The following is a 71,911-nucleotide window of genomic DNA, read 5'->3' on the forward strand; positions in this document are numbered from 1 at the left end:
GCATGCTTTGAGACTGTTCCACGCTTTCCTTTTTTGCATTTCCCCCTGTCAAGGTCCAGCTTATGACTAGAGGCAGGCAGTGTGGATGTGACACAATCTGATCCGTGTCCTGCACCATGTGAACACCTTTGTTCAGTGTATCTGCGCATATGGATGTATCAGAAAACTTTTAGGAGCAAAATTGCTAAATCAAAGGCATACTCTTTAAATATCAATAAAGGTACATTGCCCTCTGAAGAACTTGACCAATTTACACTCCCACTTACAGAGCAGGAAGCCCAACCATTTAAAATGCACAACTTTTTAAAAGAGATTTATGGTTTATATTTTTATTGTAATATTGGCCATCAATTTTATGGTAGCCATGAAGACTGTGTCCTTTTATTCTACAAGTAGCAGTCACACAGGCTTCTGGAGCATCGCATTATGACGTACACATCGTGGGAATCCCCGGTGACAGTCCCTGCTGTGGAAGAAAGTGGAGCAGAACCTGGGTCCAGAACAAGGGAAAGATGAAGTCAGACCTAGGGCTTTTGGAAATGCTGGATGAGCATCAGCAGCAGTCTGAAGATGCTGTACTGTGTATTTTATTGTGGGTTAACAGAATCATGTCAAAATTCTGTTCCTAGAAAAAGTTCATTGTTTTGGTGAAAATCCAGGATTTATACCTTATCATCCAAAAATTGCATGCAGAGTTTTAAATATTGTAATGTGCCAGAGCCCCATTCCAGACCAGCAGGCAGTGGAGGGGCCCCGCGCTGTTCTCCTCTCCGCTGCCAGACAGTGGCCTCCTAAGTGGGAAGCTCCGAGCAAGAGCCCAAAGAACATTCACTTACAGGACCTCCCAGGTGGCTCAGTTATTAGTCTAGCTTAAGAATCACACAGCTGAGAATCTTCAGTGGGAGGGCATATCTTTGAAGAGTGGGTGTTTGTATTTGTTTCTCTTTTGTTTTCTCTAGGATTATTTTTTAATGGCTAATGCATTCTTAATGGTTTAAAAATCAAAGCCGCATGAAAAGGTGAACACTGAAGGCTCCCTCCCCATCCCATCACTCCATTTCTTCCTCTAGCCCTGCAGGTAAGCACTAGTTAGTTTGTGAATCCTCCCAGAGGTTCTTAATATAGATACAGATATTTTTATTAGCCTTCCCTTTCTTAAAAGATAACATGTTACATACACCATCTTTTGTACACCTAAACTCTATCTTGGAGCTTTTCCACTTCTCAGTACATTGAGAGCTTTCTCATTAAAGGCTGCATAGGGTTCCATTTTGTGGAAATAATGTTTTCTTTAGCCAGTTTCTTATTGATGAACTGGGTCATTTCCAATTGGGTCATTTCTAGTTCTCTTTTGAGGTAATTGCAAAATAATTTAGTTAAACAGCATCCTTAATTTTTGTTTTCACTGATATGCTCCTCTCATTTATCAGAAAAGGTAATAATTTCCCTTCCAATTTAGGCCTTTCCCTATACATTGGCAGGAACCATTTAGAAAATTTGATGGAAGTGGGGAGCAAATCCAACAAGAGGTGTGCAAGACTTTTTATTCATGAAAACTTTAAATCCTGCTGAAATAAATATAGGAAGACCGACCTAAATGGAGACATACTATATTTGGGGATAAAAAGACTCAGTATTAGAAAGCTGTTAATCTTCTAAAATTTGTAAATTCAGTGCAGTTTAATGAAACTGCCAAATGGAATTAAAAATAGAATTTGACATGCTCATTTTAAAGTTCATATTTAGAAAATAACCGAGAAAAGAGAACAAGGTGGGCATGTGGAGACTTGGCCTCCCAGATATAAAATAAACTACAAAACTTATTTTGCAGTTTAAAAGAATATAGTGAGCTCAGGTTTGTCCAAACTGATCCACAGAAGAGCAGCATCTAGAAACCTTCGCATGAATTTTTTTTTTAAATGATGTAACACTTTATATCAGTAAGGACTGTTCACAGATGGTGTTAAACCCATCTGCTACCCTTTTGATTAAAAAAGGAAGGTTGGGCCAGGCAGGGTGGCTCACGCCTGTAATATCAGTAGTTTGGGAGGCTGAGGCCAGCAGATGGATGGCTTGAGCTCAGGAATTCGAGACCAGCCTGGGCAACATGGCAAAACCCCATCTCTACAAAAAATGCAAAAATTAGCCAGGCGTGGTAGTGCATGCTTGTAGTTCCAGTGATGGGGAGGCTGAGGTGGGAGGATCACATGAGCCCAGGGAGGTCGAGGCTGCAGTGAGCTGTGATCACACCACTCCACTCCAGCCTGGGCAACAGAGTGAGACTTAGTCTCAAAAATAAGGGAAGGTTGAATTTTTACTTCATATTCAAAAAAATTAACTTCAGTTGGATTAAAGAGCTAAAACTAGAAGCAAAGTTTTTCTTTTAAAACATTGGAAGACAGTATTGCATTTTTTATAATCAAAGGGTCTTTCTGAAAGTGACACAAAGTCCCGCATCTGTAAGGGAAAAGTTTGAGATTTGAGTATGCAAATTGGTATTTTTCCATAAGACAAAAGAAAGCATAAAGGAAAGCAATGGGCTGTATAAAATATTCACAAAATATCTATCCGAAGATGGATATCAGATATATAGAGAGACCCTAACAAGATCAGTAAGACAGAAAGAAACTCACTTAAAAAAAGTCAGTGCGCTTTTCTACATTTTTTTCCAAAATAAAGGATTGGCAAAGCACATAAGCAGACCATTCATCAAAGAAGTAAAGATGACTGATTAATAAGAAAAAGATGGTAACATCACTAATAATCAGTAAGGCCAGGCACAGTTCATGCCTGACTTTGGGATCCCTTGAACCCAGGAGTTCGAGACCAGCCTGGGCAAAATGGCGAAACCCCATCTCTACAAAAAATACAAAAATTAGCTGGGTGTGATGGCACGTGCCTGTAGTCCCAGCCGCTTGGGGGGCTGAGGTGGGAGGATCACTTGAGCCCAGGAGTTCAAGGCTGCAGTGAGCCGTGTTTGCGCCACTGCCCTCTAGCCTGGGTGACAAAGTGAGACCCTATTAAAAAAAAAATCAGTAAAATGTAAATCCTTGCATTCCTGATGTTGATATGCATGGCTTCTTTTTTAAAAATGTTCAGTCTTACTAGAGGTTTCTCAATAATTTTTTTGAAGCAACAGCTCCCGGCTTCATTCATATTCCATTTTTGTTTTCAATTTCATTGATGTCTGCTTTTTGTCTTCCTTTGTTCTGCTAGTTGTGGGTTCATTTTACTTATCGTTTTCTGTTACTGTGGATGCTCAGATTATTGATCTGAAACCTTCTTTCATAATAAAAGCACTCAATGCAATAAATTTCCCTCTAAGCACTGCATTATCTGTGCCCACATATTTTAATATGCTATAATTTCACTTTTCTTCCCTTTAAAATATTTTCTGATTTCTCTTGAGAATTCCTCTTTGGTGATTTATTTATGACTATGTTGTTTAACTTCCAGGCAATTTCAGATTCTCCTGTTATCCTTCTATTACTGAATTTCAGTTCAATTCCATTATGGTCAGAAACATACTTCGTATGATTTCAGTTATTTTACATTCGTTAAAGTTTATTTTATAAACCAGGATATGGTCTTAGAGATATGTTCCATGTGGCCTTGGAAGAATATATGTATTACGCTGTTGTTGGGTGGAGTGCTATAAATGTCAGTTACAGCTACTTGATTAATGATACTCAGTTCTTCCATCTTGGCTAGTTTTCTATTAGTTCTATTACTGTTAGGAGTATTGAAGTCTTCAACTGTAATGGTGAATTTGTCTAGTTCTCCTTTCAGTTGTCAGATTTCCTTCACATATTTTGCTTCAGCACAATCTTCTTTGTCATGTTAGCCTTTTTCCAGTAATTCACCTGTCCACCATAGCCATCTGCTTCCTGTCATAACCCTGCTTTCCCTGGGCGTACGGAGAATCCTATGTTCTATTGTTCTATACTGTCTCATTTTTTAGGGATTATGCTTGCCTCACTTACAGTAAGTCCAGCAGGTTTTAGAGAGTGTCGCTATGCTTGTGCACTATGGACACAGAAGCTCATACACGGTGAGTTCTGCTGCCAGGTGCGTACACCTTTAAACATGCTGCGTCTTCTTGGTGAATTGACCCTTTTATATAAAAACCCTCTTTATCTCTGGTAATTTCCTTTGCTCTGAAATCAACTTTGCTATTGCTTTCTTTTTTGGTTAGCGTTTTTATGGTCCTTTTTCATTTTTTTTTTTTTTTTTTTTGAGACAGAGTCGCCCAGGCTGGAGTGCAATGGCGCGATCTCAGCTCACTGCAACCTCCACCTCCCAGGTTCAACCAGTTCTCATGCCTCAGCCTCCTGAGTAGCTGGGATTACAGGCATGTGCCACCACACCAGGCTAATTTTTGTGTTTGTTTTTGTTGTTGTAGAGACAGGGTTTCACCATATTGACCAGGCTGGTCTTGAACACCTGGCCTCAAGTGATCGACCCTCCTCAGCCTCCCAAAGTGCTGGGATTATAGGCGTGAGCCACCACGCCCGGCCTGGTCCATCTTTTTCTGTCCTTTACTATTAACCTACTCATATGGTTGCATTTAAAATGAATTTCTTGTAGACATCATATAGCTGAATCATACTGTCTTTTAATTGGTGTGTTTACACTATTTACATTTAATGTAGTTACTAATGTGTGTGGTTTCTTTTTGTTCTCTGTTTTTTGTTCCTTGGTTCCCCCTTCTGTTTTCTTTTGGGTTATTTGAACTTTTTGTTGTGGTGGTGGTGGTGGCGGTTGTTGTTGTTGAGATGGAGTCTCGCCCTGTCGCCCAGGCCGGAGTGCAGTGGTGTGATCTTGGCTCACTGCAACTTCCGCCTTCTGGGTTCTGGGTTCAAGTGATTCTCCTGCCTCAGCCTCCTGAGTAGCTGAGACTACAGGCACCCGCCACCATACCCGGCTAGTTTTGTATTTTTAGTAGAGACAGGGTTTCACCACGTTGGCCAGGCTGGTCTTGAACTCCTCACCTCAGATGATCCACCTGCCTGGGCCTCCCAAAGTCTTGGGATTAACAGGCGTGAGCCGCTGCACCCGGCCTATTTGAACATGTTTAGTATTCCATTTTATCTATTATGATTTTGACTATATCTTTGTATAACGTTTTGAAAGGAAAACAGCCTATTTAGAACCGTTTTTGTCACTTAAATATGCTTGGAATACAGAAACCTTCCCACCATGTGGGTCCCTTTACTCGCCCCTCTTTCTGTTACAGTTGTCTTATATATTGCATCTACATAGGTTGAAAACCCTATCAGATGATGTTATATTTTTTGCTTTCAACAATCAAACATGTTATAAAAACTCAAGAGGAGACTAGTCTATTCTATTTTACCCAGATAGTTGCCATTTTGGTTGCTTTTCTTCATTCGTGATGTTGCAGGTTTCCTTTTGGTGCTGTTTTTCTCTGAAGGACCAGCTGCCTGTGCAGTTCCTTTGAGCGGGTCAGCTGCTGCCATTCCTCTCTGTTTTCATGCATCTGACAATGTCTTTATTTCACTTTCATTCCTGAGGGATACCTCATTGGCTAGGAATTCTGAATTGACAGTTATTTTCTTTCAGCACTTTAAAAAATGGGCCACTTCCTTCTGACATCCTCAGTTTCTGATGAAAATTCTGATGTCACTCAAATTGTTGTTTCCCTACAGGTAATGTGTCACTTTTCTCTGGCTGTTTTCAAGATGTCTTTTAGTTTTCAGCAGTTTATGATGTGTCTGGGCATTGACTTCTTTGAATTTATCCTGTTTAGGATTTACTCAGCTTCTTGAATCTGTAAGATTTCACCCATCTTGGGAATTTTTCAGCCATTAATTATACAGATGGTTGTAAAGCACTGCATTTTTTTTTTTTTTTTTTTTGAGATGGAGTCTGGCTCTGTCGCCCAGGCTGGAGTGCAATGGCACAATCTTGGCTTACTGCAATCTCCACCTCCCGGGTTCAAACGATTCTCCTGTCTCAGCCTCCCGCATAGCTGGGATTACAGGCGCCCACCACCATGCCCAGCTAATTTTTGTATTTTTAGTAGAGACGGGGTTTTGCCATGTTGGCCAGGCTGGTCTTGAACTCCTGACCTCATGATCCGCCCGCCTCGGCCTCCCAAAGTGCTGAGATTACAGGCATGAGCCACCACACCCGGCCAGCACTGCACTCTCTTTTATCCATCCGTGACATGACTGTGAGACCTGTCAGTATCATCCCACAGGTCCCTGAAAGTCTGTTCATTTTTCAGTGACTTTTTTCTATTCATATTGGATGATTTTATCAATCTTTCTTTCTCTTGTCATCTCCATTCCATTGAGTCTATCCAGTGAATTTTTAAAATGTTATAGTATTTTTCAGTTCTAATATTTTCCTTTGGTTCTGCTTTATGTCATCTATTTATTTACTGATAATTTCTATTTTAATATGTTTCAGGAGTGATTGCTTCTCTGAGCTTTTTATTATTAACTACTTTAAAGTCTATAATGGCTTCTGTTGTCTTTTCCCATTAGAATTATTTTCATGGTTCTTTATATGCTGAATAATTTGGGATTGTATTCTAGATATTTGAATGTTACATGAGGAGACGCGGCTTTTAAGTCCTATAGAAAATGTTGATACTGTTGTTTTATTATAGCAGGAAATTGATCTGGTGAGGCTCAGGCTGAAAACTCCAACCTTCTGTGAGTTTTGGTCCCAATGTCACTTCAGTTTTCAAAGCTTTTGCAGTGCTATTTGGATTCATCCCATATGGGCACCATCTTGTGGTCAGTCTGAGGCCTGATAGGGCTCACCTGCAAGCTCGGTTCTCTGCTGTCTTTGATATGGACTTAGGATCAGCTCTACCCATAAGCACTGTGAACATGTGAGTAGGTGGGGAAGGGCTCAGGTGTTCATAAAAAACTTTGTGGAGTCACTTTCTTAAGCTCTTCTCTCTCTGCTGTCTCCCTAGCACTTTCTAGTTCCCTGGGGCTCCCCTTTTTTGGTCCTGTGGCCCAAAATTGCCCACTTCTGCAATTACGCCATATCCTTCAGAGAGAAAAAAAGCGCATCAGCTCAGCCCCGCGCTCTTGGTGATGCAGCTGTACTCGGTGGAGATGTGCGAGGCTGTCCCTCAGGCTTCCGACCCCGGCAGGCTCCCGACCCCGGCAGGCTCCCACTGGCAGCCAGGGGGTGACCTGGGAGCTTCAGCACAAAAAAATGGGGAAAAGGAGAGGTAAGGGGGGCATTTCCCCCACTCTCTGAGCTTCAGCTCTTCCTTCCCCTCCTGTCCCTCGAGCCAGGCTGCTTCTGGATCTCCGCACCACGATGCTCACTTCTGTGTTTTGGCCTGTGTTAAGACTGGATGATTGATACATGAAGAGGAAAAAAAAGGAAGACTCACCACCACTTTAGTGGTCCTTAGAAGTCTAGTGTACCCAATCTGTGCGTTGCTATTTACTTTTCAGAGTCCTCAAATAGCTGTGTGACACAGTCCGTCCATATTTTATAGATGTGTTCAGTAAGAACAAAGTGGGGGAAATGGGTGCTTCCTCCATCTTCCTGGAACTAGAATCTTCCCGGAACTAGAATCTTCCCTAAGATATTAAGGGAAAAAAATTGCAGAATGTCTATTGCATTATCCAATATTTGTGTAAAAACAAATGTGTGCATGTATCTCCATAGATAAATGCTTAGAAAAAAGGTCTGCAAGTTTACACACAAAACTTAAAAATGGTTTATTCTAAGAAGAGGAGTAGAATTTCGATGAGCAGGGAACTTTCACTTTTAACTCTATACTATTTTTTTTTTTTTTTTGAGACGGAGTTTTGCTCTGTCGCCCAGGCTGGAGTGCAATGGCATGATCTCGGCTCACTGCAACCTCTGCCTTCCGGGTTCAAGCGATTCTCCTGCCTCAGCCTCCCGAGTAGCTGGGATTACAGGCACGTGCCATCACACCTGGCTAATTTTTGTATTTTTAGTAAAGACGGGGTTTAACCATGTTGGCCAGGCTTGTCACAAACTCCTGACCTCAAGTGATCTGCCTGCCTCAGCCTCCCAAAGTGCTGGGATTACAGGCGTGAGTCACCACACCCGGCCAACTCTATACTTCTTTTTGAGTTATTTTAACCATGCACTATTACTTTTGTAACTTTCAAAACCATAAGAAGATGTGATGGAAAAGACTGGGAAAAATTATAGCTCAACTCAAAGTGTATATACACTATTTATCTTTTCCCGGACATAACTAATGTGTCTTGTTAAACATTTATCTACTGAAAAATCCATTTAGGAGTCAATATGATCATACATTTTCTTCAAGTCATTTATGTACTAAGCAGAATTACTTCTCACAAAAGAGTCTCAGCTTGTAATGTTAATTAACTTTATTCACATTTTTCCAAGTAAATACAATATTAACTATAAGCTAAAAACAATACATAGTTCTTAGAAAATACAACCCCGAATTATTGTGTGGCCTGGGCTTTGTGATTATATGTGCCCAGCCTTTGTTCCTCCAGAATTTTAAAGTGAATGCAGTGCTCAAAACAAACTTACAATAGCACAGGGAAACCTTCCCTAAATAAAGTTTTGTTATTAGAAGAGAAATCCAAAAAGAGGCCTCTACTGCCTTCATTCAAGTGTTGAGAATTTCAAAATGGAAATAATATTTAAAGAGCAATCGATTTTTTTCCATCTCACACTAGTAGGCTTGAAGGAGGCAAATTTGGACCAAAAATCTAGACATAGCTCCTTGCATAGGGTTTGATATTAAGCACACACTTGCACTGAATAACTCCATATCCACCCTATAGTACAAAAATTCATTTCAAATGCAAACATTGTGCAATGACCAGGTCATATTTTTAAGATCACTCTTTAAAATATCATTTTACTGATCACAAAATTATATAATAAGGATCTTATATGGGTTAGGTATTAAGTTTGATACCAAAGCAACTATAGCATCAAGCTACATAAATATTAGCACCATTTTTTATCTAGTCCAGTGAAATGTAAAACTATCCATCAAACTCTTTTTTACCAAAGCAGTCAACAAGAAAAATTGTTTTACTTCTGATCTATGCTTTGCTCCTCCTCCTCTTTGCTAGTAATACTTTTGAACACTTTAAAGAAAGTACAGTCGGCCCTCTGTATCCGTGAGTTCTGCATCCATGGATTCAACCAAATACAAATTGAAAATATTTGGGGGAAAAAAGGATGGTTTCACTTGTGCTGAACATGTACAGGCTTTTTTTTCCTTGTCATTATTCCCTAAACAATATAGTATAACAACTATTTACAGAGCATTTACATTGTATTAGGTATTTTAAGTAATCTAGAGATGATTTAAAGCATACAGGAGGATGTGTCTAGGATATATGCAAATACTACACCATTTTATAGAAGGGGTTTGAGTATCCATGGAGTTTGGCATCCTAAGGGAGGCCTGGAACCAATGCCCCATGGATACTGAGAGGCGACTGTACCACAACATTCCATTTACAAAGTCTGTGCCCAGAACAGCATTATCAACCTGAAAAAGGATAGTGGAAGACCTTACAGATTTTTTTTAACTTACGAATTGTGCAGAATTATCTTCTGGAAGTTATGGCTTCCAATAACAGCCATCTTGCTTGCTCTCGTTCTTACAATTTAGTCAGCTGAGTTCAAGTGACCCAAGTATAAATACCCTTCAAGTTGCTAGCAATTGATCTTCGATGAAACACAATGACAAAGATATTACATATGAAATGGTATAAATATGTGCCTCCTACCTAATACGCAAGTAAGATCACCTATAGCCTATTATACATTTATTCATTTTTAAAATGAATCTTTTGAAGATCCATTTATTCACATTTTTCCAAGTAAATAGAATATTAACTATAACTACTAACTATAATCTTTTAAAGATTCATTTTAAAAGTGAATAAATGTGCTTAGAAATTTTAGGGGGGAGAACATACATAACATACATATAACCAGAGGTGCCAAGTATTTTAACAGCTCCTAACTAAGGGCAGTTAAAAGACAAAGAATCGATTCCTGTTCACTTCTCCTCCCGCGGACTTAATGTCCAGCAGAGTGCTAGACAATATTGCTTCAATACTCTATTACTTTTATATTAAAAGCAGTAACAAAATCAAAAAGCATATTTATGACACTGTTTTAATTAAGAAGTTAAAATCAAAATTTTAAAAAGAGTTTTATGTAGCATTTTTTTAAATATCATTGGGTTCTCCGTTTCAGACTTTTTCAACATGAAAGGTAATTTTTAAACTGTCTCACTGTCTTGCAGGTTGTCCCAAGAATTAGGAACATGATTACAACCACATTCATTTCTAGAATGAAAAGAAAGAATTAGGACCATCAGACTGTTAACAACTATCAAATTTTCACAGGTTCAAAAGGTAATTGACACTCTTTAAAAAAGAAAGAAAAGAAACCCTAACCAACTAAGGACTTGGGCGTAAGATGAAGGCTTACAATTCATACTGATTTATTAACCATTCATGCACTTTAAAAGCACTTTAAAAATCCCATTCATTTGTCTTCCACTTAAAAAGAGGAAAAAATTGGCCAATATTTGCCTTCTACGTTTTATCTCTGTCTGGAGTTTTAAGTAGTAAGTACATTAAATATAAGTGTTTTCTAAACAAGAGAAAAGTCTGGCGGTTCAAAGTCTAGAGGAAGTAGGGTTTCTAAGGCAGTCCGTCAGTGTGGGGCCTGAACCACTCTCTAAGGCCGTCTTTCCTAGATTGTCAGCTGCAACACAAGCCTGAGCTGGATGGCTAACACCGAACATGCAAGAAGCGACTTTAAAGGAACGGTTTTCACAATCAGCTAGCTACACCATCACAAATTGCCACATTAAGGTGATCTTTAGGTACCTGTGTCGTTTAAAGACTTTAATAATAGTTAATACCAAAATTCACCAGTTACTAGCAAGGCTGTTTTGGACAACATGTAAAATTTCCTCTTTTGAAATATACATCTCAATGATTAGGAGAGATCTGTAAGGAAACAAATTCACCTCAAAACTATGCAAATATTTAAAAAGTTTTTTTAAGCTCACAATACTTCAGTATGTGTTTTCAAAGCTTAAACAGTTATCATGTGTGAAGAGTTTATGGGGAATGAAAGCAATATGTTCTAAAAATTGACTATGGTTTTCCAAAGACCCAGAGAAAAATACTAAGGTAATACTCAGCCTCACGTCCACTCACACATCTTCGGGTGCCAAGCTGGCATAGGCAGAGCACCATTATCTCTTATAAGGAACTTAGCACATATCCTTCTAGCAGATTCTTGTCTCCACAGGATGGAGAAGACATCATTCATTTGATGGAAACCAGTGTTTGTTAAAACCATTTTTCTACCCCCAAAGCAAACATACTAAAGAGAAGGAGCACTATTTACATAAATTTGTGCCTACCCACACACCACCATTCTCTCCCATTAAAGTGTAGATAAGATCTACTGGCTAGGAATCAAAGAGTAATGTATTTCAACCTAAAGTTTGAATACTGTACATCATCAAGACTTTGTTACTGTTAAGTGCTATAAAGAAAAAGAGAAAGTAGGGGTGGGCAGTCTATCTAACAGGCATCTTCACACTGGTCCCCATCCCAGTGGAACAAGCAATGCCAATGTACCAAGTGCAATTCCAAATTGTAAGTTTGAAATGTCATTGCCAGCCATTACAGAAGAGGCAAAAGTCCACAGTGGGTGTATGTATGCCAAAAGGTCAAGTGTGACAAGGGACTGAATCCACAGTATGTATTCTTAAAAAAAAAAAAAAAAAAGGCAATAAAAAAAGTGAGTCTTTGACTACTCAAAAGAAACTTTACTACTACTGTACACACATATTGTGTTGTGTGCACTTCGTCTATTGGAATGTACTTGAGCTATTAAACTATTAAATAATAACTGCCTAGATGATCACTGAAAGAGAAAAAGAGACCCTTGCCCAGCCCAGATAATTCTTAAATATCACAATCTACATAAAGATGCTGCTGAACTGAAATACAAATAAGTTAAAAATTTTCAGGAACTAGCGAAGTTCTACTTTCATTATACATGGAATCAGTAGTAGTGCTGACACTCATTTTTGACTTGATATTCTTTCACAAACAAAACGGCATATAAGGAAAATGAGTCTTATGCTGTAGGATGGAATGATATTATAGCTATGGAATCTGGAAAGTTATTTAGAACAAGATGATAATAGGCTCTACCTAAGCTTATGAAAAGAATACTGAACTGTAAGCATCTGTTGCCATTTAAAGGCATTTGGTGTCAGTATCTTAAAAGATTAAGATGCTTTAAAACAAAAACCTTATAAGAATATCAAAGATTTAGGGAATTATCTTCATAAATAACCAAATGTCTATGGCTTCAACTGTCTGCCCTACTGCCGAGGTAGGTGACCAATATTCATCAAAATAAAACAATCTTTTACAAATTCCCTAAAAAAAACCTTGCATAATCAGTTGGTTTCTTAAACCTGTGTCCAGTTTCTTTTGATGGTTTTTGTTTTGTGTTTCCTTTCAGTCATTTACACTTTTTAAAAGAGGCTGTCCACGCAAGTGTTTCTTTAAGCTCTTGCCGAATAGCACCTCATGTATTCTGTCATCCACGGGTTCTCTGAGGAGGAAGCCTTCATCTTTCTGTTCTTCTCCACATCCACAGAGTGAGCACGCTGCCTTTGAGCAACCAGTTTCCTTTTTTCCACCTGTCTTCTGTTCTTGGCTCGTAATGCTGATTCATGAATCTAAAGAGAGTTCAAAATAAAGGATAGTAACTTAAGGGGCTATTATACTAATGTGCAACAAAGGTTGCAATGAAGCTGGCTACTGCCAGGTCAACTGCAGCAGGGCAGAGTCAAGCCCTGCCTCTCTATGTAGTTCTTCTTTACATAAAACCTTCCACAGAAGAGCCATTCTCACTTGATGCTGTTCTCACTTGATTCATATCAGGGATAATGAAACTAAGCAACAGCAAATTAAATGTTAGACAGAAATGGTAAGCAACTAATTTGCATGTGCCTCTAGAATTGGCTCTGGAAAACTGTCCGAACTGCTTAGCATTAAACATAAGTATTTAATTAAACACTTATAAACAGCTCATAAAAAGCAGGGAAAATAAAAGAACTTTAAATGTTTAACATCAGTATACCAAAGACATCTCAAGAGATTTTACCACCTAAGATGTCTTATACTACAGATAAATCCTGTTAAAATTAATCCCACGGACTTCTTAGAGATCTTTTGTTAAACGGCAGCTTTGTTGTCTCAAATATCACTCCAAATAACACCATCTGCTAGGGTTCAGATGTCTGTTCAGTGAAATTTTCATTATGCTGTTTATCTAGAACTCAAGCAGTTTGCAGTTTCACTTTCTGCTTCCTTAAATGCATCCTTTGCTTTAGGCTATGATAACAGTATTAACGCTAACATACATGTTTTCTGACTACACACATGAAGGTCCTCTCATCTGAAATGTTTCCGGGTCTTGACACAGGAGAGACAAGCTAAGGCTAAGTCAGGGGAGGACTAAAGCTCCTGAGAGTAAAATGCATTCGTTATGGATGAACAGGGGAAATGCAGCCATTTGAATTTAATCAGAGGAACAAAAGGGAGTCTCTGGCAGATGCCAAGCAATCAATCAATCAATCAGACAAACCAAAGATAAAGAAGCGCCAGGTTATCGAAGCTGAAGGAAGCTGAAACAGCTCAAGAGACCAGTGGCAAATCCAGATGGGCCGTCGCCAGCCTTGGCTGTGCTGCTCCTCCTGAACTTCCAGCCCCCCAGGAACTTGTGAACCCCAACTCCATCTACATCTTTGCCTGGCTTGGTGTCACTAAACCCTTCTGGGTAACTCCGAGCCAAAACCCCTCGCTCTGCAGGCCACCAACATGCAGAATCCTCCTTTGGTTCATCAGAGGCTCCATTCTGGAGTTCCCTAACCCACCATGCTATCCCCTAAGATCTCCCATGGGCCCAAAGCACCCAGTGGCCAAAGGACACGATGCCCGATGACAGGCGCATGGCCCAGCTCGCCACTCTCAAAGGGAACACAGAACCGCAAGGGCCCAGAGCGCACCTCGTGCACAGGAGCGGACGCACAGACGTTGTGAGTCTTCTGGCTTCCTGTATCGGTCTGTTTTTCTCCCCAGCCATAAAGAGCAAATGGATGCTTGTTTTCTTTTATTTTACTCGATGATCTTTGGGGACTTTTGACCGCTTTCCTGTTTCCTCTAGCAAATAAGGCACTTGGTTGCTGTCGAGGCTCAGTACTGGTGGGTGATTTGTCAGTCTCTCTTGTTCTGGTTTGTTGTTCAGGTTTATCTTCTACATCTTTCACTGGCAGTGCTTTTGAAAAGAGATAAATGAGATGAAAATACTTTGAAATCAGATTTATATATAATTAAAATATTTATGTTGAAAAATCATAATGCTTAATTAAGACAGTAACATTTTCACTTATGGCTCAACTCATACGATCCACTTAAAGTAGAAATACAGGAACAAGTTAGCATAATTTTCAAACCATTTATCTCATTTTAAAATCAACAACAAATATACCAAGATTGAACCAAGCTTATTCAAAAGCAACCACTGCCACTCCGATTCTGAGACTTAGCATCTGGAATGTTAAAAGATAGCACCACACCCTAAGGGCTTTCTCCGCAATCCCCCAAGATAAATCCAATCATCTCAATTTTGCTTTCCTTCACGGAAAGATCTGGATTTGTGGTCATCCTCCAGCAGCTGCAGGAGGTTGCTGTTTGAGTTACTCCACCCGAAAATGCTCCTTAGTCCTTCCGTGCTCCTCCTGGGAGCCGCTTCCTTCATTCAAAAGCCCCTCCGCACAACAGGGAGTGGTTTCCATCGTTACCGCCTAGGTGCGCAGCCAGGCATTCCCTGTGGGAAGAGTTAAAAATGAGGGCCCCGGCCGGGTGCGGTGGCTCACACCTGTAATCCCAGCACTTTGGGAGGCCGAGGCGAGCGGATCACGAGGTCAGGAGATCGAGACCATCCTGGCCAACATGGTGAAACCCCGTCTCTACTAAAATACAAAAAAAAAAAAAATTAGCCAGGCATGGTGGTGCACGCCTGTAGTCCCCAGCTACTCGGGAGGCTGAGGCAGGGGAATCGCTTGAACCTGGGAGGTGGAGGTTGCAGTGAGCCCAGATTGCGCCACTGCACTCCAGCCTGGTGACAAAGACTCCGTCTCAAAAAAAAAAAAAAAAAGAGGGCCCCAGTTTTAAGGGGCTTCCCCAACGCTTGCAACGGAAATTACTCCATGAAATCAGGCCTGGGTCTGTACCACAACCCTAAATTCTGGGGAACCCCCGGTGGTGAATGTGGCTGCCCCACCTAAGGGGAACCTCAGATAGCAAGGATGTACTCCAAAAAATACCTATTCCCCTGAATTACCTTTTATGGTTTTCCTGTTTATTATTTTGTAAGCCTTTCTTTTTATGAAATCAGTACGATTCAGTATAAACACTTTGTGAGCCTGTGTTTGCTTCCACCTATGGTTCTGCTGAAGTAAGAGTTCGTGACGGGTCTGGGGCTCCACCTGAGGTGCCCCAGTTGTTTAGGCCACAGGAGACCCTTTGTTTCAGATGCTCCAGAGTTCTGCTCTCAGTCATGATTTTATTTTTTTTGTTTCATTTTTTAGAGACAGGGTCTCACGTGTCGCCCAGGCTGGAGTGCAGTGGTGCGATCATGGCTCACTGCAGCCTCAACCTCCTGGGCTCAAGTGATCCTCCCACCTCAGCCTCCTAGGGAGGTGGGACTACAGGAGTGCATCACCGTGCCCAGGCAATTTACAAAAAACTTTTTTTTGTAGAGGTGGGTTCTTGCTATGTTGATCAGGCTGGTCTTAAACTCCTGGCCTCAAACAATCCTCCTGCCTCGGCCTCCCAAAGTGCTGGGATTACAGGCCTGAGCCACTGCACCCAGCCATCAGTGATGATTTTATAGATTGCTATTACAATCTATATAAGGTCTTATCACCTCTGTAGGACAGAATTTTGCCATTACTTTCAGTTGTGACTCTTGTCTATTTCTACTTCCCTTTGAAGTTGAGGGAACCCCTGCATGGGCAGTGCATGCAAACTGGCACATACTTGTAAGAAACCTTTATAGGTCGGTCATCTGCCACGTCTGCCTTCAGTGATGACCTTGACTCTAGCAAACCATTACATTTATTACTAAGCATTTGAAGGAACAGACACTTCATGTCTGAATCCGGGTGTCACGTTCTGCATTGGAGTGCATCATCTCTTTAAACCCAGCACTGGAGTTGCTGGGGATGAGGCAGGACACCAGCCTTCCATTTCATGAGACGATATCCATTCACTGCTCAAACGTTTATCTGAGCGATGTGTCCACACGCTCTCTCCTCCTCTTCCCTGGTGTTTAAGAAGAGGAGGAAAGAAGAGATCATCAGGACCAAGACTAAAGGGAAAGAGAAGTGGGGAAGTGCAAGAACCTGTGCAGCGGCACAGTGATACTGAGAGAGAGAAAAGCAGCCACCCAGGTCATCTTCACTGATTCACTTCCCCTCTCTTCCTCCTGTTCCAGGCGTGTCTAGCCCAGATCTCCCAGAGAAGCCTGCCCATAGAAGGCAATAAGGATTTCATTGATAGGACAATCTGGGGCTAGCCAGGCAGAGAACAGGAAAGAGAATTCCAGAAAGAGGGAATGGCTTCTTCAATGGCATGGAGAGAAGAAGAAAGAGGGAATTATAAATAGTTCAAAATAGCAAGAACATAGAGTCTATGGATGAAGGCCTGGGGTAGATAGTGTGGGGGAAATAAAGGCTTTATTTTATATATGCCAAACTCAGGCATTTTTATTTTATCTTGGAGATGAAGAATCATCATGGGAGGACTTTAAGCTGAAAACTAACATGGTCCTATTTGTATTTTAGGAATGAGGCCCCTAGCTCCACACGTGGAGGATGGGTGAGATCAGAAATAGGGGCAGAGAGGCCAGTTAGAAAAACACACTGATCAGACCAGCTGGGAGGTGGTGCCAGGATGTTTTTTTTTAACAAGGCCCCTCCAGCCAGGTACGGTGGCTCAACCCTGTAATCCCAGCACTTTGGGAGGCCAACGAGGGTGGATCACCTGAGGTCTGGAGTTTGAGACCAGCCTGACCAACATGGTAAAGCCCTGTCTCTATTAAAAGTACAAAAATTAGCCAGACATGGTGGTACACGCCTGTGATCTCACCTATTTGGGAGGCTGAGGCAGGAGAATCGCTTGAACCCAGGAGGCGGTGGTTGCAGTGAGCCGAGATTGCACCATTGCACTCCACCCTGGGCAACAAGAGCAAAACTCCATCTCAAAAAAATAATAATAAATAAATAAAAACAAGGACCCTCCAAGCAAACAGCCCAGCAACACTGCCTCAGACTGACAGGTGGACAGACAGACAGACACCATGAGGACACCAGGAAGGACCATGTGGGCGCTCGGTTCTGTGGCTCCTGCAGGTGTTCTGAGTGGATGGTCATGCTGTCCTCTGACATAGGCCCCCTAAAGGATGAGGAAAGGGTGCTTGTCACCTTGGATGCAAGACACTCCTGGTCCCGGCAGCCAGACCTTCAACTGGAGCTCAGGGGAGAAGATGGCATGGAGATGAAAGCCACGGCTCCCGGTGTGGACCAGGTCACCCAGAAGAAACACAGAGCCGGAAGACAGGAGGTGCAAACAGGCCTGGGGACACTGTCATTTAATGCACAGGCAAAGAAAGGAGAACCCGAGACGGGAGCAGAGGAAGGGTAGCAAAAGAGTAAAAAAGAATAACCAGGAAAGAGGCTGAGCAAAGAGTTTCAGAAAAAGAAAGTGCAGGCCGGGCACGGTGGCTCACGCCTATAATCCCAGCACTTTGGGAGGCCGAGGCGGGCGGATCACGAGGTCAGGAGATCTAGACCATCCTGGCTAACACGGCGAAACCTCGTCTCTAGTAAAAATACAAAAAATAATTAGCCGGGCGTGGTGGCAGGCGCCTGTAGTCCCAGCTACTTGGGAGGTTGAGGCACGAGAATAGTGTGAACCCAGGAGGCAGAGCTTGCAGTGAGCCGAGATCGCGCCACTGCACTCCAGCCTGGGCAACTCCATCTCACAAAAAAAAAAAAAAAAAAAAAAAAAGAAAATGCAATTAACAGTCCAAAAATTACAGAGAGATTGGTACAATAAAGGTGAAGAGACTTTGCCTTGGCAGCTCGGTGGTCACTGGTGCCAAAGGGGAGGTGTGGGGTGGGGGAACCAGACCCCAGCTGGCTGAGGACTGAACAGAGTGGAGCCTACCCATCCTGGTTCTTGGGGGCTACTGGACTCACCCTCCCCACTAAGGATGACCTGGAAAAGCTAAATGAAATTCAAAAGTGACCCCAGGCTAACAGATGTCTATCAGGTACCCAACACAACAAACTAAAATCTTCTCAGGAAACCCTTAGACCTCAAATTATTCCTAGAAATAGCTTTTCCAACACAAAGACCAGTGTGTTGTAAAGATAACCGGCACACAGGAGGGTAGGCAACGAGGGGGACCGGGAGAAGCAAAAGGCCTGAAATCCAAGGAGTCTTATTCAGACTACAAAATAGCTGTGCTTATAGAAAAAGACAAGAATTATCTGCAACAGGAGGAGAGGAAAGATGGAAAATACAGAAGAGAAAAGGTAAAACTCATCACCGTAACATTAATATTTATAAAACTCTTTTGTAAAACTCTTGAAATAGTGGCTGGCACAACAGAAGTGTATATAAGTGTGGTATTATATACATGTGTGTGTCTCTGTGTGTGTTCGTTTTTGTCCATAGTTCGTGGCTCCTAACTCCCATAGCCCTTGTTCCAGTCTTTTGTTATAATGTTGGGTGTGTTAAACCTCAGGGGCAGGCCCCCAGAAACCGAATCTCTCCTGCTCTCCTTTCCCCTGCCACTAGGCAGGACTCTAATATTCCACACCTTCCAACTGTAGCTAAGCTCGGGAGGTTCCTGGAGGCCAGCGAGACAGCATGGAAGCTTCTCACCCCTTTCCCCATATCTCACCCTGTTCATCTCTTCATCTGTGTCCTTTCTAATATCCTTTTCTTCTTCTTTCTTCTTCTTCTTCTTCTTCTTCTTCTTCTTCTTATTATTATTATTATTATTATTTTGAGACAGAATGTTGCTCTGTTGCCCAGGCTGGAGTGCAATGGCGCGATCTCAGCTCACTGCAACCTCTGCCTCCCGAATAGCTGGGATTACAGGTGTGTGCTGGGCTCAAGCAATTCTCTCACCTCAGCCTCCCAAATAGCTGGGATTACAGGCGTGGGCCACAACACCCGGCTAATTTTTGTATTTTTAGTAGAGACGGGGTTTCATCATGTTGACCAGACTGGTCTCGAACTCCTGACTTCAGGTGATCCACCTGCCTCGGCCTCCCAAAGTGCTGGGATTACAGGCGTGAGCCACTGCGCCCGGCCTCTAATATCCTTTATTATAAACTGGCAAACATTAAGTGTTTCCCTGAGTTCTATGAGCCACTCCAGCAAATTAATCAAACCTAAACGGGGATCATGGGAACCCCAGTTTGAAGTTGGTCAGTCAGAAGTTCCCAAGGCCTGGACTTTCGACTGGTGGGAAGGAGGGAGCAGTCTGTGAGACTGAGCCCTCAACCTGTGGGACCTGACGCTATCTCCAGGCAGACAGTGTTGGAACTGATTGCTTGTTTGCTGGTGGGAAAATAGCCCCACATATTTTGGGGCTATTTCAGAAGTCTGTGTTGATTGTTGTGTGACAACAGAGGAAAGAGTTTGAGAGTTTTTTCCAAACAATAAGTGTATGTTTCTAAAATCCTGTTTGAAAAAATGGTTTAAAATAAAGACTTCTTCAAGCAAAAACAGCATTATCCACCAGTTATGGTGGAAGATTACAGTGCCCCTTTCTTAGTAATTGGCAGAACATTCAAATAAAAATAAATTCAGTCTCAATTTAGAACTGGCCAGTCCAATACAATAGCCATGAACCACACGTGGTTACTAAATATAAATTTTAATTAATTAATTAAAAGTAAATAAAATTAAAGATTCAGTTCCTCAAGTTACACTAGTTATCGTTCAAGTGCTCAATACCCACATGTGGCTAGTGGCTACCCTGGTAGACAGCGCAAATGGAGAACACGCCCATCATCACAGAGAGAGCTGTACTGAACATCTGATTTTTCAAATGTATTTAAACAGAATTAATAAACTTGACCTAATGGATATATATAGAACACTGAACCCAACAACTGCAGAATATAAATTTTTATCAATCATATATGGAACATGTATAAGAATCTGCATATCCAAGGCCATAAAGAAATCTTAAGATATTTACAAAATTGAAATTATATGGAATGTATTCTCTAACCACAATGTAATTAAACTAGATACAACAAAAAAACTTCAAAAAATCCCTCCCAGTTTTGAAACTTAAAGACATTTCTAGGCCGGGCACGGTGGCTCACGCCTGTAATCCCAGCACTTTGGGAGGCCGAGGCGGGCGGATCACGAGGTCAGGAGATAGAGACCATCCTGGGTCACACGGTGAAACCCTGTCTCTACTAAAAATACAAAAAAATTAGCCGGGCGTGGTGTCAGGCGCCTGTAGTCCCAGCTACTCCGGAGGCAGAGGCAGGAGAATGGCGTGAACCTGGGAGACGGAGCTTGCAGTGAGCCGAGATCGCGCCACTGCACTCCAGCCTGGGCGACAGAGCGAGACTCCATCGCAAAAAAAAAAAAAAAAAAAAAAATTCTAAATAACCTATAGGTCAAAGTGAAAACAGGGTTGCACAAAAATGTGACAGTACTTAATGCCACTGAGCTGTACACTTCATTTATTTATTTATTTATTTATTTAGAAATGCTCCCGGCCAAACTGGACACTTTAAATCAGTTAAAGAAGGCCAGGCGCAGTGGCTCACGCCTGTAATCCCAGCACTTCGGGAAGCTGAGGCGGGTGCATAGCCTGAACTCAGGAGTTCAAGACCAACCTGGGCAACATGAGGAAACCTCGTCTCTACTAAAAATACAAAAAATTAGCCAGGCATGGTGGCGTATGCCTGTGGGCCCAGCTACTCAGGAGGCTGAGGTGGGAGGATCACTTGAACCTGGGAGGCAGAGGTTGCAGTGAGCCAAGATGGTGCCACTGCACTCCAGCCTGAGTGACAGAGTGAGATTCCATCTCAAAAAAAAATAATAATAATTAACAAATAAATAATAAAATGGTTAAAATTGTAATGTGTATTTTTGGTTAAAATTATAATGTGTATTTTATGTATTTCAGCACCATTTTCCAAAATTCCAAGTAGTGGAAATAGAGGGCATTCCTTTCTTAATTCTGATATTATTAGGAATGTTTCTAGTTTCCTCATTGAGCATAACGTTTGCATTAGGTTTTTTTGGTTGTTTGTTTGTTTGTTTGTTTGTTTTGAGACACAGTCTCACTCTGTCACCCAGGCTGGAGTGCAATGGCATGATCTCAGCTCACTGTGACCTCCACCTCCTGGGTTCAGGTGGTTCTTGTGCCTCAGCCACCCAAATAGCTGGGATTACAGGCACACGCCACCACACCCACCTAATTTTTGTATTTTTAGTAGAGATGGGGTTTTGCCATGTTGACCAGGCTGGAATATATGTTTTCTTTAAAAAATAAATATTTCCTTATGTGGATACTATACATAAATGTTAAATTTTATGATTTTTTGTGACTATTTTAAAAAATCATAATGAAAATTTGAAAATGAGTTTGAATAAAAATGTTACATGGCAAAACATGTGTGATGCAGCTAAAGCAGTTATCAGAGGGAAATTTATAGCCTGAAATGAACATATCAAAAAAGAAAGGCAGGGGGCAAAAAAATCAATGATAAGCATCCATCTCAAAAAGTTAGAAAAAAGCAAAATAAACCCAAAGAAAATTAAAGTAAGGAAAAAATAATAAATTAATGAAAATATACAATAAAGAGAAACCACAAATCTTTAATATGGGGAAAAACTAAACAAATTCACAAACCTCTGGCAAGTCTGATCAAGAAACGGAGAAGAAAGTAAAAGTAAAAATCAGTTAAAAAAATATAGCAAATTGGAGGGTTCAGGTTAAATATGCACTAAAAACCTGTGCCTTATAGTTCCTTAAAGCTTATAGTCTCTTCCTCTCCAAATCCTACTAAAGGAAGGAAAAAAAGGTATAAAGCCACAAGGACAGAGAGCAAGGGAGGTGATGACATCAGGCAAAAGGCATCAATAAAATTTGGAGGAAAAGAAAAGCAACTGAAGAGGTAAAAGTGGCCTCACAGAACTGAGTAGGATGAATCCTAACTGCCAGAGGGGAAAGGCCTCCAGGACAGAAGCTGAGCCCTAGGAAGAATCACATGAGCCAGATGTGGTGGCTCACGTCTATATGACCCAGCACTTTGGGAGGACAAGGCGGGAGGATTGCTTGAGCTCAGGAGTTTAAGACCAGCTAGGCAACATAGCAAGACCTCATCTCTACTAAAAATTAAAAATAAAAAAATAGCCAGGTATAATGACGCACACCTGTGGTCCCAGCTACTCAGGAGGCTGAGGCTGGAGGATTGCTTGAACCCAGGAGGTCAATGCTACAGAGAGCTTAGATCATGCCACTGCACTCTAGCCTAGGCAACAGACTGAGACCCTGTCTCAAAAGAAAGAAAAAAAAAAATGAAAGAGTTGTATGAGGTGCCAGCTTCCTCAGAAAGCTAGTGAAATGGATTCTCTTTTCCAAAAGTTCAGCATCAATCAGCACCCCAGCCCTCGTGCTCTTCTGACTACAATATGGACGTGCTCTGTTGAGAGTTGGGATCCACAGGTCCTCCCCTTGAACCTGGGCAGACTTTTATATTAGGTTGGTGTCAAAATAATTGTACCAAGTAATAACTTCCCCAGTGAAGGTAAAATGGGGTGAGAAAGGGCCTGCAGAGCTCCTGAGGATAAAAGAGAAAAAGCAACGCAGCATCCACCTGGGTCTCTCTCCGGACGCTGTCCTTACAGGTCAGCCAGTGTGTTCTGAGGAAGGCCAGGCACAGGAAGAGGTCATGCATGTGAGGGTCCCAGCAACAGCCCAGCTGGGTCCCTCCAGCCTGGAGCCTTCCAGTACAGGCTGCAGACAAGGTATCTCACTGCCCAGGGCCAACTTCCAGCCCAGGAAACCAGAGCAGCAGCAAAGGAGGACAGCAGGCCGGGGGCCTCCGTATCCAGGGGTTCTGCATCTGCAGGCTCACTCAACCATGAATTGAAAATATTCGGGAAAAATAAACAAAAAATAATACAACAATAAAAAGTAATACAAATTAAAAATATAGTAGAAAAACTATTTACATAGTATTTAATTGTATTAGGTATTATAAGTAATCTAGAGATGATTTAAAGTATCCGAGGGATGTGCACAGGTTATATGCAAATACTACACCATTTTACATAGGGACTTGAATATCCACGGATTTTGGTATCCATGGGGGTATCTTGGATGCAATCTCTCACAGATACCAAGGGACAACTGTTTTTACTAGTTTTAAGCTACTAATTTTCAAGGTAATTTTGTTACACAGCAATTGACACTTCTATATTCTTTCCCCTAGCTCATATGCCAGGTGGTCACTCCTCTCCTACCCAGAAGGTCTGTGGATTTCAGTCTTGAGCGGCAGAAGCAGGGGAGGCTTAGACTTCAGATGACCCTAGGGACAGGAGAAACCAAGGGAAACAGCTTCCTGAAAACAGAATTAGGTGAAAGGCCTCATGGTAAAGGAGACCCCTCCTCGGCACCTTCCTCCACCTCTGTTCCCAGGATGCTGGTGCCAGGCTTATTCCCCATGAGACAGGAGACTGCAGATGCACTGTCTGGGCAGCTCACTCAAGAGACGCTGGCAGGTATACATGTTTGCAGTCCCCAGAGGAACAGCTGGGTCCTCAGCCAATTACAGAAAACAGGCATCCCCCGTGCACAGAACTCCTAAAAAGCTCTTCCAGGCCTTACTCTTAAATATGAGCAGACAGGCAAACATCTGAGTACATCCTCTATTAGAAAGGAAGAGACCAAAATTATGCAGAAAAAGGCAAGGCAGGGAATGGAAGACAGCTCTGAAAAGATATTTCTGGCCTCTTTCTTTTCTTTTCTTTTTTTCTTTGTAGGTCAAAAGAAATCTGAAAACAGAATGCTATTTTTTTTTTTAATGTAAAGAACATTATGGACCAAAAATAGATGATCTCTTGGGAATTTAAAGCTAAGGTGAGAATTAAAAATTTCAATAGAAATGTTGGGAAATAAAATTGAAGGGTTCTCCCAGAAAATAGAACCAAAAAGTCCAAATTCCAATGTAGAAACATTTTTAAGTAAAAATGTTAGGGGACTGATCCAGGAGGCACACCATCCAACTAAGGATAATTATAGAAAGAGAAAATAAAGCATATGGAGCAGAGAAAATTATTTTTAAACAGAAAAATAGGAAATATCACTGAACTGAAAGAACCTTCCAGAATGAGAAGGGCCAGCCAAATGAATGAAAAAAGACACACACAGGCACATCACAAAATTTCAGAACACCTCCTAAAAAGATATAAAGAATCTCCTAAAAGTTTCCAACAAAACAACAAAAACAAACATAGGGGGGTCACACACACAAAGCAGGTGTCAGAATGGCAGGGTCCTTCTCAACACTATGACCTGAAGCTAGGATTCAGTGTTATCGTAATGCCTCAAATGCTGAGGTTTCCAATCTAGAATTATCTACCTTGCCAAAATATCAATCCTGGATATAATAAAGGCATTTTCAGATATGCAAGGTTACAAAATTTCTAATTCCCACGCAATATTTTACAGGATCTACAGAGGATGTGTTCCATCAAAAGGAAGGAACAGGCCAAGCAAAAGGAAGACTTGAGATGTGCAAGGCAGGGGATCACACAAAGGAGGGAAATGGTAAAGAAAGCCCAGTTCAGCAGCTGTGCCAGGGCTGGACAGCATAAAATCTAGACTGGAACAAGATCAAGGGCTAAAAAAAAAAAAAATATATATATATATATATATATATATGTATATATATATGTGTGTGTGTGTGTGTCTCCAAGGGAAAAAAAAAATCAGATGAATAGAACACCTAATATGTCTGACAAATGGCAAGTTTCATAGTACTATCAGGCCATTTCAGGCATTAGTGATAGCTAAAATAAATAAGAAATAAGAAACAGTGATAGGCAGTGATAGGTAGCTTATTTTTTAATAAACCTATTACTGGAGTAGAAGCAAAAAACAAAAACAAAATGAGCAAACAAAAAAGTGGAACAATTATTAATTTCAGGAAAACCATAAATTTTAACAAAAAAATGTAATCAGAATATATTACATGGCTCACCTGCAAATATTTACACAGCCATAATTCAAACACAGAACAGAGATTAAACAAAGCAATCATATAGTTAATATTGTGGGGATATGGAGAAGAGGAAATGGGTGTTGGTATGTGTCTGGGGGTAGAATAGGGAAGGCAGAGCTAAGATCCTGAGCTAAATCTTCATCTCCCATAATGGGAAGTCAGTAGATAATGTTCACAATCAAAAAGCCAACAGATAAGTTTAAATAAAAAGAGGGTGGCCAATGCTGAAAGGAAAGCAAAACTGAGTGAAAGGAGCAAGGGGCATGGGTGGGAAATGGGGCAGGATCATGTTTTTTTTCATTTTAAGCAAAATGTTTTAAATTACTGCACATGTAAAGTTTGCTAAAAATAAAATCTAACCTAAAAAGAAAACGTGACTATGAAGTAAGGAATCGGAGACAGTCTAGACCACTCTTCATAGCATATTGTCTATGGGAGGAAAAGAATCCCACGGTTCACAAGCACTTCCACCCCCAAACCCCAACACACACACACACACACACACACACACAGAATTTCCTAACAGCTTTTTAGTATCCATCCCTTAAATAAGAATGAGAAACGAGGGATCATTAGACATTTGAGAAAAGTGCCTAACATGAAAATAGAGAATTACCAGCAAAAAGAAACAAAGAGGCAGAAGTGAAAGATTGTGCTGAAGAAACACAGAAAGAGAAGAAAACAAACCAAAAATTCTAATATATATCCTCAGTAAGATAAAACCCTACATGCATCAATCAGGAACCAGATACTGTGTTGTCAAAAGAAATAAAAAGGGACGGAAAGGAGGGAGGGAAGGGAGGGAATAAATGGCAGCCCAGAAAACAATTCAAGAGCTCTTAAATTTAAAAGAAAAATAGGATCCCTCAAATGGAAAATGTAATAAGAGATTTAGAAGATACAGCTGAGAGTATCACCCAGAAAACAAAACAATAAAAGATGAAAATCTGTCAAGAAAAAACTTAGAAAATTAGAGGATAAAATGATAAAGTCTAATATCCAACTAAGGACTTCAGAAAAAAAAGAAATGGGGAAAAAAACAGAAATAAGAAAATAATTCCAGAAAACTTCCAGGAATTAAAACCATGAGTTTGTCTATAAAGACCTGCCAAGTGCCCAGCAAAGCAAAGGAAAACAGATCTAGATCAAGGAAAAATGTCAGAACAAAAAGGCCAAAGAGAAGACCCTGAAAGCTTCCTGAGGGGGACACATTACCTACAAAAGATCAAGATCAAGAATCATAACGAGGCAGGCTGTAACATCAGCAGTCATAACACATAAGGAGGAATGCCCCCAGAGTTTCTACGGACAACTGTTCCAACCTAGAATTCCATGCCCAGCCACACTCACCAAATTGTAAGGGTAGAATAAAGCTATCTCTTGGCATTCAAAGAAAACTAACCTCTGAACCATCCTTTCTTGGGAATCTACTAGAAGATGTGCTCCACCAAGAAGGGGTAAACCAAGAAAGAAAATGACATGAGAGGCACACGACAGAGACTCAAACCCAAGAGAGAAGCCAAGAAAGGTCCTAGGAGGATGGCCAAGGGCCCTCCCAAGATGCCAGCCAGGCAGCAGCCCACAGGAGCAGCAGCCAGCCCAGACAGAAGTAGGTCAGGGGCCCTGGGAGGGGCGTCTTAAGATGACAAGAGTGATAGTGAACCTGATGTGTTGGTTGTATTGTGAAAGAAAAAAGGGAATCATGGGAAATGGTATGGGTCAGCTTTGAGTAACTTTTTCCATGGGCACAATACGGTACATACTAATTATGAATCCAACAAACTATATGAGGACTGTATTGAGCAGGTGTGGAGATGGGCCGTGTGGGTGAGGAGAGCAGTAAAAAAGAATTAAAGTCAATAGATAATGTTAAAAACTGAAAAAAAACAATCAAATGTCAATAAAAGCCATGTTACTTGGAGATACAGAAATAAATACCAAAGGAAAAACCAGGGTGTTATGTATGGCATGGGGCTGATGTGCTTTTGTAGTAAGTCAGACAGAACTACGTGATTCTATGTGCATCTATGGCTTCAGGGAAAGTAAAAAATTTTATATTTTATAGAAACTCAAAAGAGTGCTCATTGCACTAGTATTTAAAACCATCCACTTAAAAACCAGGATATTTAATCTTGTGCAACACAGGAGTCAAGAGGGCCTTACAGGTAGGAGCAAAACAAAAGATGCTGCGATTGAGTCCTGAAAGCAGAAAACATCCTTTCTTCTTCCTGATGCCTAAACCAGAAATGTTAGCAGGGAAGAAATAACTGAGAGGACGCTATATTTAAGGAAACCAAAATAATCATGAACTCAGAGCTTACCTGAGCTGGTAAATACAGGCACCATCCATATCACAACGCTGCCTAAAAATTGTATTTATATTGCATGCAAATATTTGACAACTCCATCACAAACAATAAAAGATCGGGGAGAGAAAAGCCATTTAGCCTGATAAAGTACATCTCAATTTAGCTAGCAGATCAGTACCCACAGGAATAATCTGGAAGGCATGTTCCCTACCCCCTCCACCTTCTGTTATTTGCATTTCTAGCAGTGATCACTGAAGCATCAGGATTTGTGGGGATTCACAAGTAACATCATGATGGGAGGAGGCAGCCCTGCCTCCGATGATGAGCTGAAAATAGCTGAAGATGGTAAAACCAAGAGCAAAGCAACCCGGCTCATAGCCGAAATTTCATCTCCTCCTCAGCCTCTCACAGAGAAGCCAGGAAGAGTCTGATTGGCTTGCAATCGGGTAAACAAAAATAAACACATAAATGAATAAAGTCACTGATCCTGAGCTTCCGTTTTTTCATCTATAAAACTGAGATTAGGGCCGGGCATGGTGGCTCACTCCTGTAATCCCAACACTTTGGGAGGTCCAGGCGGGCGGATCACGAGGTGAGGAGTTTGAGACCAGCCTGACCAACATGGTGAAACCCCGTCTCCACTAAAAATACAAAAATTAGCCGGGCATGGTGGCGCGTGCCTGTAGTCCCAGCTACTCGGGAGGCTGAGGCAGTAGAACGTCGTGAATCCGGGAGGCAGAGGTTGCAGTGAGCCGAGATCGCGCCACTGCGCTCCAGCCTGGGCCACAGAGCGAGACTGCGTCTCAAAAAAAAAAAAAACAAAAAACAAAAAACAGATTACAACATGGTCTCTTTTGGGATTGTTTTGAATATTAAATGACAACGTACATATTCCCAGATCAGTGACTGAATGTCTAACAGGCTCCCAATACATTTTCCATGTTTTCCTCACTCGAGCCTTTTTAAAATCCAGTGATCTGGAAGGAACCATTGGTTTCTCCAGGCTGTACTGAGGCGTTCAACTGGGTCCCCAGCCCTGCAAGCCTCTGGGCAGGAAAGAAGGTGAAGGGCCATGGCTTGAAAACACGCGCAGCGCCACCGGCGCTTTCGGATCTGGAGAGGCGAGGGAGGATGGGGAGGGACGGAAGGGGAGAGGCCCTAGCACTTATAAAGATGCTCTCACAGCCAAGTTATTCAACACTCCACGTAAACAAATGCAAAATATTCTTTAGGGACAGCGTAGCGAGGTCGGGGAGTTAATATGGAAAACAATGGCCCCATTCATCAGACAGAAAGCTTAGCTCTGTGGTTCTTAACCTTTTGGGTTACCTTTGAGAATCTGATTAAAGCTGGGGCTCCTCTGATCAAAAATGGGCGCCTAGAAATAAGCAGATGGGACTCAGTGGTTCGCCAAGAAATAAGATGGGATTCAGAGGTTTGCCAAGCCGCAGAGGCCCGCGAGGAAAGACCCCAGACTCAGCCAGCCGCGCTTCAATTGAGTTTACCGCTGGCTCGACCGAAAGCCACCTAATTAAGGAAATAAAGGGTGGCAAAGGCTGCCACCTTCCCTATTTTGTCAAGAGAGACGGATTCTGTCAACCGAAAAAAAAAAAAGGAAGAGCCAGCCCCGAGCGGCGCAAGAAACAAGAGATCAGCTGCTCAGAGCTTAGAGCAAACCGTCCTTGCATGCAGGCCCCTCGCCCTCCCCTCCGGGCCCGGTACCTGGCAGAGCCGCTTCCTCCGCGTCCTCGGCCTCCGCGTCCCCGGCCTCCGCGTCCTGCTCCTCCGGGGCCCCGCGCGCCCGCCGTTCCGCCTCCTCCTGGGCCGCCGGCTCTACGGGCGGCGGGGGCGAGGGCGAGGGCGGGGCGCACCGGGGTGCGGGGCCCGCGGGGCCCCCGGCGCCCGACGACTCTGACGACGCCGAGTCCTCCGAGGAGCCGGCCGGGCCCCAGTCGTCCCAGAGCCAGGGCGCGTGCGCCTGCTCCAGCAGCCGGCGGCCTAGGCGGTAGTGCAGCAGCTCGCGGTAGCACGGCCCGTACTCATCCCAGCGCGGCTCCTGGTAGCGCTTCATGTACTCGCTCTTCACCCCGCTCCCCGGGGACATGGTGCCGTCCGCCGCCTCGAGCGCCAGCCGCTCCTCGCTGCCTGCAGCCTACGGGACCCGGTACACGACACAGAGGCCGCCCCGCCCCTCCGCCGGCCCTGCCCGCCGCGACGTTTAAACCCGGAGCCCCGCCCGGACGGGAGCAGGGGGCGGGTCCCGGCTAGGGCGGGGAGGGGGCGGGGCGGGGGCGGGGCGGGGGCGGCCTCACCCGGCGGCCGGGACCAAGAGCAGAGGCGGGGACCCGGGCTGCTGGGGTCGAGGGGCGCGCCGCCGAGGAGGGCTGCTCAGAGGGCGGAAGGCAGGGAGGCTGCGGGCTGGGGCGAGAGGACCGCAGGAGACTGGGGCTGAGCGGGAGGAGGAGCGAGGTAGGGGAGCGTCGAGGCCCGTGATCGGGTGGTCCTGGGGTCTCCGGAGGCGTCCCCTGAGCTAGGCGTGCGGTCCCGCGGGGCTGCCTTACCTCCTTCCCGCCGCGCCCGGCCGATCCTCTGCGCCCAGGCCCGAGGCGCGCGTGGCGCAGCAGCTAAAGCGCAGCTCGCTCTCCCGCGCGCTTTCCTCCTGAGCAAGATGTCGCCGCGGCGGCCCGCGCTCCAGCTGCAGGCGGGAGGCGGTGGCGCCGCCTCAGTCCCGGAGCCTCCCCGCGCGCTCCCGGCCCCCGGGCCTCCGCCCGCTCCGTGGGGGCGGCTGCTTCCGTAGAGAGCGCGAGGCGCGGGGGTGCGGACGTGCCTGCCAGTCCGAGGGGCCCAGGCCCAGGTCCCTGGCCCACTTATTTGAGGTGTCCGTCCACCCTGGTCCCAGCAGACGCTGTCCCAGGCACGCGTCACTCTGCAGGAGTCGTCAGTTAGGGGCAAGAGATGATCCCTCCAGAAATGCAGCCCCCCAGGCTGCGGCCGGGGCGACACTCTCTGTCCTCACTCGAAACCTACTGGTTCTTCCTCTCTGTGTTCACAACACCTGTTACTCTGGCTTTAACTCCCTTTTATATCTACACTCCCCAAATTCTTTTAGATTTTGATCAAAACCATTTCACTAGCTCAGAGATCCGTTTGCACATAAAAGCTTGACAGATTCACTTACGTTGTGCAGAAGTATACAAAGTTGTCCCATTTGTTACAGTTTCAAAAGTGGCCCCGCACTGTTTTCCCTTTTTGCTCATAAAACCTTCACAGATCCGGCTGAGCGCTGTGGCTCACGCCTGTAATCCCAGCATTTTGGGAGGCCGAGGCGGGTGGCTCACGAGGTCAGGAGATCGAGACCATCCTGGCTAACACAGTGAAACCCCATCTCTACTAAAAAAATTAATAAAAAGAATTAGCCCGGCGTGGTGGTGAACGGCTGTAGTCCCAGCTACTCGGGAGCCTGAGGCAGGAGAATGGCGTGAACCCGGGAGGCGGAGCTTGCGGTGAGCCGAGATCGTGCCACTGCACTCCAGCCTGGGCGACAGAGCGAGACTCCGTCTCAAAAAAAATAAAAAATAAAAAATAAAAACCTTCACAGATCCAGTTACATTGTACAGAAGAATACCACGTTGCCCCATTTGTTACAGTTTCAAAAGTGGTCCTGCACTATTTTCCCTTTCTTAAAAAAAAGAGCCTTGATACAGTAGCTGCAAAAAGATTTGAAAGGAAAAAACTTTTGGAAAATCTAAATATACATATATAGCAGTTAAAAAGCAGGCCCAGGCCGTGAGTAGCGCTCACGGCTTCCACGTCAGGATTCCCACGAATTCACCTACTTTCTACGTGTCCGCATCCTGCCTCCCACCACCACCGCCCACCTCATCATAGCTAAATGATTCAGAGGCGGCTACTGGCCCAAACGGGGCGGGTCAGACCGTCTGCTCTGAAAACTTGAAGTTACTAGTCCAATCATTAGCACGGGATTGTGTTAATGGCAGTTTTCTGGACGGAAACTCCAGGATACCCTGCTGCTAATGAGTCCGCGGACGCCATGATTTCTCCCCTTCCCAACTTTATTTTCTGTTCCTTGACTTACATTAGGGACATTCTAATGCACTTTCCTTTTGTTTAAGCTGGCTGGGGTTGGTTTCTGATGTTTGCAACCAAAGTAGCCTTAATAAAGATTGAATAAGGTGGGGAAATGGTTATATGTAGTTCTATGGGACATGCAGGACACCATCGGTTTCAGCTTTTGCTGCATAATTCACTCCAAAACTCAGTGCTTTAAAACAGCTAAGATTTATTATTTCTTATGATTCTGAGGGTTAGCTGGGCAGTTCCTCCGCAGTTGGATTCTGATGGAGAGACAGCAGGGCTGGAAGTTTCAAGATGACCTCCTGATATAGTTGGGATAATTCTCTCCTCCAAATCTGAAGTTGAAATTGACCCCCAATGTTGGAGGTGGGGCCTAGTGGGAAGTGTGTGGGTCATGGGGGCAGATCCCTCATGCATGGCTTGGTGCCGTTCTTCAGTAACGAGTGAGTTCTCACTCTTTTAGTTTGCATGAGAGCTGGTTGTTCAAAAAGAGCCTGGCATGTCCTCCTCTCTCTCTCTCTCACTCCCTTTCTCTCTGCATGTGACATGACAGCTCCCCTTCCCCTTCCACCATGATTGGAAGCTCCCTGAGGCCTCACCAGAAGCAGATGCTGACACTGTGCTTCCTGTATAGCCTGCAGAACCATGAGCCAAATAAACCTGTTTTATTTATAAATTACCCAGCCTCCGGTATTCCTTTATAACAGCACAAAACAAACTAGTACACCTCCCTTACATAACTGGCAGTGGGGTGGGCTGTGGGCTGGGCCGTCTTGGTCACATCCTCCAGAAGCCTGGACTGGCATCTCAAGGTCATATACATCTCCTGCTGCATTCTCACGTTCAAAGAAATCACAAGGCTGAGTCAAGGGAGAGAAATAAACTTCCCTTCTGCATAAGAGGAGCAGCAAATTCACATTCCAAAAGGGATTGCATACCAGGTGAAGGAATTTGCGGGCATATTTTACAATCTTCAACACAACACACACACACACACACACACACACACACACAAATATAAGGGCACTCTGGGAGGCCAAGGCAGGCGGATCACCTGAGGTCACGAGTTCAAGACCAGCCTGGCCAACATGGCAAAACCTCATTTTTACTAAAAATACAAAAATTAGCTGGACTTGGTGGTGCATGCTTGTAGTCCCAGCTACTCCGGAGGCTGACAGGAGAATTACTTGAACCTGAGAGGCAGAGGTAAGCTGAGATCATACCACTGCACTCTAACCTGAGCGACTGCACCCTATTTACAAAGGGAGGCTTGCAAATATCTGGCTTTTCTAGGTTCTACACTGGCATGGGAATTCATAAAAAGTGTCAAGTAGATAGGGAATGTCTCCAGAGTATGTTTGTATTTGGAAGGGGCAGTCGGGGGCTGGGGACGGGGGGAGAGAGAGGGAGAGAGAACAGCACCATCCAGAGACAAATGGGAAGGAGAGGGCAGTGGAGGGAAGGAGCACTGTGTGGGAGGAGTGGGTACAGAGCACGTGAATTGGGGAGGAGTCAGGAGGAGTGGGTACACAGCACGTGAGTTGGAAGATCAGCTTTTTCTCAGAAGCAAGGAAGAGGGAAGTTGAAGAAGCCCTCGGAGGATGGCCTCCCCTGGCTCAGAAGAAGAAAATTATTGAGATAGGATGGGCTGGCAAGCTGAGGGAGTGATAGTGCCAGAGGCTTAGGGTGGAAGGGCTCCAAGAGGTTCAGCCACACCCCCCGAGAGGTGTACAGCCTTTATGTCCCTGTGAGGCTGCCTGTTCTGTTCCTGGCCAGACTCGGTCGCCAGCAGATTTTCTCATGTGGAATCTGTATGCCTGTGTGGCAAATATCTATTGTTTATCTTTCAGGAGTGCAGCTCCAGACCTTTTTTTTTTTTGGAGATGGAGTCTCACTCTGTCGCCCAGGCTGGAGCGCAGTGGCGCGATCTTGGCTCACTGCAACTCCCCTTCCTGAGTTCAAGCGATTCCCCTGCCTCAGCCTCCTGAGTAGCTGGGACTACAGGCACCTGCCACCATACCCGGCTAAATTTTGTATTTTTAGTAGAGACAGAGTTTCACCATGTTGGCCACGCTAGTCTTGAACTCCTGACCTCAGGTGATCCATCTGCCTCGGCTTCTCAAAGTGCTGGGATTACAGCATGAGCCACTGTGCCTGGCCAGATCTTCCTTTCTATTGGCTCCCCAATCTCCATCAGGGGAAGATGTCCCTCCTCGCCCAGGGCTGCCTCCCAGCCAGGGCTTCCTCTGCCGAAATTGAGGGCACAGATCCTCCCTCTCCTGCCTATGCCTGGATCTTGCAGCCTGGTTTCTGGTGTCCCCTTGGTTTCTCTTAAATTTCCACCCTTTCCATTTTTTCTGTGAGCCTCTTAGGCCAGGGGTTCTGGTACTGTCCATGGCCTGTTAGGTTCCGAGCCACATTGCAAGAGGTGAGCGGCATGTGAACAATTACCACCTGAGCTCAGCCTCCTGTCAGATCAGCAGCAGGATTAGATTCTCATAGGAGTGCGAACTCTTTTATGAACTGTGCATGCGAGGGATCTAAGTTGCGCACTCCTTATGAGAATCTGTCTAATGCCTGATGATCTAAGGTGGAACAGTTTCATCATTAAACCACCCTGCCTTGCTGCCCCACATCTGTGGAAAAATTGTCTTCCACGAAACTGGTCCTTGGTGCCAACAAGGTTGGGGACCGCCGCCTTAGGTCATTCCTAAAAGTTCCCTCTAGCTTAAGAAACCAGTCCCAAGCCAGTAACATTTGCCACTGTTCTGTCTTTTAATCTTTGCTCGTCGGTCCTCATCTCATCTGCAGAACAAATTGACACCCTCGTCCATTGTGGCTGTCCTTCAGTACTGTATGAACAAGGGATCCTCTGGAGGGAGGCTTACCTCCTCTGTTCTAGAAATACAATCTTATGGGTTATGCTTATGACTATAGTGGATTTTTTAACAGCTAGACCTTACATATGGTCAATTATGTCCCAGAGAGGAGTCCTTCCCACCCCATGAGTGCTGTCCAATTTGGTCTTTCTCATCATGTTCTTGTTATTTTAACACAAAGGCAAATGTATATGGACACATATTGCTTCATCTGCTCACTGCTCTTCCCTGTCCCCCTGTGGTTCTCGTGGGGCTGTCAACCCCAGCCTCCCACTCTGTCCCCATCTAAAGGGAAAGGGATGTGACCTGGGCTTGGCCAATCAGATCATCTCATGCCCCTGGCAACAGCTGCGCATGTGATGGAAGAATCTTTGTCTATAATTGGAATACCAAGAAGTTCTCTTTTGCTGGTGGTCTTTGGCTCAGACAATATAAGCTTGAGGCTATTAAGTGGCACTTTCTCCAGCTATAGGGAGGAAGTCCTTTTCCAGTGGGAGAAGAAGAGGCCAGCCTTCAGCAGGAAAGCAGAGCTCAAAGACAAAGAGAAGGAAAGAGAGTCCCAGTGACATTGGTTGAACCCCTGGCTCTAGCTCTGCCTGAGCCCACAAATATCCTTTCTGTTTAAGCTAGTTTGAATTTTTTTTGTCACTTCCAAGCAGATAAGTCCTGACATAATAATATGCTATTAGCTCATGTGGGGGCTGGCTGTTTAAAAGATCTTGGCATCCCTCTTGCTCCCTTTCTTGCCATGTGACATACCTGTTGCCTTTTCCCCTTCTGCTATGGCTGTGAGCTTCCTGGGCTCCCCCACCAAGAAGCAGATGCCAGCACTGTGCTTCTTGTACAGCCTGCAGAACCATCAGCCAAAAAAACCTTTTTTTTTTTTTTAAATAAGTTACCCAATTTCTGGAATTCCTTTATATCAACACAAAATGGACTAGTTTACAAAAAATAAGACATATTAAATATCTTAATTGGAATCAATATCTAAATGTGCTTAGATTCATTTTGAATTGAGGAGGAGTATAAAGAAACCATAAGAACGGATACAAATTAAAATAAAAGAGTTTTTGTTTCCATTCTTTCTGTGGTAGCTGCTATTATCTTAAGTCCTCAAGTGAAGGTAAGGCAAAGAATGCTAACATAGCCCTGCCACATCAACAGTTGCCCCCTGCGCCCTTCTGCAAAGTATCAGCCAGCAGTGACAGTCACAGTTGTACAGTTTGAGGGATGTAATCAGCACCCTTTCCCAATGCAGCATGTGAAATACTCAGCTTTGAAATGTTGTTATTGGACTGAAGAAGTGATTTCAGAAAACGTTTCACAGTGGGCATCTTTGTGTGGAATGAAGACAGGTGACAATGTCAGGAACCCTACTGTCCACGGCCTTGACCCAGCTGCTACGTTCCAGTGAGGATTCAATTCCATGCACATCAGTGAAAGCTTGCTGTATCCCTGGCTATGCTGAGGGCAGGAAATGTAAAAGACACAGGTCTCAAACTTTAGGCTTATTTATTTATGTATTTATTTATTTATTTTTGAGACGGAGTCTTGCTCTGTCACCCAGGCCAGAGGGCAGTGGCATGATCTTGACTCACTGCAACCTCCGTCTCCCTGGGTCAAGCTATTCTCCTGCCTCAGCCTCCCAAGTAGCTGGGATTACAGGCTCACGCTGACATGCTGGGCTAATTTTTGTATTTTTAATAGAGACGAGGTTTCGCCATGTTGGCCAGGCTGGCCTTGAACTCCTGACCTCAGGCGATCCACCTTCCTCAGCCCCTCTAAGTGCTGGGATTACAGACATGAGCCACCGTGCTGGGGCCCTTTTAGACTCATTTAAAGCTCAGTGGTTCCCAACTTTTGGGGGTCATATACTCTTTTGAGAATATGATCAAACTTATGGATTTTCTCCCCAGAAAAAATAAATGTACACACAAAACATTTGCCGGCCTGTAACCCTCCCCCATGCTGGCTTATGGTTCCCAGGAAAAGAACCTAGGTGCTCTATTCCACAGACAAACAACATATAATTAGATGACTAATAGTACTAGCATCCAACGCCTTCTCAATGTCAGGCATTTTACTCATATTAGCTCAATTAATTCTCATAGCAACTCTGTGAGAATTAGAAGTAGAATCTATTATGTGCCCATTTTACAGATGATGAAATTGAGGACTAGACCTAATAAAGAATAAAGAACTCGATTAAGATTACACAGCTAGCAGTGGTGGAATTGGAGCTCAGAGATGGCTGACTCTGGAGTTAATAGTCATGTGAGGTTGGCCGAGGGATAATTGGCCAGGCACTTTCGAGGCAAAAAATAGAGAAGGTGGAGACTGTGCAGTCTGCCTCAAGGCAGAGCCAGACTGCCTGAGTTTGAATCTTGGTTTTGCCACTAACTACGTGACTTTGGTCAGGTAACTTCTCTATGCTTCAGTGTCCCTAGGCATGAAACAGAGATAATAACAGTTCCTGTGAGGACTGGATAAAATTGCAGCTTATGAAGTAGTGAGAACTGTGTCTGCATTGAATAAGCAATCAATAAATGGTAGCTCTTTTTATTGTTAAGCAGGATGACCCCAGTGCTTTGAGGATGGCTCCACATATGAAGGAAGAATGACAAAGAACAGATGTATCCAGAAACACAAGCAGAGAACTGGCTTAGGGTCTTCAAACTGCAGGTGAACAGTTGTCACTAGTACTATGTAATTTAGGATAGTGAGGAATGAAGAAAACTTGGGTACCACAGTAGAATAGTTTACTGGTGAGTTTCAAGAATGAGGTTTTGCCAGCCACGGTGGCTCATGCCTATAATCCCAGTACTTTAGGAGGCCAAGGAGGGAGGATCACTTGAGGCCAGGAGTTCAAGACCAGCCTGGGCAATGTAACAAGACCCTGTCTCTTAAAAAATAAAAAATATTACCCAGGCATGGTGGAGCATACCTGTAATCCCAGCTACTCAGGAGGCTGAGGTGGGAGGATTGTTTGACCCCAGGATGTCAGGGCTGCAGTGAGCTATGATCACACCACTGCACTTCAACCTGGGTGTCACAGCAAGACCCATCTGTTTAAAAAATGAGGTTTTGGCTGGGCGCAGTGGCTCATGCCTATAATCCCAGCACTTTGGGAGGCTCAGGGGGGCTGGATCACCTGAGGTCAGGAGTTCAAGACCAGCCTGGCCAACATGGTGAAACCCCATCTCTACCAAAAAATACAAAAATTATTCAATCATGACCAGCGCGTGCCGGTAATCCCAGCTTCTCTGGAGGCTGAGACATGAGAATGGCTTGAACCCAGGAGGCAGAGGTTGCAGTGAGCCAAGATCATGCCACTGCACTCCAGCCTGGGTGACAGAGTGAGACCGTGTCTCCAAATAAAATAAATAAAAATGAAAAATAAAAAAATGAGGTTTAATAAAGTGAGAGGGTAAACGTGAAATCTGGGAAGCTAAGGAATGTGTGAATAGTGAGGAAATGAATGTAGCTGGTATAAGTCACTCATTTAAAAAGTCTAATAGAGAACCAGGCTTGTTATCATGCTGATCCCGTCATTGATGGATTAAAATAAATCAGGCCAGGCAAGGCGGCCTACGCCTGTAATCCCAGCACTTTGGGAGGCCGAGGTGGGCAGATCACCTGAGGTTGGGAGTTTGAGACCAGCCTGACCAACATGGAGAAACCCCATCTCTACTAAAAATACAAAATTAGCCAGGTGTGGTAGCGCATACCTGTAATCCCAGCTACTCGGGAGGCTGAGGCAGGAGAATCCCTTGAACCTGGTAGGCAGAGGTTGTGGCGAGCTGAGATCACACCATTGCACTCCAGCCTGGGCAACAAGAGCGAAACTCCATCTCAAAAAATATATATATATTTGTGTTGGTAAGAGAGTCATGTTGATAACTTTTTGGGGAATTATACTGCATTAGTCTGCTAGAGCTGCCATAAAAAGATACCATGGACTGAGTGGCTTAAACAACAGAAATTTATTTCTCACAGTTGTGGCTGTGAAGTCCAAGAGCAAAGTGCCAGCATCGTTGGTTTCTGGCAAAGAGTTTTCTTCCTGGCTTGTAGATAGTCCCTATCTCCCTGTGTCCTCACATGGCTGAAAGAGAGTTCTGGGGTCTCTTCCCCTTCTTATGAGGGCATCAGCCCTATCAGATCAGGGCTTAAGTCTTATGACCCCATTCAACTTTAACACCTCCTCACAGGCCCCATCTCCAAATATATAGTCACATCGGAGGCCAGGGTTTCAACATAAGAATTTTGGATTAGCGCTTCAACATATGCAATTCAGTTCATTGCATATACTTTGACAGTTTTGGATATTTCATTGAGATGTCCAAGTGGACTCAACTTCCGGAACCAATTAAACTTAATTAACCCAAAAAGTGCACTTCCTGGCCAGGTAAGCCCAGTAGCGCCTTTTCTTGGCTCCTGAAGTGAGTCTCAAATGCCAATGGAATTTATCTTCCTTGACTCTGTTTCTCTGTGCATCTCACCACCTGCTCCCCGCTGCCACCCTATCTCATTACTTTTGCTTCTGTTTCTGGTCCTTAGACAAATTTGTTTCCAGTTCAGATTTGCGCATGGCCAAGAATTTATTCCCCAATGGTGGCAGCAATGATTAGGAATGTAGTTTTATGGTCCAACCATTTTGTGATATAGCAGGTTGATGTGAATCTATTCTCTGCCATGTGAGATACAACAAAGAATTGGGTAAAAACCTTGCTCATTTGTCTGTCTATGAGTTCAAGTGAACTGAGAAAGTATTTCATGGACACTGGTAAGGAAAATGATGCTTTGTGATATGGACTGGCTCTGCTGTAAGCTACAGATTCTAAAACTTAGATCTACAACAAAGAAGGACTGTCTCAGAGTGTCGGTGGAAAAGGACTGTACCAGATACTTCTAACTGCTGATGTCTCAAGGAACAGATTTATGGCTATAGACTTGCAAGCTGATGCGCCTAGACAACTGTCAGGATTCGGGACTGAGTGGGGATTTCCAGAACTCTTATTAGTGGTTCTCAACTGGTGTTGATTTTGTGCCCCGGGCAGCATTTGGCAATGTCCAGAGACATTTTTGGTTGTCACAGCAGGGGAGGGGATTGCTACTGACCTTGAGTGGGAAGACAGCAGGGATGCTACCACATACCCTAAAAAGACACAGGACACTGCCCACAACAAAGAATTATCTGGTTCAAAATATCAGCAGTGCTGAGCCTGAGAAACCCTGTTCTAGAGGCATGTGCCTTTGTTTGGTTATTCCTTAGGAAATTTTAAATTCTGTAAGGATTGGTTTAACTTGTAAAATGCAAATGATTTTCTGTTGTTGTAGTAGAATATATATAACATAAAATTTACCATTTTAAGAAAGAAAAAAAGAAAAATATTACCATTTCAACCATTTGTAAGTGCACAATTCAGTAACACTAAGCGCATTTATGTTGTTGTGCAAATATCACCAATGTCCACCTCCAGAATTTTTCGTCATCTCAAACTAAAACTGTACCTATTAAACGATATTTCTCCATTCTCCTCTGCCCCAAGTCCCTAGTTATTGCTATTCCATTTTCTGCCTCTATGAATTTACCTACTCTAGGTACCTCATGTAAGTGAAATTATACAGTATTTGTCCTTTGTGTCTGGCTTATGTCACTTAAAATAATGTCTTCTAAGATTCATCCATGTTGTAGCAATGTGTCAGAATTTTCCTCTTTTTGAGGCTGAATAATATTGCATTATCTGGATAGACCACACTTTGCTTATCCATTCGTCTGTCAACAGATACTTTGGTTGCCTCCGTATTTTAGCTATTGTGAATAATGCTGCTATGAACACGGATGTACAAATATCTCTTCCAGACCCTGCTTTCAATTCTTTGGTATATGCCCAGCAGTGGAATCACTGCATCATATGGTAATTCTATTTTTAATTTTTTTTGAGGAACTGCCATACTATTTTTGACAGAAGCTGTACTTTTTTTTTTTTTTTTTTTTTTGAGACAGGGTCTCGCATCCAGGCTGGAGTGCAGTGGTACAATCTCGGCTCACTGCAAGTTTTCCCTCCTGGGCTCAAGTGATCCTCCTATCTCAGCCTCCCAAGTAGCTGGGACCACAGACACACACCACCATACCTGGCTAATTCTTGTATTTTTCATAGAGATGGGGTTTCACCATGTTGCTCAGGCTGGTCTTGACATCCCGAGCTCAATGAATCTGCCCACCTCAGCCTCCCAAATTGCTGTGATTACAGGCATGAGCCACCACACCCAGCCACCATTTTTATCTCCACCAGCAATGCACAAGGATTCCAATTTCTCCACATCCTTGTCCACACTTGTTATACTCTGTTTGTTTTTTTAATAGTAGCTATCCTGATGTGTGTGAAGTGGTATCTCATTGTGGTTTTGATTTGCATTTTCCTAATGTTAGTGATGTTGAGCATCTTTTCATGGGCTTCTTGGTCTTTTGTATATCTTCTTTGCAAAATGTCTATTCATGTTATTTGCCTATTTTTGAATTCAATTGTTTTTCTGTCATTGAATTTTAAGAGTTCTTGGTGCATTTGAATACTAATCCCTTTTCAAGTATATGATTTGCAAATATTTTCTCCCATTCTGTAGATTTCCTGTTATTCTACTGATAGCTTCTTTTGATGAACAGATTTTAAAATTTTTTTGTAAGGCTCAGTTTGTCTATTTCTTATGTTTTTACCTGTGCCTTCAGTGTTATATCCAAGAAATCACTGCCAAACCCAATGTTATGTAGCTTTTGCCCAACATTTTCTTCTAAGAGTTTTAAAGGTTTAGGTCCTACATTTAGGTCTTTGACCCATTTTGAGTTAATTTTTGTTTATGGTGTTAGGTAAGGGTCCAGCTTCATTCTTTTATGTGTGAATATCCAATTTTCCTAGCACTATTTGTTGAAAAGACTTTACTTTTCCCATTGAATGGTCTTGGCACCCTTGTCAAAAATCATTTGACCATATATCTGAGGGCTGATTACTGGGCTCTCTATTCCACTGGTCTATATGTCTGGCTTTTTGCCCATACCATACTGTTTTGACTACTATAGCTTTGCAATATGTTTTGAAATCAGGAAGTGTGAGTCTTCCAACATTGTTCTTCTTTTCCAGATTGTTTTAGCTATTCAAGGTCCCTTAAAATTCCATATGCATTTTAAGATGAGTTTTTCCATTTCTGCAAAAAAAACTGCTAGGATTTTGATAGAGATTGTATTGAATCTGTAGGTCATTTTGGGTAATAATAGCATCTTAAGTCTTATTAATAGCATCTTATTAAGTCTTCCAATCCATTAACATGAGATGTCTTTCCATTTATTAGTATCTTCTTTAATTTATCTCACCAATCTTTTATAATTTTACCTGTTTTTTTAAAAGACAGTCTCATTATGTTGCCCAGGCTGGTCTCAAACTCCTGGGCTCAAGAGATCCTCTCACTTTGGCCACCTGAGTAGCTGGGACTGCAGGCACACACCACCATGCCTGGCAACAATTTGTAGTTTAAATGTGCAAGTCTTTTGCATCCTTGATTAAGTTTAATCCTAAGTATTTTATTCTATTTGTTGCTATTGTAAATATAATTTTTTAAAATTTCCCATTGGATTGTTGATTGTTAGATTATAGAAGTGCAACTGATTTTTCTATGTTAATTTTCTATTCTGCAACTTTGCAGAAGTCATTTATTAGTCCTGACAGTTCTCGTATGTGTTGTATGTCTTTAGGGTTTTCTATTTATAAGATCATTTATCTGCAAACAGGTAATTGTACTTCTTCCTTTCTAATTTGAATGTTTTTTATTTCTTTTTCTTACCTACCTGCTCTGGCTAGGACTTCCAATGCTATGTTGAATAGAAATAGTAAAAGAAGGCAACCTTGTCATGTGTCTGATCTTAGGGGGAAAGCTTTCAGTCATTCAACATTGAAGGCAATGCTAGCTGTGGGGTTTCATATACGGCCTTTATTATGTTAAGGAAGTTTACTTCCAATCCTAGTTTTTTTCAGTTTTTCAGTTTGTTTTGGTCACAAACAAGTGTTGAATTTTGTCAAATGATATTTTTCTGAATCAATTAAAATGTTCATAGGATTTGTTTCCTTTATTCTGTTAACATGGAGTATTACATTGATTGATTGATTGATTTTTTGGGGGAGGGGATAGGGTCTCACTTCCATCACCCAGGTGAGAGTACAGTGGCACACTATCACAGCTCACTGCAGGCTCAACCTTCTGGGCTCAAGCAATTCTCCTGCCTCATTTTTTGATTTTTTTGTAGAGATGAGGTCTCACTATGTTGCCCAGGCTGGTCTTGAATTCCTGGGCTCAAGTGATCCTTCCACCTTGGCCTCCCAAAATTCTGGGATTATAGGCATGAGCTACTGCACCTGGTCAGATTTATTTTCATAGTTGAACTATCCTTGCATTCTGAGAGTAAATCCCACTTGGTCATGGGGTATTCTCCTTTTATTATGCTGCTAATTTTGTTTCATAGTGTTCTGTTGAAGCTCTTTTTTTTGCATCAATATTTATAAGTACAGATTTGTAGTTTCTTGAGCTGTCTTTGGCTTTGGTGTTAGAGTAATACAGGCCTCAAAGATTAAGCTAACAAGTGTTCTCTCTAACATTTCAGCAGAATGTGAGAAGGATTTGGTGTTAAATCCTCACTAAATGTTTGGTCAAATGCACCTGTGAAGCAATATTGTCCAGAGTTTTCTTTGTTGAGAGGTTTTTGATTACCAATACAATCTCCTTACTACTTAAAGGTCTATTCATATTTTCTGTTTCTTCATGATTCACTCTTGATATCTTGTGTGTTTCTATGAATTTGTGTATTTCATCTATGTGTATACAATTTGTTGGCATATAATTGTTCCTCTACTCTCTTATAATTCTTTTCATTCCTGTAAAATCAATATGTCCCCACTTGTATTTCTCACTTTAGTAGTTTGAGTCTTCTCTTTTTCATGGTCAATCTGCATAAAGATTTGTAAATTTTGTGGATCTTTTTCAAGAATCCCCTTTCATTGTCGTTCTCTGTTGTCTTTTTTATTTTATTTTTCCATAAGTTTTTGGGGTACAGGTGGTATTTGGTTACCTGAGTAAGATCTTTAGTGGTAATTTGTGAGATTTTGGTGTACCCATCACCCAAGCAGTATATGCTGAACCATATTTGTAGTTTTCTATCCCTTGCCCCCTCCCATTCTTCCCCCCAAGTCACCAAAGTCCATGGCATCATTCTTATGCCTTTGCATCCTCATAACTTAGCTCCCACCTATCAGTGAGAACATACAATGTTTTGATTTTTCATTCCTGAGTTACTTAGAATAATAGTCCCTGATCTCATCCAGGTCACTGCAAATGCTGTTAATTCATTCCTTTTTATGGCTGTGTAGTATTCAATCATATATGTATATACCAGAGTTTCTTTATCCACTCACTGATTGATGGGCATTTGATTTGGTTCCACTATTTTGCAATTGTGAATTGTTCTGTTATAAACATGCGTGTGCAATTTTTTTTTGAATAATGACTTTTTTCCCTCTGGGTAGATACACAGTAGTGGGATTGCTGGATCAAATGGTAGTTCTACTTTTATTTCTTTAGGAATCTCCACACTGTTTTCCATAGTCACTGTACTAGTTTACATTCCCACCAGCAGTGTAGAAGTGTTCCCTGTTCACCGCATCCACTCCAACATCTACTGTTTTTTTATTTTTTTATTATGGCCATTTTTGCAGGAGTGAGGTGGTATTGCATTGTGGTTTTGATTTGCATTTTCCTGATCATTAGTGATGTTGAGCATTTTTTCATAAGTTGGTCGGCCATTTGTGTATCTTCTTTTGGGAATCATCTGTTCATGTCCTTAGCCCACTTTTCGATAGGCTTGTTTGTTTTTTTCTCACTGATTTCTTTGAGTTCGTTGCAGATTCTGGATGTTAGTCCTGTGTCAGATGTATAGATTGTGAAGATTTTTCTCCTACTCTGTGGGTTGTCTGTTTACTCTGCTGACTGTTCCTTTTGCTGTGCAAAAGCTCTTTAGTTTAATTAGGTTCCAACTATTTAGCTTTGTTTTTATTGCATTCACTTTGAAGTTCTTGGTCATGAAACCCTTGCCTAAGCCAATGTTTAGAAGGGTTTTTCCAACGTTATCTTCTAGAATTTTTATAGTTTCAGGTCTTACGTTTAAGTCCTTAATCCATTTTGAGTTGATTTTTGTATAAGGTGAGAGATGAGGATCCAATTTCATTCTCCTACCTGTGGCTAACCAATTATCCCAGCACCATTTGTTGAAAAGGGTGTCCTTTCCCCACTTTGTGTTTTTGTTTGCTTTGTTGAAAATCAGTTAGCTGTAAATATTTGGGATTATTTCTTGGTTCTCTATTCTGTTCCGTTGGTCTATGGGCCTATGTTTATACCAGTACGACACTGTTTTGGCGACTATGGCCTTATAGTATAGTTTGAAATCAAGTAGCATAATGCGTCCAGATTTCTTCTTTTTGCTTAGTCTTGCTTTGGCTATGCAGACTCTTTTTTTGGTTCCATACAAATTTTATAATTGTTTTTTCTAATTCTATGAAGACTAATGGTGGTATTTTGATGGGAATTTCACTGAATTTGTAGATTGCTTTTGGCAGTATGGTCATTTTCACAATATTGATTCTACCCATCCATGAGCATGGGATGTGTTTCCATTTGTTTGTGTCGTCTATGATTTCTTTCAGCAGTGTTTTGTAGTTTTCCTTGTAAAGGTCTTCCGACTTCTTGGTTAGGTATATTCCTAAGGTTTTTGTTTCTTTTTTTTTTTTTTTTTTTGCAGCTATTATAAAACGGGTTGTGTTCTTGATTTGATTCTCCACTTGGTCACTGTTGGTGTATAGAAGAGCTACTGATTTGTGTACATTAGTCCTGTATGTGGAAACTTCGCTGAATTCTTTTATCAGTTCTAGGAACTTTCTGGAGGAGTTCTTAGGGTTTTCAAGGTAAACAATCATATTGTCAGCAAACAGTGACAGTTTGACTTTCTCTTTACCAGTTTAGAGGCTCTTTATTTCTTTCTCTTATCTAATTGCTCTGGCTAGGAGTTCCGGTACTATGTTAAAGAGGAGTGGTAAGAGTGGGCATCCTTGTCTTATTCCAGTTCTCAGAGGGAATGCTTTCAACTTTTCCCCATTCAGTATCATGTTGGCTGCGGGTTTGTCATAGATGGCTTTTATTACATTAAGGTATGTCCCTTGTATGCAGATTTTGCTGAGAGCTTTAATCAAAAAGAAATGCTGGATTTTGTCAAATGCTTTTTCTGCATCTATTGAAATGATAGTGTGATTTTTGTTTTTAATTCTGTTTATGTGGTGTATCACATGAATTGATTTGCATATGTTAAGCCATCCCTGCATCCCTAGTATGAAACCCACTTGATCATGGTGGATTATCTTTTTGATACGTTGTTGAATTCGGTTAGCTAGTATTTTGTTAAGGATTCTAGCATCTATATTCATCATGGATATCGGTCTGTAGTTTTCTTTTTTGGTTATGTCCTTTCCTGGTTTTGGTATTAGGGTGATGCTGGCTTCATAGAATGAATTAGGGAGGGTTCTTTCTTTATCTTGTGGAATAGTGTCAGAAGGATTAGTACCAATTCTTCTTTGAATGTCTGGTAGAATTCTGCTGTGAATCCGTCTGGCCCTGGACTTTTTTGTGTTTTTTTGCTAATTTTTAAATTACCATTTCAATCTCGCTGCTTGTTATTGGTCTGTTCAGGGTATCTAATTCTTCCTGATTTAAGCTAGGAAGGTTGTATGTTTCCAGGAGTTTATTCATCTCTTGTAGGTTTTCTAGTTTATGTGCATAAAGGTGTTCATAGTAGCCTTGAATGATCTTTTGTATTTTGGTGGTGTCAGTTGTAATATCTCCTGTTTCATTTCTTAGTGAGGTTTTTGGATTTTCTCTCTTCTTTTCTTGGTTAATCTTGGTAATAGTCTATCAATTTTATTTATCTTTTCAAAGAATCAGCTTTTTGTTTCATTTGTCTTTTGTATTTTTTTCTTGTTTGTTTCAATTTCATTTAGTTCTGCTCTGATCTCTGTTATTTTCTTTCTTCTGCTGGGTTTGGGTTTGGTTTGTTCTTGTTTCTCTAGTTCCTTGAGGTGTGACCTTAGAGCGTCAGTTTGTGCTCTTTCAGTCTTTTTGATGTAGGCATTTAGGGCTATGAACTTTCCTCTTAGCACCATGTTTGCCATATCCCAGAGGTTTTGATAGGTTGTGTAATTATTGTCATTCAGTTTGAAGAATTTTTAATTTCCATCTTGATTTCATTTTTGACCCAGTGCTCATTCAGGATCAGGTTATTTAATTTCTGTATATTTGCATGGTTTTGAAGGTTCCTTTTGGAGTTGATTTCCAGTTTTATTCCACTGTGATCTGAGAGAGTGCTTGATATAATCTCAATTTTCTTAAATGTATTGAGGCTCATTTTATGGCCTATCGTATGGTCTATCTTGGAGAAAGTTCCATGCACTGTTGAATAGAACAGGTATTCTGCAGTTGTTGGATAAAATGTTCTGTATATATCTGTTAAATCTATTTGTTCCAAGCTACAGTTTAAATCCATTGTTTCTTTGTTGACTTTCTGTCTTGATTACCTGTCTAGTGCTGCCAGTGGAAGATTGAAGTCCCCCAATATTATTGTGTTGCTGTCTATCTCACTTCTTAGGTCTGTTAGTAATTGTTTTATAAATTTGGAATCTCCAGTGTTAGGTGCATATATGTTTAGGATTGTGATATTTTCCTGTTGGACAAGGCCTTTTACCATATATAACGTCCCTCTTTGTCTCTTTTAACTGCTGTTGCTTTAAAGTTTGCTTTGTCTGATATAAGAATAGCTACCCCTGCTCGCTTTTGGTGTCCATTTGCATGAAATGCCTTTTTCTACCCCTTTACTTTAAGTTTATGTGAGTCCTTATGTGCTAGGCGAGTCTCCTGAAGGCAGCAGATAGTTGGTTGGTGAGTTCTTATCCATTCTGCAGTTCTGTGTCTTTTAAATGGAGCCATTATGATATTATAATTTAATGTTGGTATTAAATTCAACATGCATTCATCATGCTCTTTGTTGCCTGTGTGCTTTTGTTTTTGGTTTTTTGCTCTTGCTTTTTAACTTCTATTTTTGCTTTATAGGTCCTGTGTGATTTATGCTTTAAAGAGGTTCTGTTTTGATGTGTTTCCAGGATTTGTTTCAAAATTTAGAACTCCTTTTAGCAGTTCTTTTAGTGGTGGATTGGTAGGGACGAATTCTCTCAGCATTTGTTTGTCTGAAAAAGACTGTATCTTTCCTTCATATATGATGCTCAGTTTCACTGGATACAAAATTCTTGGCTGATAACTGCTTTATTTGAGGAAGCTGAAGATAGGACCCCAATCCCTTCTAGCTTGTAGGGTTTCTGCTGAGAAATCTGCTGTAAATCTGATAGGTTTTCCTTTATAGGTAACCTGGTGCTTCTGTCTCACAGCTCTTAGGATTCTTTCCTTCGTCTTAACTTTGGATAACCTAATGACAATGTGCCTAGGTGAAGATCTTTTTGCAATGAATTTCCGGGATGTTCTTTGTGCTTCTTGTATTTGCATGTCTAGGTCTCTCGTGAGGCTGGGGAGATTTTCCTTGATTATTCCCCCAAACATGTTTTCCAAGCTTTTAGAATTCTCTTCTTCCTCAGGAACACCAATTATTCTTAGTTTTGGTCATTTAACATAATCCCAGACTTCTTGGAGGCTTTGCTCATATTTTCTTATTCTTTTTTCTTTGTCTTTATTGGATTGGGTTAATTCGAAGACCTTGTCTTCAAGCTCTGAATTTCTTTCTTCTACTTGTTCATTTCTATTGCTGAGACTTCCCAGAGCATTTCATGTTTCTAAATGCATGTACAAAGTTTCCTGAATTTTGTATTGCTTTTTCTTTAAGCTATCTATTTCCTTGAACATTTCTTCCTTCACTTCTTGTATCATACTTTGGATTTCCTTGCATTGGGTTTTGCCTTTCTCTGCTCCCTCCCTGATTAGCTTAATAACTAACTTCCTAAATTCTTTTTCAGGTAAATCAGGGATTTCTTGGTTTGTTGGATCCATTGCTGGTGGATTAGTGTGATTTTTGGGGGGTATTGAAGAGCCTTGCTTTGTCATGTTACCAGGGTTGGTTTTCTGGTTCCCTCTCATTTCGGTAGGCTCTGTCAGAGGGAAGGTCCGGGGCTGAAGGCTATTGTTCAGATTCTTTTGTCCCAAGGGGTGTTCCCTTGATGTAGTACTCTCCCCCTTTTCTTATGGATGTAGCTTCCTGAGAGCCGAACTGCAGTGATTGTTGTCTCTTTTCTGGGTCTAGCCACCCATCGAGTCTATCTGGCTCTGGGCTAATACTGGGAGTTGTCTGCACAGAGTCCTATAATGTGAATCGTCTATGGGTCTCTCACCTGTGGATACCAGCACCTGTTTTGGTGGAGGTGGCAGGAGCAGGGTGGGGAGGGGTTGTAATTGGCCTGTTATTTTTCTTCTCTTTTTATTTGTCCCTCCTGTGATTTTTTTTTTCCTTCTGCTCGTTAGCTGTGGGTTAAGTTTTTTCTTCTTTTTCTTATTCCTTAAGACATAAACTTTGGAGATGGAGTCTCACTCTGTCACCCAGGCTGGAGTGCAGTGGTGCTATCTCAGCTCACTGCAACCTCCAGCACCCGGTTCAAGCGAGTCTCATGCCTCAGCCTCCTGAGTAGCTGGGACTACAGGTGCCCGCCACCATGCTTGGCTAATTTTTTTGTATTTCTAGTAGAGACGGGGTTTCACCATGTTGGCCAGGCTGGTCTCGAACTTGTGATCTCAGGTGATCTCCCTGCCTCCCAAAGTGCTGGGATTACAGGTGTGAGCCACGGCGCCCAGCTTGGCTGACTTTAATCTGTATCCTTTCACTGTAATAAACTATAACCAGCCAGGTGCAGTGGCTCACACCTCTAATCCTAACACTTTGGGAGGCCAAAACAGGAGGATCACTTAAGCCCAGGAGTTTGAGACCAGTCTGGGCAACATAGCAAGACCCTGTCTCTGCTAAAAATCAAAATTAAAAAAAAAAAAATTAGCTGGGTGTGGTCATACGTGCCTGTAGTCCCAGCTACTTTGGAGGCTAAGGCAGGAAGATCACTTGAGCCTGGGAGACTGAGGCTGTAGTGAGCTATGAATGCACCACTGCACTCCACCCTGGGTGATAGAGCAAAATCCTGCCAAAAAAAAAAAAAAAAAAAAGAATTACAACAAAACCAAAAATAAAACAAAACAAAAAAAAACTGTAACTATGGATATTTCAGCTTTCAGTGAGTTCTATGAGTCTTTCTAGAGAATTATCAAACCTTGACAGTGGTCTTGGAAAGCCTCAAATTTGCAATCGGTGTTTGAAGTGAGAGTGGTCTTGTGAACCATGCCCCCTAACTTTATACTGCTACAGACTAAACAAAAGCACACAGTCGATGTAGGAATCAGAGGTTGAGAAAAAAGTATCTGAGGCTTCTGATCATATGACAAAGTTAGGTTAGAATTCCTGTTGAAGAGGTCGGATATAACAAATCCTTTTTCGTGGACCATCTGAAATTCAGAAGCTGCTGAGATAATGATTCCTCTACAACCCCTTAGTTGGGAAAGCCGAGATCGCATTTTTTTTTTTAAATTTAGTTATTTATTTTTGAGACGGAGTCTCACTCTGTTGCCCAGGCTGGAGTGCAGCGGCGCAATCTTGGCTCACTGCAATCTCTGCCTCCCAGGTTCAAGCAATTCTCCTGCCTCAGCCTCCTGAGCAGCTTGGACTACAGGCGCATGACACCACGCTCAGCTAATATTTTTATTTTTAGTAGAGATGGAGTTTCTCCGTGTTAGCCAGGATGGTCTCCATCTCCTGACCTTGTGATCTGCGCAACTCGGCCTCCCAAAGTGCTGGGATTACAGGCGTGAGCCACTGCACCCAGCCGAGAATGCATTTATAAGGTCCTAGTGAAGGTGAGTTTCCCAAGATCAAGCATTTGATCTTGGGAATCAGAGCTGAGACTAGAATTTGTCATGAATGGCGTCATGTTAGTCATTCACACAGGAAGAACATACATTGTATTTTGAGAGTGTGCACCTGATTTAAGCCCCTAGGATGATTCAGGGGGAATACTGCTGTCCATGATTCACAATAAAGATGTTTCAAATACACAATTTAGATCTACAGGATGTTAAAAGACCAACAAGACTATAGCCTATAGCATCGGGGGGGCTATGGATCCTAGAACCGACGGCCAACGCCATAAGCATTCCTTGCTAGGATGCTGAAATGCACTATTTTATAATAATCACTGCTGTTACATAACTCCTTTCTCTGCAGTGGAAAACTATAATATCTGGAAAACTATAATATCTTTCCTTTTCCTAGACAAATCCTTTGTTTTCTTAAAATGGAAAGACATATACATAACACAGTAGTCCCAGTATAGGAAGAAATAAATGACTCTAGTCATGAAGCATTTACGAGAGTCCCGGGAGGCAGATTTTCCCTTTGGGTAAAGAAGAACTTTCTTACAAATTAAAAAAGACCAGAGCTGTGATTGGCTGTTCTTCTAGGTAGGAAGTAAAAGATCCTTGTTGAAGATTTGAGCCTTCAGTGGACGACTGAATTAGACCAGTGGAGTCACTCAGGAGTTAGGAGCAAGCGCTCTGCAGTCAGACAGAGCTGGGCTGAAACCCCGGCTTTCCCTGGCCACTCCCAGTGTCACCCAGATTAGCCATCTGCCTCTGTAAGACTTGGTTTCCAAACCTGAAAAATGTGGATAGTGACAATATCTACATCACAGAGGTGTTACGAGGAGTAAGCCAGATAACACACACTGAGGGCTTTACTGTGAGCAGGTGGTTAACCAGCCTCCATTGACACCAGTTAATTTCATTTATTTTATGCCTTTTTTTTTTTAAAGCAAATGAGTCTTTTATTAAAGAAAATCTGATTGGCCAGGTGCAGTGGGTCACACCTGTAATCCCAGCACTTTGGGAGGTCAAGGCCAGTGGATCACGAGGTCAGGAGTTCGAGACCAGCCTGGCCAACATGGTGAAACCCCGTCTCTAATACAAAATTTAGCAGGGCATGGTGGTGCGTGCCTGCAGTCCCAGCTACTCGGGAGGCTGAAGCAGGAGAATCGCTTGAACCCGGGAGGTGGAGGTTGCAGTGAGCCGAGATGACACCACTGCACTCCAGCATGAGCAACAGAGCGAGACTCCGTCTCAAAAAAAAAAAAGAGAGAGAAAAAGAAAAAAGGAAAATCTGATCAATAAAGCTTAAACAAGTGTGCTATACTTTGGATGTTTGTTCCCTCCAACTCTCATGTTGGAATATGGCCCCCAAAGTTGGAGGTGGGGCTGAATGGGAGGTGTTTGGGTCCTGGTGATGGATCCCTCATGAATGGCTTGGTGCTGTCCTTGAAGTAAAGAGTTCTCACTCTATTAGTTGCTGCGAAAGCTGATTGGTAGAAAGACACAGGCACCTCCCCTCTCGCTCGCTCTCTGGCTTCTCTTGCTATGTGATCTCTGCGCATGCCAGCTCACCTTTGACTTCCGCATGAGTGGAAGCAGCGTGAGCCCTCACCGGATGCCCAGGATTCCGGCCAGCAGAATCATAAGCCAAATAACCCTTTTTTTCCTTACAAATTCTCCAGGCTCAGATATTTCTTTAGAGCAACACCAATGATCTAAGACAAAGTGAGATAGATAGAAAAAGTGTTGTTTTAGATGAAACTGAGGTGAGAATGCTCACTCTCTAGAAAGGTAGAGAAATCTACATGAGGCTTTTACTTTTTGTTCATCTCATCTGGATAAGGACAATGCCTGTGAGCATTTTCTGCTCGGTCAGTGTATCAGACAAGTGTATTCACCGCCAGCATCTACAGAAGGCAATTCCAGATATATTTCTCACCCAGACAAAGAGCAGGCTCTCCGCCAGGCAGTGAGTCAGAGATCCAGGACCCCTTCTTGTCACACGGCCATCCCAACATGGCCATCCGTGGTCCCAGGGAGGAGACACACCAGCTCTTAACATCCTTGGCCAGGAAGTATCACGCATCACTTTTAGATCTGGTCACATGAACTCAACTGAAAAAACGGAAAGTGCAAGGGAGCCTGTGGATTTACTCACTGAGCTCTGTCTCTGCCAAGGGCAGCCATCTGGGCCTTCCAAAGTGGGATGGGCCACCACACTTCTGAGATTCTGTCTGGATGCGCTGTTCCCCCTGGAACCCCCTTGTCCTGGTGTCAGGTGGCCGGGCTGTGACTTGTCATTAAACTCAACTCAGGAATTCAGTCCTCAAGACCCTGACCAGCACCAACTCTGAGGAAACACGGAGCACTTCTTCTCCCAGAGGATTTTTGGCACACACTTGCATTTCAGGAATTACCTTGTGGAATCCTTGTTGTTTGCCTCTCCCTACCAGACTGCAAGGTCTTTGAGGCAGGACCTGACATCCACTCAACAGATACTGATGAAGCCCCTACTGGGTTCCTGGCACCCGTGTAGGGACAGAAGGTACAGCATGAACAAGACCTGCCCTCCAGGAGGACACAGAACAAACAAGTGAAAAAGCAAGTAGGATAATTGCTGGGATTGAAGGACATATAAACTGGGGGAAGACTTCTCTGAAGAGGGGACATTTGAGAAGAAACTGAAGCTACGCAAACATGGCAAGGAAATGAGCCCCAGGCAGAGGTGACAAAAATGAAAGGCCTGAGAGAAGAAATGCCACAGCTGGCTGGGAGAGGAGGAAGGAGAGTGGTCAGACAGTTTGTGATGGGACCCCCGTGTCTTCCTGATTCCCACCAGCCTGTGACGTGTGTGACATTTGTGAGAGAGCAGGATTCAAGAGCTGTCATCCATGCAGTTAACCTCACTGAACTTTATCCAAGAGTTCTTAATTTCCAATCTTGCAGGAATACCAGCATTTTCAAAGCAAATCACCATCTTAAAATCATGGCTGATATTGAAATCTACTGAGAATTCCTTATCACTGAAAACTTAAAAGCAGAAAGGACAAAGCAGGAAGAAGGCCAGTAGGAGAGGAAAATTTGTGAAAAATTTTGAATTATAGTATTTTTAAAGGGTTATATTTTTCTGGATGTTAGTGCAATGTATAATGCAAATTAAAATGCATCTGGGTACAGCTAATTAATTTTTTCTCCTTAATATCCACCTTTTTTTTTATTATATATATTGATATGGTTTGGATTTGTGTCCCCATCCAAATCTCATGTTGAATTGTAATCCCCAACGTTGGAGGAGGGACCTGGTGAGAGGTGAGGCAATTGGATGATGGGGGTGTACTTCCTCCTTGCTGTTCTCGTCATAGTGAGAGAGTTCTCACGATATCTGGTTGTTTAAAAGTGTGTAGCACCTCCCCCTTTTCTCTCTTCCTCCTCTGGCCATGTAAGACTTTCCTTGCTTCCCCTTCACCTTCCATCATGATTGTAAGTTTCCTGAGGCATTCCCAGCCATGCTACCTGTACAGCCTGTGGAACTGTGAGTCAATTACACCCTCTTTCTCTATAAATTACCCAGTCTTGAGTAGTTCTTTACAGCAATGCAATAAGGGACTAATACATACTTTTTTAATTTCAATAGCTTTTGGGATACCAGTGGTTTTTGGTTACATGGATGAAATGTATAGCAGTGGAGTCTGAGATTTTGGTGCACCCATCATCCAAATAGTGTACATTGTACCCAATATGTAGTTTGTTATCCCTCACGCCCCTCCCACCCTCCCCGTTCTGAGTCTCCAAAGTCTATTATACCACCCTGTATGCTTTTGTGTACCCATAGCTTACCTCCCCTCCCACTTTTAAGTAAGAACATATGGTATTTGATTTTCCATTCCCAAGTTACCTCACTTAGAACAGTGGCCTTCAGTTCCATCCAAGTTGCTGCAAAAGACATTGTTTCACTCTTTTTCATGGCTGAGTAGAATTCCATGGTGTACATATACACCATATTTTCTTTATCCACACATCAGTTGATGAGTATTTAGGTTGGTTACATGTTTTTGCAATGGTACAGCTAATTACAGGACTAATTAATGAGCATAACCAGGCTTTGACAGTTAGACATCATTATGTAGTGGCATGCTACAAAAACAGAAAACCTTTCATATGTATACATTTGTAGTTAGACCAGGAACATGAAAAGGTATAGCAATGGTCTTCAATTTATTGGGGTCTCTTTGAAAAAGTCTTGGTATTGTCAGGCACACAGTGGGTCATACCTGTCATCCCAGCAGTTTGGGATGCCAAGGTGGGAGAATCACTTGAGGCCAGGAGTTTGAGATCAGCCTGGGCAACATAGTGAGACCCTCATCTCCACACAAAAAAATAAAGTAGTTAGCCAGGCATGGCAGTGCACACCTGTAGTCCCAACTATTCAGGAGGCTGAGGAGGATGGCTTGAGCCCAGGAATTTGAGGCCACAGTGAGCTATGATCACACCACTGCACTCCAAGCTGTATGAGAGTGAGACTCTGCCTCAAAAGAAGAAAAATTCTTGCTATTTAATAACTTTTTCCTTTTTTATGTTTAAAGTTTTGAAAATGCAGAGGAAGAATTATTTCAACACCTTTAGCGTTGAGTAAGAATTTCTGTCCTTTTCTTTATGAGACAGGGTCTCACTTTTCACCCAGGTTGGAGTACAGTGGCACAATCACAGCTCACTGCAGCCTCAGGCTCCCTGGGTTCAGCTGATTCTCTCACCTGAGCCTCCAGAGTAGCTGGGACCATGATGCACACCACCACACCTGGCTAATTTTTGTATTTTTTTTGTAGAGACAGAGTTTCACCATGTTGCCCAGGCTGGTTTCAAACTGCTAGGCTCAAGCAATTCACCTGACTTGGCCTCTCAAAGTATTGGGATTATAGGCATGAGCCACGGCCTGGCAGGAATTTCCTTTCTCAACAAATGCAGTTTTTTAATAAATGGTGTCTGGATTAACGAGGCTTTTTTTTTTGTTTTCAAGACATAGTTTCACACTTGTTGCCCAGGCTGCAGTGCAATGGCATGATCTCGGCTCACCGCAACCTCCGCCTCCCGGGTTCAAGCAACTCTCCTGCATCAGTCTCTCAAGTAGCTGGGATTACAGGCATGCGCCACCAACTGTGGCTAATTTTTGTATTTTTGGTAGAGATAGGGTTTCACCATGTTGGTCAGGCTGGTGTCGAACTCCTGACCACAGGTAATTCACCCGCCTCGGCCTCCCAAAGTGCTGGGATTACAGGCATGAGCCACTGCACCCTGACAAAGGAGGCTTTTGTAGGGGTTGAAATTCAGGAATTTAGAGGAATTTTAGTAATCTTCTCTTAGCCAGCCAGACATGGTGGCTCATGCCTGTAATCCCAGCACTTTGGGAGGCCGAGGTGGGCGGATCACCTGAGGTCAGGAGTTCGAGACCAGCCTGACCAACATGGAGAGACCCCGTCTCTACTAAAAACACAAAATTAGCCAGGCGTGGTTGCACATGCCTGTAATCCCAGCTACCAGGGAGGCTGAGGCAGGAGAATTGCTTGAACCTGGGAGGCGGAGGTTGCGGTAAGCCGAGATCATGCCATTGCGCTGCAGCCTGGACAACAAGAGCGAAACTCTGTCTAAAAAAAAGAACTCTTAGCCAAACTGAAAGTGACAGGTGATCATTGGTTTACCCCATATCAGTGTACTTGACACTTGATAAGTTGTCCTAGTCAGTTTGCGTTGTTATAAAGAAAGACCTGAGACTGGGTAATTTATAAAGAAAAGAGGTTTATTTGACTCACGGTTCTGCATGCTGTACAATAAGCATGGTGCCAGGATCTGCTTCTGGGGAGGGCTTCAGGCTGCTGCTACTCTTGGTGAGAGGTAAAGGGAAACAGTGGTCATAAGGTGAGAGAAGGGGAGCAAGAGATAGAGAAGGGAGGTGCCAGTCTCTTTTTAACAATTTGCTCTCAGGGAAACTCTCGTGGGAACTGGTAGAGGGAAAGTTCACTCATTACTGTGAGGACAGATGCACCAACCTGATCATGAATACCTCCCACCAGGCCCCACCTCCAACACTGGGATTAAATTTCAACCTGAGCCTTGGCAAGGCCACACAAACCATGTTCAAACCATAGCACAAGTAGCCCTCTCTAGTTTCGGAAATAGAGAGTAAAGTTTTCTTGGTTTACTTAAGTGTCACCTCACCCACTGATGAGGTTTCATCTTGTGGAATTCAGAACAGCATTGCTCAATCTGCTTCCTTTGATAGCCTCAGAGCCTTTCAGCTGTTGGAGACAGCCATATCCTATCAGTAAGTCATTCAATCCTAACATGAGAAGGGTCCTAACAGACCATCAAGTCAAACCCTTCGCGTTAGCGATGAGGAAATGGAACCTCAGAAACCAAATCCGTGCCCCTGAGCCCTGGCCAAGCTCACTCCTCACCTCCCCAGCCTCATCTTTGCTGCTTTACAAATGGCTTCTCCTTGGTGGGAATATGGGCATTTTCTTCTATACCGCTTCTTTATTTTTTCCTGATTTTTATAATATGCATTTTGTTGGTTTTCTTAAAGTAAAAAACTAAAAACATACATATGTTTTAAACATTAAAAAGTTTCTGGCTTGGCGTGGTAGCTCATGCCTGTAATCTCAGCACTCCAAGAGGCCAAGGCAGGAGGATCACTTGAGCCCAGGAGTTTGAGACCAGCCTGGGCAACACGGCAAAACCTCATCTCTACCAAAAATATTTTAAAAGTTGACTAGGCATGGTGGTGCACCCCTGTAGTCCCAACTACTCAGGAGGCTGAGGTGTAAGGATCCCTTGAGCCCAGGAGGTCAAGGCTACAGTGAGACGTGATGGCACCACTGCACTCCAGCCTGGGTGACAGAGTGAAAACCTGTCTCAAAAAAAAAAGTTTCTTTAATTTTGACTCCCCAGTTCTTTTTCACGTGAATTGCCAAGATGTTTCCCCCATGGTTAAAAATCCGAATCCAAACTTGACATTTCTCTGGGCTGGCTTTTGACTCATTGGTCTGAGCCCATCATTCCAGGCCTGTCAAGCTTCTAAATTGAATTGGGTCATTGACATACTAGCTTTCCCTGTAAGTTTTTTATTATTTACAGATTTGGCAGCAAGTTTAATATTTCTGAACATTGAAATTCAAGAATAGACTAACTACTTCATTCTCCAGGATAATACTGGTCCAGTTTTTTTTTTCTTGTATTATATAATTTATTATATATACATAATTACACTTGCCCCCATGCAAATTTAGTGAGAAATAAAAATACAGCAAATCTTCAAAAAGGAATGTGGAAATGACATATGGGGTAGACATATTTAAATCTTGAGAACTCTAGGATTCTAACCACATTGCAGTATTTTTGAAAGTCCCAAGGTGGTTTTCTCCTTTTAAATTTACATTGTGAATAGATGTTCTGTGGTTGGAAGGGAATGTAGTGATTAAAATTTAACCTACCCCAAACTAAAATCTCTTATGCAACCACATCAAGAGTTCCTTAAATATGACCCATGTTCTTACCTTCAAGGGTTTTCTCCTCTCTTATTTTATTTTTTATTTTTAAAATTGATATATCATAGATGTATATATTTTGGGGATACATGTAATATGTTGATACATGTGTACAATGTGTAATGAGCAAATCAGAGTAATTGGGACAGTGCAGGTTATTTACTGTAGTTGTTCTTTTACCTATCCAATTGTGCTACCACCCAGACCATATTTCTTTATTTTATACATGGGATTTTATGTCAAATGCTGTATAAAATGTTAAAATATGCTTTCTATGGGATTCTTCTGAGGTATGAACCAAGTACCACCCTCTAAACAAGGAACAGTGTGAGTTTGGCATGGCCTGCTCTTCTGAACTAGCACAGATCCCTGGCAATCTCTGTATTTCTTCCTAATGTTCGTAAATCATATGCTCAGCAATCAACCCCAGGGGTTTTCAGGAAGCTATGTCAAGCAACCCGACAGTTTCTTATGATCTACTCTATTTTCCTTTTCAAAAAAATAAAGAGATGCCTACCCGATTCTAATCTTTTTGGTGCTTCTACCATTCCCTGTGATGCATTAAAAATCATTTTAAAAAAGTTTCAAATTATATCCAGGAGCACGGAGCACCATCGGAAAGCCCAGTTCTAGATCATCTGGGCCTGGAGTCTGCAGCTTGGTTAAAACATCTCACTCTGCCCTGCACTCTGCTGTTACCTCAGAGGACAGCTCAGGATGCTGGGGCTGTGGGAAACTCCGGTCTCCATCGTAACTCATGAAAACGTCTCTGGGGGTATGAATTGACACAGAAAATTGAGTGCCAGTGAGTTCTCCATGCCCGGTGCAAGTTACAGCTGCAGACATTTTCAAACCAACCAGCTGGGGTCCTCAGGGACTGAACTTTCCCATGGGGCTCCCTCAAGGGCTCAGATGGCATTCCCTGGGCAGCAGGCCAGGGCAGATTAGAGGGTAAACGATACCATGTCCTCCTCCCTAAACATCCAGTTCTGGGTGATGCACTTGCCGAGCCCAGCATCATCGTGTGCCGCATTTATAAATAGCTCCCCACTTCTCTGCAGTGGCTTAGGAGCCTTCCTGCACACACACAAAAAAGGGCACTCACTGGATAAGAAAGGAGAGAAATTTTACGGTTCTTTTTCGGCAGGCAGTTTGCATGAAATGAAAGTAGCAAACCAAGCCCTTTACAGAATCAAGGATTTTCAGATTAATTTCCTTTGGGATTCGGATTTGGGGTTTTATGACAACAACGGATTATTCAGCATGTGATGGAAAAATTCCTTAGAGGTTGGGGAACTAAGTTTGAGGGGGAGATGTAAAGAATTGAGATGCAAAATAGAATATTAATATATGACTTAGTTCCTAAAGACACTGATGACCTAATTTGTTTGAGAAGCTGGAAACCCTTTCTAAGCTTTCTTTCTTTTTTCTTTTTCTTTTCTTTTTTTGGATACGGAGTCTCATTCTGTCACCCAGGCTGGAGTACAGTGGTGCGATCTGGGCTCACTGCAACCTCCACCTCCTGGGTTCAAGCGAGTCTCCTGCCTCAGCCTCCCAAGTAGCTGGAATTACAGGTATGTGCCACCACACCTGGCTAATTTTTGTATTTTTTTTTTTTTTTTTTTTAGTCAAGATGGGGTTTTGCCATGTTGGCCAGGCTGGTCTCAAACACCTGACCTCAAGTGATCCACCCACCTTGGCCTCCCAAAGTGCTGGGATTACAGGCATGATCCACTGTGTCTGGCCCCTTTCTAAGCTTTCTGATTTGCCATTGCATTCAGCCCAGTCCTCTCACAACACCTCAGTGGAGAACTCAACAGCATCTTCTCACAACCACTGACGGAGGACTAGATCCAGCTTGTCCTGAGAAACAGGAATGGAATCTACTTGGAGAGTGCCCGGCAGAAGTGATTCAGAGAGCAAACAGCCTTACCTGGTGGTATTCCACCTAAACCCGGGCAGACGGCATCCATCCACAGCTCGTAGAACACCAAGGGCTGTGGTTTGAAACACAACACATGTCACCTGACAACCGAAATGAGGGACTGAGGCATAGGTTTATTCAGCCACTTCAGGGAACATCTGGAAAAACACAAGCCACAGACACATCTGTGGCTGTTTTTCCAAAGAGGCTTTCAGGAAGTTTTGTATTTATACATTTACTTAAAGGAGGGTGGGGGCAGGCATGTAGGAAGAGGGGCAGACAAATGGGAATAGCTTTATAGTTAGGTTGGTGCAAAATTACACGTAATGGCAAAAACCACAATTAGTTTGCCCCAAATTAATATATTCTTGTGAGGCTTTAGTTAGTGCCTAGTAAATCTACATTTTTACATAAGAGAAAAAAGAGAGTAAAGGAAGAGTCAATTGTTTATGGAAGGTGGAGGAAGGGAAGGTGGAGGAAGGACTCTTGACTTTGTTCTGCACCTGGGAAGACAAGCATGTAATCCACATTCTCAGTATGGAAGGAACAGACTCATTTCAGGAGCTAGACTTGGCTTGTAGACCTCAAGTTACAACTGGCATGTCCTCTTTTATGGGAGGCCAGGAAATAACTCCTTTATGAATGATCTGTGGAGGTGGAGCCCTTCTGGTCCTTCACAGATGCCTAAGGCCTTCCCTTTACCTTTCCATGGGGACCTGGCTGATGCCTAATGTCAGTAACTGCTGTTCATTTGGAAGAGGATGTTGCAATGACTCGGCCTCAGGGCTTAATCTTCACTTTTGCCTGTTTGGGAGGTCCTGAGATCTTCTTTTTTCCTTTACACAACCAAATTGCAGAGCTAAGGCATCCAAGATGCTGACCCATCTACTTAGCACTCTGCATGATCAGGAGTGTGAGCTCAGGGCAATGCTGCTCTAAGGATTGATTTTCTCCTGCAGGACACCACCACACTGATGCCCTTATCAATACTTACTGCTTACCACATCCCAGACGCATTGTATTCCTAGGCCACTGAGCAGTGTTCTCTGCCCAGGGAGCATGCACACCAGAGCTCAGGGCTTGAGGGCCAAGACCCAGCAGCAAGAGGGTAGCGGAGCCAGGGTCCAGTTTGTGCTGCCCACCTGCAGGTCCACAAGAAGTGAGGGTGCAGCTGGGTCAGAGCAAGGTGGGGAGCCCGATAGAAGCCCCCAGGAAGGATGAGGCCACCCAGGGTTCTGTGATCCCTTGTCCCTCTCCCTGTCTGAGGAGTGCTGTGGGGTAGGGTTGGGGTAAGCCCAGGCTTACAGGAAGAGTAGTAAGTATACTGACACAGTCTGGGCTTCAGGTCCCCACAGAACAGTACAAAACCAAGGAGTCACCTCCCTCTTGGGAGGAAGAGTGTTGATTTCTAAAGAAGAGGCTGGAAATTCTCTCCTGCCTACAGTGGGACAACTGGATAATACACAGCAGAACCTCCTGCCAGAGAGACAGGGATCCGCCACCTGGTGTCCACGGGGATCCCAGCTGCATGTGTGAGCCGGCTTGGTCTCTCAGGCTGACCCTGACCCCATCCACTTCCTCCCGCTCTGCCCCAGCTACACTTTAAATCATGATTATCGCCTACCTATGTAAGGATCTTGGTTTCCAAACTCACCTCAGGAATCCATGAAAATACCTTCCCTGTGTCTGCCCCTCACCCTCAACTCCAACCCTAAGAGTTGGACTGTGAGCCGGGCGTGGTGGGCATGAGTTGGTAGTTTCAGCTACTCAGGAGGCTGAGCCTGGAGGATTGCCTGAGGTCAGGAGTTCGAGTCTTGCCTGGGCAACACAGCAAGACCCTGACTCTTTTTTGTTTTGTTTTGTTTTTGTTTTTGTTTTTGTAGAGATGGGGTTTCTCCATGTTGCCCAGGCTGATCTCAAACTCTGGAGCTCAAGTGGTCCACCTGCTTTGGCCTCCTAAAGTGCTAGGATTACAGGTGTGAGCCACTGTGTCCAGCCAAGACCCTGACTCAAAAAAATAAAAAAAAAGAAAAAGAGCTGGCCCTGTTTTAATCCAAGCTCAGGAATCTGGGCCCTCAGACTTTACCAAGTCCTCTGAACAAACCTGCTGGCCCCCTCTGTGGTCTGCTCCTTAAAACTGCCACGCTGTTTGGGAAACTAGGAAAAGTGGTCCTGTTATTCTCCACAGCAGCACCCAGCTTCAAGCCTTTGGGCCCTGATATCTGAGTGTGAAGAGACACTATGAAAGAAGGCTCTAGAAGAGTGAATAGTGTTTGACTCTCTAAGTGATCAGGCCAAATCCAGGCCTTCTCTGGCTCTGCGGTCTGCTGCACAGGCCATGCTCAGGTAGACTCAGGAACCTAGCTTGGGACAAGATGTCCTGGGTTCTGCAAGTTTGGGTCTCTGCACTATGGTGTGAGCTTTTCAAAGCCTGGACCAATGTCTTTTACTCAATTCAACAAATATTTGCAGCAAATATTCACCAATGTAGCTGCACAGTAAAGCTAATGAAGCTTCAGTTTTAGGGACACTCATTTCCACAGGTCCCTATCAAGACTCTGGGAGGGACTTTTCAATGCTTATGGGAAAAGTCAGGTTTTGGTGAAGTTTGCAAAAGTAAGATATCTTCCCTACCACTTTCCCTTAATTACACTTCCCTCTACATGGGATAGGGGTAGCCACAGGGGATTCAGGATCTAGCTAGAGGGATGTTGGGATGGAGATCCTTTAACTTGGGTTTGGCGGGCTGTTTGATGATGAGCAGGAAGTGATAGTCACTTCCACATGTAGCCATCTTGGGGACAGCTCCCACGCCTCCTCCTGCCCACTGTGCTGACTCGTTGGGCGCCCGGAGGCCACGGTGCAGCACAGGGGGTGTGCCATGGCCTGAATGTCCCCTACTGAGCCCAGCACTGGGCATGTGAGCAAAGGTGGCACAACAGAGTGGAAATCAATGGTGCCAGAAGCTAGTCTGCAGACAAGCACTTCGGAGATAGGCAAGCGAGCTAATTCACAAAAAGATATGTGATTGTCTTACATCTTAGGATAACATGGCTTGCAAGGCTTTTTAAAACCTGCAATTGTTATGATTTTTCACTCCAAATAAATTATTTTGAACCTTTTTTTTTTTTGGTGTTCCTTTTTTACTTTTTTTGTTTGTTTTTTTTTTTTTTTTTTGAGATGGAGTCTTGCTTCTTTGCCCAAGCTGCAGTGCAGTGGCCCAATCTCTGCTCACTGCAACCTCCACCTCCCGGGTTCAAGCAATTCTCCTGCCCCAGCCTCCCAAGTAGCTGGGATTACAGGCACACACCACCATGCCCGGCTAATTTTTGTATTGTTTAGTAGAGACGGGGTTTCATCATATTGGCCACGCTGGTCTCGAACTCCTGACCTTGTGATCCGCCCACCTCGGCCTCCCAAAGTGCTGGGATTAACAGGCATGAGCCACCGCACCCAGTCTCCTTTTCTTAAAGAAACCCTCCAGGCCATGTGCGGTGGCTTACTCCTGTAATCCCAACACTTTGGGAGGGCCAAGGTGGGCAGATCACCTGAGGTCATGAGTTCAAGACCAACCTGGCCAACATGGTGAAATCCCATCTCCACAAAAATACAAAAATTGGCCAGGCGTGGTGGCACATGCCTGTAATCCCAGCTACTCAGGAAGCTGAGGCAGGAGAATCGCTTGAACCCAGGAGGCAGAGGTTGCAGTGAGCCGAGATTGTGCCATTGCACTCCAACCTGGGTGACAGAGCAAGACTCCGTATCAAAAAACAAAAAAGAAGAAGAAGAAGCCCTCTAAAATTGTCTGTGCTGTGAGCCTATGGAAGCTGGATATGTCTCTAACTGCATGTTCAATCTGCAGACATTCTTCCAGGCAGTGAGCAAAACAGATAAGACACCTGCCCATGGGTGCTACCAATGCCTGCGACAATGCTGGCACTGGGCAGACGCCTCGTGAATGTTGATGTAAACCCAATGGCACCCTACAAGAGTCAACTTCTTGGGGCGGTCCAGGGCTAGTCCCAACAGCATCCCAGGGTCACTGGGTGTCTTAGTCTGTTTGTGCTGCTGCTGTAAAGGAGTGCCTGATGCTGGGTAGTTTATAAAGAAAAGAGGCTTATTTGGCTCATGGCTCTGCAAGCTGTGCAAGAAGCATGGCGCCAGCATCTGCTTCTGGTGAGGGCTTCAGGGAGCCTCCAATCATGGTGGGAGAGGAAGGAGAGCCAGCTTGTGCAGAGATCACACGTCAAGAGAGAAAGGAAAAGATAGAGAAAGGCCGGGCACGGTGCCTCACGCCTGTAATCCCAGCACTTTGGGAGGCTGAGGCAGATGGATCACTTGAGATCAGGAATTCGAGACCAGCCTGACCAACATGGTGAAATGCTGTCTCTACTAAAAATACAAAAATTAGCTGGGCGTGGTCGCACACCCCTGTAATCCCAGCTACTTGGGAGGAGAATCGCTTGAACCTGGAAGGCGGAGGTTGCAGTGAGCTGAGATTGTGCCACAGCACTCCAGCCTATGTGACAGAGCGAGACTCTGTCTCAAACAAAAAAAAAGGGGGGAGAGAGAGAAAGAGGAGGTGCCAGGCTCTTTCACTGAGAGCGAGGACTTACTACTGTGAGAACGGCAGCAAGCCACTCCGGAGGGATCCGCCCCCATGACCCAAACACCTCCCGCCAGGCCCATCTCAAACACTGGAAATCAAATTTCAACATGAAATTTGGAGGGTCAAATATTCAAACTATAGTATTGGGTCAGGCTTTCAGAGCTACTCCCTAACCTCTTCCAAGAGGTAAAGAGTCCACTCTTGACATCAGCCTCCCCTGCCTCTGCTGCAGGGCAGAAAGATAAAGAGGAACCTCCCTCCAGGCCTCTGCAGTGAGTGATGAGCTAGTGTCCCACAGCCCAAGCTCCAAAATAGCTCTCATTGGCCCGTCCCATGGCCTAAAATGCTTCCATAAAGATGATTTTCTCGTCTGAACGTTTGTGTCCCCGCAAAATTCATATGATGAAATCAAATCCCCAGTGTGGTGGATTGAGAGCTGGGGTTTTTGGGAAGTAGGCTCTGCCCTCATAAATGGGATCAGTGCCCTTATGAAGAAGGCCCGAGGGAGCTTGTCCACCCCTTCTGCTGTGTGGGAACTCAACAAGGAGGCGCCATCTATAAAGCAGAGAAGTGCTCACCAGACACTGAATCTGCTGGTACCTTGATCTTGGACTTCCCAGCTTCCAGAACTGTCAACAATAAACTTCTGTTGTTTATAAACAACCTAGTCTGTGGTATTTTGTTATAGTCACCTACATGGACTAAGACAATGACCTTTTGTGTTTTTTGGGAAACACCCTAAAATACAAGGAATCCCTGGCTTAGTAAAGTCAGTCAATTTATCACTTATGTCTTATCCAGAATGAGAATAATCCGCTCCCTTTTCTCTGTGATTGGAAATTAAGACCGGCTTACTGGGGCAAATGCATTACCACTTGGGAGAGTGCTTATCAGCCAGGTGGCATCATGAAGGCCCTGGAAGCCAGCCTGCAGGGTAGGAGAGGGTGCAGGGAGTAAGGGACGGGTACAGAAAAGGCAGCAAGAGGGCCCAGAGAACCTGCCCCCTGCTGTATAATTGTGCCCAAGCCCCCGTCTCCCCTGCAGGGAGAAGGGCAGTCTCTCCCTCACCCATGGTGGAGCACTGAGTGGCCACCACTGCACAGGCCCTCTGCAGGGGCAGATGAGGCAGCCCAAACAGAACCCTCTGCCCGCCTGGCCAACCAAAGAGCCCACGACACTCCATCTAGCCCAACCGCAGCCGAAGGCGGCACCAACTCACTGCGCCTTCAGGGACTTGCCACGGCCACTTGAGTGTGGTAAACATGCGTTTTAGGCTAAGTGTTTAAAAATAATTATTAGAAAGGTCATATTTATTGTACAAAACTGGCAAAGGCTGGGCGTGGTGGCTCATGACTGTAATCCCAGCACTTTGGGAGGCTGAGGAGGGTGAATCACCTGAGGTCGGAAGTTTGAGACCAGCCTGACCAACATGGAGAAACCCCATCTCTACTAAAAATACAAAGTTAGCTGGGTGTGGTGGCACATGCCTGTAATCCCAGCTGCTTAAGAGGCTGAGGCAAGAGAATGGCTTGAACCTGGGAAGCGGAGTTTGCGCTGAGCTGAGATCACACCTTTGCACTCCAGCCTTGGCAACAAGAGCGAAACTCTGTCTCAAGAAAAAAAAAAGAAAAAGAAAAAAGAAAAAGAAAATGCAAAATATAGAGAAATAGAAACATTCCTTTAAAAGAAAACACTCATAACCTCCCCATGTGGAGACATGTGCTTCTAGTATTTATTTAAGTTTATTTCATACACATTTTTTATTTTTATTTTTATTTATTTATCTCTCTATTTATTTATTTATTTATCTATTTATTTATTTATTTTTGAGACAGAGTCTCATTGTCGCCCAGGCTGGAGTGCAGCAGCGAGATCTCGGCTCACTGCAACCTCTGCCTCCCGGGTTCAAGCGATTCTCCTGCCTCAGCCTCCTGAGTAACTGGGATTATAGGTGCCGGCCACCACGTTGACTAATTTTTGTATTTTTATTGCAGACAGAGTTTCACCATGTTGGCCAAGCTGGTTTTGAACTCCTGACCTCAGGTGATCCGCCCGCCTTGGCCTCCCAAAGTGCTGGGATTACAGGCATGAGCCACTGTGCCCAACCTATTTTTTATTTTTAAATTTTAATTTATGTATTTTAAGAGACATGGGGGCCTTGCTCTATCCCCCAGGCTGGAGTGCAGTGGTGCCATCATAGCTCACTGCAGCCTCGAAACCTTGGGCTCAAGTGATCCTCCTGCCTCAGCCTCTAGCTAGGATTACAGGCCTGTACCACCACACCTGGCTAATTTTTTAATTTTTGATTTTTGTAGAGATGGGGTCTTGCTATGTTGCCCAGGCTGGTCTGAAAGTCTTGGGCTCAAGAGATCCTCTGGTCTCAGCCTTCTAAAGTGCTGGAATTACAGGCATGAGCTACTGCACCCAGCTTATACACATTTTAAAACATAAAATTGGGAGCATGCTGATTTTATGATGTAATATGCTGCTTTTTTATAGAATCTGGCATCACAGTCATTTTCCCATATCACTTCAAAACCTATGAGTATATGCCTCTAGTGGCCACACAGCAGTACATCATAGAGCACAAGCAGTACATCATAGAACCATCATGCCAGGCTGTATCGTTACATGACCCATCGCTTCCTACTCAGTTCAGGATTAGCATAAACAGCACGACACTCATTGTCTTCGTATTCACATCTCTGCTGCCTCATTTATTATTCCCTTCAGATAGATTTCTGAAAGTAAGATCACAGAATAAGACATTTTTATGGCTTTTGGTTTTCATTTTCCAAATTGCTTTCTAGAAACGTTTCCAATTTCCATACCTCCAGCAGTGTGGGAGAGGGCCCATCTCACCGCGGTTCCCTAGCACATCTCAGAGGTCTGTGTGTGTTTGGTTCTTAGTCTGCCAACCTGATTTGTGAAAGGGCTGACTAAGCTGCTTAGATGATCCCTACCTTGGTCACTCCTAGTGTTAAATATTCTTTATGTGTATTGATTTAGAGATTTCTTATTTTATGTTCCCAGTGCTTCTATATATTATTTACCTTAAGTTCTTATTTGTTTACCTATGTCCTTTGCTTGCTTTTCTATTCGAGTCTTTTTAAGGTTAATTTTATGTTTTCTTCAGGTAGGAATATGTTAACTGTCTCTCAAATTGTGGCAAGTGTTTTCCCCATTGATTGTTTGAAGATGAATTTGGTGGCTGGTTCTGTCAGTCCCGCTGCCTCTGTCTCAGGCATGAGGGATGTCTTCATTGAGCAAATCTATCCAGCACACTGATATCTTTCTTGAAACGCAGCCTGAAGGGTAGTGGGCAAACTGATCCATAATGGATGCTTAAGTCTGCAAACTTCCCTCTACTAAATCAAGCGCAGAACTGATTCGCCTGCCAGGTCTTTCTTTCTGGCTGTCAGCTGTGCACGAGGCCTGCACATGCCTCCTCCATCATCTTTCTCAGCAACCTTACTAAATGCCCCATTGCTTAAGGTCTTAGGCAGCTGCTGCAGAGGGAAAGCCAAATCCCTTGGCAGGATACAAAAAGCCTTTCCTGCTCTGGTCTCTGCCTGCCTTTCTATCCTCATCTCCTCCAGCCCACGCTTAGCCTAAGCTCCAGCAATGCTGTGTTGCTCATCCACAGATCTCTGGGTGAGAAACCTTCTATCCTCAGTATGTTTCCCTGTGAAGCTACTGCTCCATGCCCAGGGCTCTCTCGAGGCGGTGCCCCTTTCCGGAAGTCTCCCTCTGTCCACATGCACCTCTCTCCTTGCCCTCATCAGAGTGGCGTGTGCTGTTTGTTTGCTTCTGTCCTGCCAACATGCTGTGGCTGGCTTGGTACCGGGAGCTGGATTTCTTCTCTCTGCAAAGCCCACTTCACATAGTAGGCATGCAATGCAAATTTGCAGAAGGAAAGAGGGGAGGGAGCAGAACGGGTTGTTCCCTGTCTCTATAGATTTTGTGTTACAGAAGAGTGCTTTGCAAAGTGTGAGTCCTTCTACCCATGCAGGGCATCTTAGTGGCTGTTGGCGGCAGTGGTCATATTAGGGTTGTTACTATCATCTACTTTAAAATTAAAGTAGGAACCATCTGTAAAGTCTCACACTGAGCAGGCAGAAAAACACAACCTTCATGGAAGAAAAATCTTTCTTGAAGGGTGAAATTTCTCACTTGGCAAGAGAAATGAATATATGAAGCCAAGGTGATTTGTTTGCTAATTGCACTCTCTTTCTAGGGTTTCAGCAGCCACCAGGTGTGAATGTCAAGGGAACCACACCATCTGCTCGATAATTCTCTGGGGGGCTTGTGATTAGATCGGTATATGACATGTCACCCACGTTTTACAAGCACAGGATAGAGTGTGTGTGCACCGTAGGGGCGTCACAAGACAATGCCCTACCAGGCGCTAGGCAGGAGCAGAGCCTGCCGTGCTAAAATGCATTTCTTTGCAGTGTTGAAGGTGGATCTGTTGGGAGACTTTGCCACCCGCCACCTCAGAGGACATCAATGCTGCATCCTGGGTTAGCATCCAGGGTCCTGCCTGCCAGCTCTGCAGGGGCCGCCGCCTTGCTGCCCGCATCCTGCATGAGTGACTTCTCTTTGCCGAATGCTGGAGGTGCAAGGGATGTTCATGAAGGGCCCTCCCCATCTCGTCCCCGCATCAGGCCCTTCTGAGTTGCTTTTTCCTTTAGGCAGCATTCCCTGTAGGCCTTCCTTATCCCAAGATCTGAAGTGCTAATTGTCAGAGCCATCCTGAGAAGCACATCTCCCAATTCCAGGAGTCAGGAGGCCAAGACCTGGGGCTACAGCAGCAGCACAAGCCCACCGACCTTAGCAACCTAGGCTCTGCCGGGGATGGGACGGACACTTCTGTTCCCTGGAGCGAACATTCACCAACATTCATCCACTTGAGAGTCATCCAGGACTTGGATAATCTGCAAGGTCCAGGTGTCCTGCCCTAGCTGCTGACTGGGTGGGAGCCCCGGAATCTGCATGTTCCCATCCCCCGCAGGGGACTCCAATGAGGCGGCCTGAGGCCCATTCATCAGGAAACACCACTCTCACTGGGTTGACACACACAGTAAGCAGCAGGTGGGGGAAAAGAGCTTCTAGCATATCAGGCAGCACTTTTGCCACCGCATTCTGGATCAAAATAGACACCATCTCTCTCCCGACGTTTATCAGGTCCCTCCCTGCCCCATGCATTAAAGGATGGTTCAAACCAGAGTGGTTTTTTTCCAAAAAGGAATTAATGTTGGTATTTTTAATTGGATTACATTAGAGTTATATTTTAACTCTAACTTTAAATATAGAGTTATATTTTAACTGGGAGCATGGGTAACTATAAAACTGTTGTTTTTCTAAGAACAGGTCATACATTTGTTTTTTAAAAATTTTTTTAGAAGAGGGTCTCACTCTGTCACCCAGGCTGGAGTGCCCCTGTGTGACAGCCTGCCCAAGGGTGCCAGTGCCAGGCTAACTCCAGCCCTTCTGGCCCACCCAGAAAAGGTTACTAGAATGCGAGTCAGAATGGCATGAATAGAGGGACCACCTTAACCCATCAGACACAGGCTCAATCATTAGCAGATGGTTTATTATTACTATTAATCACTTTGGATTGTTTACTGTTAAGGCAACAAACTACATGCAATCCAGCTATTCAGGGCACCTTGACCTGGCCAGAGGGCATGGAATTCCTCCCCACCCCCAGGGATGGGTACAATGATAGGTTGGCAAGTGCGGTGGGGCAGACAGTGGAGTGGGCAGCTGGAGGGAGGAGGAGGAGATGCTCAGAGAGCAAAAGGATACAAGTTCAAAGCAGAGTTTTGCCTCAAGCAGGGCTCAGAAATGTGTACCTGCAGAACTGGGACAGGTCACCGGGGGATTAAGAGAGAATCAAGCGTCAGTTACAACCTCCCTGAGCACAGCCTGGTGCCTCGTGACTGAGGCCTGCTGGCCTCGGCCTGAATGCTGACCCTTCCCCTGGTGTCGGGAGGCAGAGGGGTTTTCATGGGGCCATACACCCCCAGCACCAGCAAGGGGACCCCCAGGGAGCCACTGCCCATCTCAGCGTGTGAATGGGGAGTTGGAGCTGAAGGCTCTCGTAGGCCTTTCCAGCTTTAACGTTGTGTGATTCTGGGTCAGAGAGATTTTATATATATATATACACATATATATATGAATGTTTTTTTTTGTTTGTTTGTTTGTTTTTTTTTTTGAGACAGGGTCTCACTCTCACCCAGGCTGGAGTGCAGGGGTGTGATCACAACTCACAGCAGCCTCAACCTCCCGGGCTCAGGTGATCCTACCCACTCGGTTTCCCGAGTAGCTGGGACCACAGGCAGGCAGCACCACACCCAGATAATTTTTGTATTTTTTGCAGAGATAGGCTTTCGCCATGTTGCCCAGGCTGGTCTTGAACTCCTGGGCTCAAGTGATCCACTCCCTTTGGCCTCCCAAAGTGCTGAGATTACAGGCATGAGCCACTGCATCCGGCTGAAATTTAATATTTGTCAATTATTTTCACTCAAGGCCTAGGGGTAATTATAGGATAAGGGTGACTCCCCAGCAAAAATCAAAGTATCAGGCAAGTAAAACGGAATGATTTACCCTCAGAGTTCAGCATCAGGCAACATTGTGCTAGTGGAAAATTTTTTTAAAGAAATCTGTCTTGGAGTGCTCACTTCGGCAGCACGTATACTAAAATTGGAACGATACAGAGAAGAGTAGCATGACCTTCCAAAAAAGAACAAACAAATAAATCTGTCTGCAAAAGCAAATCAGATGGGAAATGTGGCCTCAATCATTCATGAGAGACTGAATGAAAGACTGCCCAGGAGGGAACCTCTAGGACCCACCTTGCCAGTGCTTGACATAGTAGGTGCTCAATAAGTTTGCTTTTTGAGACAGGGTCTTGCTCTGTTGCCCCGGCTGGAGTGCAGTGGCACCATCACAGCTTACTGCAGGCTTGACCTCCTGGGCTCAAGTGATACTCCCACTTCTTAACCTCCTGAGTAGCTGGAACTACAGGCACATTCCACCACACCTGGCTAATTTTTTTCTTTTCTTTTCTTTTCTTTTTTTCTTTTTCTTTTTT

The 71,911-nt window shown here is 43.6% G+C and overlaps 1 protein-coding gene and 1 pseudogene across 2 annotated transcripts; one reads left to right on the forward strand and one right to left on the reverse strand.

Moving 5' to 3' along the window:
- Nucleotides 1-8,343: 8,343 nt before the first annotated feature.
- Nucleotides 8,344-31,208, reverse strand: CCSAP (centriole, cilia and spindle associated protein). 2 transcript variants are annotated; one of them, XM_031016547.3, is made up of 4 exons: nt 30,291-31,208; nt 29,452-29,881; nt 14,090-14,358; nt 8,344-12,757 (listed from the first exon to the last, which is right to left on the reverse strand). In XM_031016547.3, exons 2-4 carry the CDS (start codon nt 29,831-29,833, stop codon nt 12,581-12,583), a joined length of 828 nt encoding a protein of 275 aa, XP_030872407.1. In that variant the 5' UTR covers nt 29,834-29,881; nt 30,291-31,208; the 3' UTR covers nt 8,344-12,580. The 2 variants fall into 2 exon arrangements, with proteins under 2 accessions (XP_030872407.1, XP_018891685.2); XM_019036140.4 differs by having other exon boundaries at nt 29,452-31,207.
- A 40,282-nt stretch (nt 31,209-71,490) lies between these two features.
- Nucleotides 71,491-71,551, forward strand: LOC115932263 (uncharacterized; annotated as a pseudogene).
- The last annotated feature ends 360 nt before the right edge of the window (nt 71,552-71,911 follow it).

The sequence above is a fragment of the Gorilla gorilla genome, chromosome 1 (assembly GCF_029281585.2).
Source record: "Gorilla gorilla gorilla isolate KB3781 chromosome 1, NHGRI_mGorGor1-v2.1_pri, whole genome shotgun sequence".
NCBI lineage: Eukaryota > Metazoa > Chordata > Mammalia > Primates > Hominidae > Gorilla > Gorilla gorilla.

Coding starts and splice junctions, on each gene's coding strand:
- CCSAP (XM_031016547.3), bottom strand. CDS start 29,833: ATGTCCCCGGGGAGCGGGGTGAAGAGCGAGTACATGAAGCGCTACCAG. Junction 14,359..29,451: donor GGAGGAAGCGGCTCTGCCAG/GTACCGGGCCCG, acceptor TCTTTTCAAAAG/CACTGCCAGTGAAAGATGTA. Junction 12,758..14,089: donor CGTCCGCTCCTGTGCACGAG/GTGCGCTCTGGG, acceptor AACTCTCTTTAG/ATTCATGAATCAGCATTACG.